General features: G+C 43.1%; 4 protein-coding genes, 1 non-coding gene and 1 pseudogene across 5 annotated transcripts; 2 read left to right on the top strand and 4 right to left on the bottom strand.

Moving 5' to 3' along the window:
- Positions 1 to 17752: 17752 nt before the first annotated feature.
- LOC130022342 (olfactory receptor 7D4-like) lies at positions 17753 to 18691 on the top strand. Its single transcript, XM_056113091.1, has one exon. The coding sequence runs from the start codon at positions 17753 to 17755 to the stop codon at positions 18689 to 18691; it is 939 nt and encodes a 312-aa protein (XP_055969066.1).
- Positions 18692 to 37915: 19224 nt separating this feature from the next.
- On the top strand, positions 37916 to 38893 carry LOC130022338 (olfactory receptor 7D4-like). The gene has a single exon (XM_056113087.1). The coding sequence runs from the start codon at positions 37916 to 37918 to the stop codon at positions 38891 to 38893; it is 978 nt and encodes a 325-aa protein (XP_055969062.1).
- A 2234-nt stretch (positions 38894 to 41127) lies between these two features.
- LOC130021939 (olfactory receptor 7D4-like) lies at positions 41128 to 42116 on the bottom strand (annotated as a pseudogene).
- Positions 42117 to 47761: 5645 nt separating this feature from the next.
- Positions 47762 to 48697, bottom strand: LOC130021940 (olfactory receptor 7D4-like). Its single transcript, XM_056112683.1, has one exon. It carries the CDS (start codon positions 48695 to 48697, stop codon positions 47762 to 47764), a length of 936 nt encoding a protein of 311 aa, XP_055968658.1.
- Positions 48698 to 61243: 12546 nt separating this feature from the next.
- On the bottom strand, positions 61244 to 62182 carry LOC130021941 (olfactory receptor 7D4-like). Its single transcript, XM_056112684.1, has one exon. It carries the CDS (start codon positions 62180 to 62182, stop codon positions 61244 to 61246), a length of 939 nt encoding a protein of 312 aa, XP_055968659.1.
- A 2349-nt stretch (positions 62183 to 64531) lies between these two features.
- Positions 64532 to 64638, bottom strand: LOC130022549 (U6 spliceosomal RNA). The gene has a single exon (XR_008792279.1). It is a non-coding gene; the product is annotated as a U6 spliceosomal RNA (small nuclear RNA).
- Between the last annotated feature and the right edge of the window lie 7451 nt (positions 64639 to 72089).

The raw sequence follows: 72089 nt of genomic DNA on the forward strand, positions 1-72089 counted from the left end.
ATATGAGTCAGAGAACAGAGTGAGACCCTCCTCTGAAGGACTCCTATTGACAAAATGTAAATATACACGTAGGAGATGGAGACAATGGATATGAAAGAAGAATCCAATAATTAAAACAAGAGAAACCAGAGAGATAATGCAGCAGCTCTTGTTCTTACATGTAGTTGAACCTGATTCAACCCCCAGCACTATATAAAGTCCCCCAAGTACCACCCTGAGTGATCCCTGAACACATTCAGGAGTAAGCCTGGAGCACCAGAAGGTGTGGCTGTAAAACAAAAGGAACAATTAACAACCAAAAAAAGAAAAATACTTCCCAACAGAGATACACAATTGACCCTCACTAGAATCCCAAAACTACAGAAAGAATTTGTAGAACAATGAAATACTCATCTAGATTACTTGGAATTCAATAAGGACCAGGAGGGCCCTGCAAAGACAATGGGGGGACTGTGTGTGTAGTTATAGGATGACATATCATTGACAGCAGATTTTCATTTGAGTGGATTACAAAATATGTTTTTATGAGGCTAAGAAAGAATCGAGTTCATTTAAATAAACAATTTCTTCCCTCACACTTGCAAAAATGGATTTAAAGATCACAGCATACAATTTTTACATATTTTTAGAAAACAAAATTTTATGTGCCTAAAAATCAACCATCAATAATTGTGTGGATCACAGAACTTTAAAAGAAATGAAAAAAAAAACATAGAGTAGAGGGGACAAGTTTAATGTCTTGTTATAATTGTCTTGGTTTAAGTGGGAAAAAATAGTTTTTAGCACTAGAGCAATAGCACAGCGGTAGGGTGTTTGCCTTGCACTCGGCCGACCTGACCGACGCAGATTCAATTTCTCCACCCCTCTCGGAGAGCCTGGCAAGCTACTGAGAGTATCTAGTCCGCACGGCAAAGCCTGGCAAGCTATCCGTGACGTTTTTGATATGCCAAACACAGTAACAACAAGTCTCACAATGGAGACGTTACTGAGTCCACTCGAGCAAATTGATGAACAATGGGAGGACAGTGTTATTTAATTAATTAATTAATTTTGCTTTTTGGGTCATGCCCAGGAATGGTCAGGCTTTGCACTCAGAAGTTACTCCTGGAGATGCTTGGGAGACCATATGGGATGCCGGAGATTGAACCTGGGTCAACTGCACGCAAGGCAAACACCCTCCCCGCTGGTCTATTGCTCTGGCCCCTCAATATATTTTTAAATAATATTTTGCTTAACCATGTCCACCACCATGGGGATGTTGGGGAGTCAGAAATGAAAGCCCATCAGCTATTTTCCTGCAGAGAGAGTAACTGGAGGGACCCGGGAAAGGAAGGGAGGGTTGAGTTGGCAGGATACAAATGCAGGTGACTTGCCCAGGCCCCCACCTGATTTCACCTAACAATTTTAAATACACAACCAGGAGACATGGTGGTGTGGTAACTGTAAGGTTTGCTTGGAATCACCCTGCTCCCCGCCAACCCCCAAGGAGGACAAATCTGTATCCCACCCAGCTACATTCCATCTGCCCCTGTGGATAAAGAAATACCAGACCATTCACCCCATCCTCTCCTTCCCTTGCCAAACAGCACACCTTCCTTTTGTTCCTTTCTTGCAAGGGACCACTTTGTCCCTTGTTACCCTTTAAAGAGACTTTAATAGTATGATAGGAGACGAACACCTAAGGACAGAAGAGATAAGGGCCAGGAGGATCATTCCACTGTGTGGAAGCTGGCCTCATGTTGGCGGAAAAGGCAGTTAGAATGGAGAAGGGACCACTAAACCAATGATGGTTGGAGGGATCATTTGGGATGGGATATGTGTGCTGAAAATGGGCAAAGGACCAAACATGATGGCCTCTCAGTATCTGTATTGCAAACCATAATGCCCCCAAAGTAGAGAGTAAGAAGGAATGTACCTACCACAGAGGCAGGGGATGGGATGGGGTGGGGGTGGCGGTAGGGATACTGGGAACATTGGTAGTGGAAAACGTGCACTGCTGGAGGGATGGGTGCTTGATCATTATATGACTAAAACCTAATCATGAAAGTTTGTAATGTATCTCATGGTGATGCAATTAAAATAAAAATAAAGAGATTTTAGATCCCCGGTGAGTGTCTCCCAGGCACGAACCTGCCTCAACCTCACCAGCAGTCAGTAGTGCTGTCAGGGAGTGCCCTCCAATAAACCGTTTCTGTTTCTTCACTTAACTTATAGCTGTCCCTCTGTCTGCACTGGGTTGGGTCCTCAAACTTACCAGTAACATAGTTCCACTAAAACATAGAAACATTTTTGTGCTCCTTTTGGGGGGTTTGATTTTGAGTAATGCCTGGAGGTGCTTAGGGCTTAATATATATTTTTTAAGATGAATGTTTATTTATTTATTTAATTTGCTTTTTGGGTCACACCTGGTGATGCACAGGAGTTACTTCTGGCTTTGCACTAAGGAATCACTCCTGGCAGTGCTCAGGGGACCATATGGGATGCTGGGAATTGAACCCAATGCAGTCGTGTGCAAAGCAAGCACCCTACCCACTGTGATATTGCTCTGGCCCTTTAGGGCTTATTTTTTTAATTTAAAAATTTTTTTTATTAGTGAAACTCCGTGTGGTACAGTTGTTAACCAAGTTTTTGTACTTGGGTTTCAGTCATACAATGATCGAGTACCCATCCCTCCACCAGTGCCCATTCTCCACCAACCACTGACCCCAGTAACCCTCCAATCCTTCCCATACCCCCATCCCATCCTGCCTCTGTGGCAGGGCATTCCCTTTTGTTCTCTCTCTCTCTCTCTTCTTTTGGTTGCTAAGGTTTGCTAAAGAGACATTGAGTGGCAAACATGATTGGTCTATAGTCTACTTTCAGCACACATCTCCCATCCTGGGAGAATCCCCCCAACAACCTTTACTTGGTGTTCCCTTCTCTGTCTGAGCTGCCCTTTCCCGTAGCATGTGCGGCTGACCTTTAAGCCATGGAGTAAACCTCCTGTAGCTTATCTCGACTATTCTAGGATGTTGGTCTCCTATTTTGTTACTATATTCTCCAGATGAATGCAATCTTTTGATGTCTGTCCCTCTCTTTCTGACTCATTTCACTTAGCATGATACTTTCCATGTAGTACCATTTGTATGTAAATTTCATGACTTCCTCTTTTCTAACAGCTGCATAGTACTCCATTGTATAGATGTACCAAAGTTTCTTTAACCAGTCATCTGTTCCTGGGCACTCAGGTTTTTTTTTTTTTCTTCAGATTTTGGCTATTGTGAACAGTTCAGCAATGAACATAGAAGTGCAGATGTCACTTCGGCTATACTTTTTTGTCTTTCCAGTATATATTCCCAGGAGTGGTATTGCTGGATCAAAAGAGAGCTCAATTTCTAATTTTTTGAGAATCGTCCATACTGTTTTCCAAAGGGGCTGACCAGTCGACATTCCCACTAGCAGTAAAGGAGAGTCCCTTTCTCGCCACATCTGCACCAACACTAGTTTAGGGCTTAATTTTGAATCTGTACTCTGGGATCAGTCATGGTGGGGTTCAAGGAATCCCATGGAGGTGCTGAGGTTCGAACCCAGGTGCGCTGTGTGCAAAGCATATGTCCTACTCCTGCTCTATCACTTTAGACCCCATCTGCCCTCTTACAAACCAGGGTTACTTCAATTAATTGAAGAGTGCTGTACCCTTCCCTCAACTAAGAATTCGCAGATGTTAACGGAATAAAGCTTCCCACGGGGCTGGAGGGTGATAAGTTCTCTACAAAGAGTGAAATTCTTTAGTCTATATATGATTGCCACTGAGTACCCGTATTGCAAACCGTAACACCCAAAAGGAGAGAGAGTGAAAGGGAATGTGCCTGACACAGAGGCAGTGGGAGGATGGGGGGGGGTGTCAGGAGGGATACCGGGAACATTGGTGGTGGAGAATGGACACGGGTGGAGGGATAGGAACTCGGTCATTGTATGACTGAAACTTAATCACAAAAGTTTGTAAGTCTGTAACTGTATTTCATGGTGATTCATAAAAAAAGAATGAAATTCTGCAGTATATTCACCAAACACTGTAAAGAGGAAACCAACAGCAAAGTTTCCTGATATTATTGTTACTTTCCACTTCATTGTAACGATGAGCACCATCAGATCAATGAACATTTGGGGTGCTTGAGGAAAAGTTTCGGGAGATTCAGTAAAAGAGTAAAAGTCCATTGGGCAAGACCAGTTGAAGCTGGAAATGATGGCAGGGAGAGAAGGATTTTTTAAAATTTTAAATAAAAATATATATATTTTAAAATTGGCAGGTGGAACGATTTGCAGGTGCATGCCAGGTGTTTGCCTTGCATGCAGCCGACCTGGGTTCAATTCCTCTATCTCTCTCAGAGAGCCCGACAAGCTACCGAGAGTATTCTGCCCGCATGGCAGAGCCTGGCAAGCTCCCTGTGGCATATCCAATATGCCAAAAATAGTAACAACTAGTCTCACAATGGAGACGTTACTGGTGTCCGCTCAGGCAAACTGATGAACAACGGGAGGACAGTGTTACAGTTTTTAAAATTTATTTTATTGTTCTTTTTAATAATGTAGGAGTACTGCTATTTATTCAGCTATTGATTAATCTGATTGAATTGGGCATGAACTACACAGCACTTATTTTAGAATGTTCACTGTCCTCCCGTTCTTCATTAATTTGCTCGAGCGGGCCCAGTAACATCTCTATTATGAGACGTCTTTGGCATATTGGATACTCTCGGTAGCTTGCCAGGCTCTCCGAGAGGGGCGGAGGAATCGAACCTGGCTCAGCTGGGCTGGCTGTGTGCAAAGCAAATGCCCTACCACTGTGCTATCTTATTATTATTATTATTTTTATCCCCGTGAGATACAGTTATAAAGCTTTCGTGTTTGAGTTTCAGTCATACAATGATCGATCACCAAACCCTCCACCAGCGCACATCTCCCACCACCAAGGTCCCCAGTATTCCACCCCATCCCATTCCTCCTCCTGCCTCTATGGCAGACAATCTCCCCCACACTCTCTTTTGTATTGTTTATTATGAATAGGAGAGCAGAATTGTTTATGAGCGATCTGTGCCCAAATGGGAAAACCAAACATGAGTGTCTTCCTGTGTGTCTGCGCAGAAACGATGCACATAGTGACCCCCACGTCTGTCTCCATGTTCCACTTGACCAGGTAAGGAGACAAGAGTCAGGACTGGGCTCCCCCACCCAGCATTCCCATTACCACTCACTGGTCTCTGCTGGGTCTCTGCTGGCTCATGCTTGGAGCTGGGGCCCCCGGCTCTCTCCTCCCACGTGAGTGATGAGAGCTGGAACTCCGTGCTCGGGATGGGGAGGAAGGTGAAGTCAGGCATGAACCCGCACAGGTGATGGTGATGAAAGGGACACAGGTAGGAGCCTGAGACTGCAGGTATTACTTCTTATTACTCTTCCATGGTCTTGAGGGATCAATTCACAGGACAAATAGTGAGAGCTATTGTTTCCTGTTTAGTGAGAGCCCCTGGTCTCTGAGGGCCTCCTAATTGGAACAGATTCTCATCTGAGCAAAGTAGGAATCGAATGTCATTAGAAGTTGTGGCCTTCCCACCTAAGACCCACTTTGCTTCAGAGAGCTAATCTCAAATCTCTCTACAATAATGTCAGACTCCTTTAAAACGAAACATCTGACCTTTCTTACTTGCAAAAAACTTGGTTAATCCTGAAAAGCAATCAAAGTACAATATCTAATTTCTCAGTGTACATTTGTTTTGGTGATAAACTTTGAATTTCCAAATTGGGAGGCTTTATTGTTTAAAAAACAGCCCTATTTAAATGGCTTGCTTTTATTGATTTATGCCTGTATGAATACTGAAAATAACATTTGTGCTTATTTCCCTATTTGTAGCAGTTGCTTCTCTTAGAGAAAGAAGACTGCCCACCTATCCTATGAAATTAGTGTCTGCTAGAGATGTGTTGTCTACAAAGTTTGGGGGAAAATACTGTTTAAAAAATGTTATCAGGTCCAGAGCGATAGTACAGTGGGTAGGGTGTTGGCCTTGCATGAGGCTGACCCGAGTTCAATCCTTGGCATCCCATATGGTCCCCAAGCACCACCAGGAGTAATTCCTGAGTGCAGAGTCAGGAGTAACCTCTGAGTATTATGGGGTGTGACCCAAAAAGCAAAAATAAATAAATAAATAAAAAGATATAATTCTTCTTCCCACACTTGGAAGCTTGGAAGCAGTCAACCCTGGGTTTAGTCAGCCAACAGATCTACAAAATACCATGATTTCAGGAGAGGAGAACATGGAGGAGAATATTGAAATCTCCCTCTGTGCAGGCTTCACCTTCAGGGTTTTGATCTCTAATCACCACAGGACTCTGCAGAGATGTTACCTCAATTAATTTGCAACCTTAGTTACAGTCAATGCCCTCAGAAATTTTCTCTAAATAGGAATTTGCATATAAGTACATACTTTTTTTTGCGTTTTTTTTTGGGGGGGTCACACCCAGTGATGCTCAGGGGTTACTCCTGGTTCTGCATTCAGAAGTTACTCTGCTGCTTGGGGGACAATATAGGATACCGTGGATCGAACCCAGGCTGGCTGCATGCAAGGCAAACTCCCTATCTGCTGTAATATCACTCTGGCAACTATATACTTTCCTGACCTGTATTTCTTGTGGTCTTTCATATTGTTTTATGTCATGAAGTCTTAAGAAGGAAAGATGAAGAGGTAATGAAATTGTTCAAAGGTTGGTGTAAGGGGCCAGAGAGATAGTACATTGGGTAGGGTGCTTGCCTGGCAATCGCTGGCCTGGGTTCAATTGTCAGTACCCAAAATGGTTCCCCAAGCTCACTAGGAATGATTCCTGAGGGCAGAGCCAGAAGTAAGCCTTGTGCATGACCAGGTGTGGCTCCCAAACAAAACAGAACAAAACCCCCAAAGATAAGACTGGTGTGCATGCTTTGCAGGTAGAAGCCCAGGTTCTATGCCCAGCACTGTATGGTCTCTCAACAGCACCAGAAAAGACTTCCCCAAGCATGTCAGGGATGGCCTTCCTAAATTAAATTAGCAACTATCTCCTCCGTCATCAGAGTCCCATCAGTAACCTACCAAGGTCTTGTACTGAGCTAAACTATATACATTTCCCATATGACTTAATTTCAACTTTGGAAGGGAAAAAGTCTTAATTCAGTCTTCTTTTCCTTAGATTAATTTGTGTCCACAGATCTCAAAGTTTCAATAAATTTATTTTTTTTATGTAGGAGTACTGCTATTTATTCAGTCACTGATTAGCTGATTGAATTGGGCATGAACTCTACTTTACTTTTTTTTTTTCATTTTTTATAATTTTATTTAATGAATCACCGTGAGGACAGTAACGAAGCTTTCGGGTCTAAGTCTCAGTTATACAATGAAACACCCGTACCTTCACCAGTGCCCATTCTCCATCCCCAATAACCCCAGTATACCCTCATCCCACACCCTCCCCCTACCTGTGGGGCAGATGATTTCTACATTACTCTTTCTCTACTTTGACCACATTCAATATTTTGACACCAGACCCACCATTATTATTTGAGATTTTACCCCAATACTCAGATATGCTGAAAAGGCAACCGTAGACAATTTGTTTTCTATTGCTGGTTATGAATAACATATGATGTCGCGTGGCTGCAGTACTTTTTGAAATTTCGAAATTTTAACACTTAAATCTGGAGGGATTTCTGCCAAACCTGCTGGATTCCGAGATTTGCTCCTGAGTCTCTGGGATCATGACCATTAAGCAGCTTGATCAGGAGCCACCAAAGGTCGTTCGTGGGCGATGACTTGGGGTCTCATTGGGACGGGGAGGACAGGACAGGCTCCACCCCCAACCTGTGAGGCCCAACAAGTTTCGTCACTGTGGGCCCAAGCCTGACTGTCCAATGGCCTCTGGAGGATGATTGCCACCGAGCCACCAAGGGGGAGCAGGCGGAAGGACAGCACCCTTTCCCCCCTGGGGTGGCCCGGCAACAGTAACCTACTGCGGGGTCCCGACGCATTTCTGTCAAAAGCCAATGGGTTTCGAGATTTGTTTCTGAGTCTCTGGGATCATGGCCGTTAAGCAGCTTGATCTGGAGCCAGAGAGGCCATTCGTGGGCTATGACATGGGGTCTCGTTGGGGTGGGGAGGACAGGACCGGCTCCACCCCCATCCCGTGAGGCCCTGCATGTCTCGTCACTGCGGGCCCAAACCTAACTCTCAGTGGCCTCTGGAGGATGATGACCACTGGGCCACCAGGGGGAACAGGCCAAGGCACGATACCTATTCCCACCTGGGTTGGCCCAGCACCGGTAACCTACTGCAAGGACCGGACGCATTTCTGCCAAAGTCGCTGGGTTTTGAGATTTGTTTCTGAGTCTCTGGGATCATGGCCATTAAGCAGTTCCATCAGGAACCAGAGAGGCCATGCCTCCAATTATATAGCTGAGCCGCAGGTGATTTGTGAGTGTGTTTCCCACACACCTAACTTTTGGCCGTTTACTTTCTTGGTAAACTTTGCCCCAAGTTTTTGGGGTCTGGTCAAAGGCACAGCAGCAATTTTGGGGTATCTGGGAGTCTGAAGATGCCATCAGGCTGCTGATGCACTCGCCTCACAGGTACAGATTGACCTACTGGTGGCACCATACCCCCCCCAATAAATTTTGTTTTTAAAAATCATTTTTTATTAAAATAAATGTGATTCCTAAAGTTATTGATAGTTGGGTTTTAGAATGCAATGTTCAGCACCAATTCTACCACCAGTGTCAATTTCCCTCCACCAATGTTCCCATGCTCCCTCCCCCAAGCCCTCTCCACACACAAACACACACATACACATACACACATACACACAACACACCTGGATAGGCACATTTCAGAGTTCTGTGGTTGTAGTTTAAAATTTACGGTTTCAGTATTGCTGAATCTGTGCTTTGGATATATGACTATATACTCCCTCACACCACCAGTATAATTTAAGCCCCTGATCCCCTTTCCCCCACTACCTCCCTTAAAAATTATTTATTTATTTTTAATTTTTTAATTTTTATTAGTGAAACATCATGAGGTACAGTTGTAGACTTACAAATTTTTGTGCTTGGGTTTCAGTTACACAATGATCAAGTACCCATCCCTCCACCAGTGCTTGTTTTCCACCACCACGAGTCACAGTATCCCTGCCACCCCCATCCCCGCCATCCCACCCTGCCCCTGTGGCAGGGCATTCCATTTTGTTCTTTATCTCCTTTTGGGTGTTGTGGTTTGCAAAAGAGGCATTGAGTGGCAATCATGTTTAGTCTATAGTATACTTTCAGCAAGCTTCTCCCATCCTGGGAGGATCCTCCCAACACCTTTATTTGGCGATCCCTTCTCTATCTGAGCTCCCTTTTCCCCTAGCATGTGTGGCTGGCCTCCAAGCCATGGAGCAAAACTCCTGGTAATAATCTCGGCCACTCTTGGTTGTTAGTCTCGTATTTTGTTACTTTAAGCTCCCCAGATGAATGCAATCTTTCTATGTCTATTCCTCTCTTTCTGACTCATTTCGCTTAACATGATACTTTCCATGTAGTACCACCTGTATGTAAATTTCATGACGTCAGCTTTTCGAACAGCTACATAATACTTCATTGTGTAGATGTACCAAAGTTTCTTTAACCAGTCATCTCTTCTCGGGCAGTCAGGTTTTTTCCAGATTCTGGCTATTGTGAAGAGTGCTGCAATGAACAAACAAGTGCAGATGTCACTTCGACTATACTTTTTGCCTCTCTGGGATATATTCCCAGGAGTGATATTGCTGGGTCAAATCATTACTTCCCTTTCTCATCTTCCTTTCTCCCTTGAGTTTTTCCTTCTCTGTCCTCCTCCCTACACCCCAGGGTAAGGGTGATCTAGGACTCCCCCTTTACTATATTACATTTCCCCATGCGGTAAATCAGCTTTGTTTTCTGAAAAGTTATTAACTTATTGGGGTAACATTAATGTTCAGAACTATAAATGTTTCTATGTTTTAGGGGGCAGTGTTATCACTCCACACCTACCACCAACCAAGGTGCCAATTACTCTCTGCCACCAACCCAAAGGTCTTTCTCTTCTCTTCTCTTAAGGCAAACTCAGTCATGTTGTCAGAGCCCAAGTGTTTGCTTCTGCTGGATATTATTTATTGGTTATAGTATCCAAGATTGAAAACAGCCCAAGTGTCTAACAATGGGATGAGTAGACAAAGAAGTTGTAGAGATCTCTGTACACAACTGAATATTACTCATTTCTGAGAAAAGATGAGATCTTGCCAATTTCTGCAACTGATGAAGTGGAAGGGTGGACCAGAAAGGAAAAAGACAGATTGCACACAGATGCTCTGTCTCATATGCAGGGTCCAAGGAAACAAAGTCAGCTCTTAGATAATCCCCAGTGGGATTAACTATAGCCAACAGAATTGGCAGCTGATGGAAATAAAGTAGAGAAAGGGCTTTGGGAATAGGGTTTAGGATCTGGCACTTGAGCGGTGGGCACAGATGGGCACTGTTGTACTGGAAGTGTGAGGAGGTGACCCAAAGTTAGCAAAAAAGCAGGGGACTGTCTAAAGGCAACTGAAAATCAGGATAAGGTGCCCCAAGGAAAGGATGCCCTGGAAACAGCATGCACTGATATCATACTTTGCTTTTTTTCCCAGTTGCTAGAAAAAGGCAAATTTATACTCCCCATGAATGAATTAAAAGGTAAAGGCCCTCCCGTTGATCGTCGATTTGCTCGAGCGGGCCCAGTAACGTCTCCATTGGAGATTTTGTTGTTACTGTGTTTGGCATATCGAATACTCTCGGTAGCTTGCCGGGCTCTCCGAGAGGGGCGGGGGAATTAAATGCTTTTAATTGGGAGTTTTGAGAATTTGCCTCTGGGAATTCCTAATGGATCAATGCTCCATATCTCCCTCCTTTGCTCCCAGATAACTGACCTATAGACAAGAGAAGTAACATGCCTGTCCCACTGGTGCTGTCAGTTTTATCCCAGCACCAACCTGACTTTTCTGCACTTTAAAAGCCCACTTGCCGTCCATCATTCCAACCCCAAGTGTTTGCCTGGGACGACCTTTAGACTTAGTGTTTTCTGAAAGATTTGGATAACTTGGCATGCAAGCAGAAGATATCCAGGCACTCCAGGAGGTGAGTGATCATAGGAAATAATCCTCAATCATTGTCGATGATCAGCCTGGAACCACAATGTAGATTCTAGGAAATGATGATGGTACTGTGAGAAAACGCTTTTCTGATATTGAACTTTGCCGTCTCTTTCCCACTTTAGTACAATATGATGTTGTTTAATAGTTTGAGGAAGATGCTATTTTTATTTTTCACTTTGTTGAGGTGACAGTGGTGGATATCAACGTAATTTTCTGTGTACAACATAATAATTTGACAACCATAACTATAGCACAGTCACAGCCATACTACCACCCCTGTACTTATAAATCATTTAAGGAAATAACCTTTCTTTTATCATGTGCTAGGCATATTTTTGCAACAATGCACTTTTGATTGTAACTTCTTATTTTTTTTAAAGCATCTTTTATTTAAAAAGGATTTTAACTTTTGTTCAGTGATGGTATCATTTCTAGTGTGCACCTATTATGTGCATTTATATCTGTCCTCTCGTTGTTTATCGATTTGCTTGAGCGGGCACCAGTAACGTCTCACAACAAATTGTGAGACTTGTTGTTACTGTTTTTGGCATATTGAATACGTCACGGGTAGCTTGCCAGGCTTTGTCATACAGGCAAGATACTCTTGGTAGCTTGCCGGGCTCTCCGAGAGGAATCCAACTGAGGTCGGCTGCGTGCAAGGCAAATGCCCTACCCTCTGTGCTATCGCTCCAGCCCACATTTATGATCTATGATCTATTAATATTTCTTAAGTGGATCATAATTAGGGATCATCATTGTACAGTTACGAAATTATTCATGATTGAATTCCAAGCATGCAATGTTCCAGCACCCATCCCTTCAACAGTGTCAACTTCTTCCCTCCACCAATGTCCCTAGTTTTCCTCCCAGCCCCTGGACTAACTATATGTTAGGCTGTTTTCTTTTTCCTTTCCCCACCTTTTCAGCATAACCAGTATAAATAATATACTGCTGGTGGCACACATCTTAATCAGTAAGAAGGCTTCAACTCGGCAGGTAAGTACTCCTTCATGTTGAGTTTATTTTTGGTTCTGTCATAAGCTTCTTGTTCTGATGTCATGTAGTATTATAAAACTGCTGCATAGGAAAGTTTTACTATGGTCAAAAATTTATAAAGGGCGTGTAGTACAAATACATTGCTTTTCACTTTACTATTTCCCCCTGAAATTGGTATGTATTAGTCCTGTTTTTTCTTAGTCACTTTTAGGAATTGTATAATTATGAGAAGTCAATAGGTGTTGTATATTACCTGTCTGTTTATTTTCTCCAATTATATGTTTATGGCAGTTTTCTATCAGATTGCTCAGTATTCCTCATGAGCTTTACTTGCTTAATATAATTTTAGTTTTTTATTACTGATGTAAAGTGGATGGAATAGTGATAATGCTTGTGATTTGGATATAATGTGATTGCTTCTTCTTCATAAGCTTTTTATAAGCTGAATATGTGTTTAAGGTAAAGGTAAAAAAGGTAAAGGCCCTCCCGTTGATCATCGATTTGCTCGAGCGGGCCCAGTAACGTCTCCATTGGAGACTTTGTTGTTACTGTGTCTGGCATATCGAATACTCTCGGTAGCTTGCCGGGCTTTCCGAGAGGGGCGGAGGAATCGAACTCGGGTCTGCCATGTTGGCTGTGTGCAAGACAAATGCCCTACTGCTGTGCTATCACTCTTCCAAGCGATAGCACATTGCTTTGCACGTGGCTAACCTGGGTTCAATTCCCGGCATCCCATATGGTCCCCCAAGCACTGCCAGGAGTGATTCCTGAGTGCAGAGCCAAATATGTGTTTAATATTTTATTATTGGTGTAACATGGTTGGAATAGTGATAGTGTTTGTGATTTGGATTACGATGCTATTTCCTCTTCACCAACAACATGTCAAGGACACTTCATCACTGTCCATATGTCACTTCCAGTCTGCCCTATCCCTCCTGCCCCCCCTCCATCTCCTTCATAACTTCACCTCTGCAAACAGAATCTCAGAATTTCTCCACGCCCTCCACCCACCCACTGACCTCTATCCATTACCTAGAGCGATAGCACAGCGGTAGGGCGTTTGCCTTGCACGCAGCCAACATGGCCGACCCGAGTTCGATTCCTCCGCTCCTCTCGGAGACCCCGGCAAGCTACCGAGAGTATCTCGCCCGCACGGCAGAGCCTGGCAAGCTCCCCGTGAGGTATTCGATATGCCAGACACAGTAACAAAAAAGTCTCCAATGGAGACGTTACTGGGCCCGCTCGAGCAAATTGATGAACAACGGGAGGGCCTTTACTTACTTTACTTTTTAATATATCATAGATAAGTAAGATCACCTGGAATTTGACCTTATTACTCTAGTTTATTTTGAAACTCTCATTCCATTTAAGTTGTAGTGAACAAGACTGCATCTTTTTTCATAGCTGGAAAAGTTTTCCGTTCATATATAGTTCATATATATGATTTTTTTTATTCACTCATTTGTTGTTGGGCATTTGGATCAATTCCAGATCTTGGCTATTGTAAACAGTGCTGAAATGAACATAGATGTGATCTTGGGATAGATGCCAAGGAGTGCAATCACGGAGTCATTTGGGGGTTCTAGTTTTAATGGTTGAGAAGATTCCATACCGTTCTCCAGAGAGGCTGAAACAGAACGAAATTTTCATCAACAGTGAAAGAGGATTTTTTTTCATCCCCACAAGCATGGGTTGCCTCCATTCTTTTTGCTACTGGTCATTCTCATTGGTGTGAAATAGATCGTTGTCATTTTATTTACATTTCCCTATTTATCACAGACTTTTCATATACCTAATGACTATAAGTATTTATTCCTTGAAGATGTGACTATTAAGCTCTTTACCATGTTTAAAAAAGCTATTATTGTTTCTGTAATATAGTTATAATCGTCCTTTAGTTTTTAGTATTGATATATTAAGACACCACACAGTGCCAACACCAAAGTGCTCATGACCTTCCATTTTTGTCCTTGTATCATCTTTGATCTATTCCCCCCCCCCTTTTTCTTTTTTAAAAAACATCTTATTTATTTATTTTGCTTTTTGGGTCACACCCAGCGATTTTCAGGGGTTGCTTCTGGCTCTGCACTCAGGAATTACTCCTGGCAGTGCTTGGGGAACCATATGGGATGCCGGGAATGGAACCCAGGTTAGCCACGTGCAAGGCAAATGTCCTACCCTCTGTACTATCGCTCTAGCACCTGATCTAATTTTCATGCTTTTTTTTTGTTAGTTGTTGAGTTTTTTAAGAGCTTTGTATATAATAGCTATTACCCTTTATAGATGTGGGATTGTTCAAATGTTACATCTTGGCTAAAGCCAATTGAATTGGCACCTTTGACCCCTATTCAGCAGGGGCTAGTCACAGAGAATGAGATAAACACATAAGGAGATGAATATAAACAAGGACTGTCCAAACTTTAGGTCACTTGGGCAGCCATCAGTGGTCTCAAGGTCTATTGATTCAATACAGTATCGCTTCCCTATCACTCCCCGGGGCTCCCAGCAGATGAACCATTGTTCACAGAGACACTAAGGACAATTAGTAAGCACATCAATATTCAATAGGTCCATCAATATTCAATAGGTCCATGAAGATCAGAGGCTGGGATATTTTACTTAGCTAACAGAAAGCACCCTTAAAGTAGAAAGCCCTGACTGTTTCTCAGTGCGCTTTTGCTCACGGAGTCCCTGCATTTAAAAGATTTTAAAGAGTCTTATTCTGTGCTTGTCTGAAATAGTTTTGCAGCCAGCATATATTTGCTCACTATTCTATTCTTTCCTGATATATTCTTCTTTCCTGGGTGCATTTTTGCAACCCCTTTCCATTACCTAAACTATCTTAACTAGCATAGCTCACCCCTGGGGTTTTTTTTGTTAGGGGGGTGAATTCCCACATAGCCTGTTCAAGAAGGTGTTCTTTTATTTCAGTCATAGTTTTATTTTATTCGTATTCTTTAGATAGAGAAGCTTGGAGGTAGTTCTAGAATTGCAGATAATCTGTCAAGTATGCAGAAGTTGTTGAAGAAATCACACCAGACAAAGTGACAAGCACCTACTCATTTAATTCATTTGTCATCTTATAGAATGTGTCTGTGATTTCCTCTTCTTATTGGAAGAGGTGAGGTCTCTACACCTGAGACAGATTAAATTCTCAAGGTCACACAGGTTGTTGCCCAAAATTCTACTTCAAGAAATCCGACTCACGACCCTTGTTCCTAGCACCTAGATTTACATTGGACTTTGAAGTGGTCTAGGTTAAAATTGCTGTCATGTGGGAATAGAATAACAAAGAATAGTATTATATATCATTTATTGAGATCCTGTTATAACTGAAGAAATTTTAATCTCACAAAGAAGGCAAAATAGTTAAACCATTTTCAGGAAGAAAATAAAAAAGGCACATGAAAGATAGCTGATGAGGGAAAGTTCCACAGAGGAAGACAAGGTCCTAAAGTTAAGATTATTTGGAAGGAAAGCATATGGTTATTTTAACTTGTTGTTTAGGTTATATGGTTACTGGAGTGTTAGCATTTACCCTTTGAGAGTGCAAAGTTTGCACTTGCACCTTTACCAAATTGGGAAGACTCTACACTATGACCTTCTGTCACTTCTATCTTGTGACTCTTCTTCTCGCACACTACAAACATCCCTCCCTCCTCAGCTTGGTCACCTCAGTCTTGTGGTCAAAAGTTAGTCATCTGACACTACGTTTTGTTCCTTAATATCTACCTATGTTTTGTTTCTTAATATACCAAAAATGAGTGAACTCATAAGTGTTGGTCTTTCTCTCCTGACTTATTTCACTTAACAAGACAACCTCTAGCTCTTTCTGTATTGAAGCAAGAGGCAAGATTAAATCCTCCCTTTTGATGACAGTGTCCATTATATAAAGAGACCAAATGTCCTATGTTTCATCAAACATCTGACAGTAGGGTTATTTTGATACCTTGGCTATTGTATTTAGCTCTGAAGTGAACATAGGGACAAAGTGAACAAAGGCTATATCTTTTTTAAGTTATTGTGTTTGTGGTAGAGACCAAGACATGAAATCACTGGGTAATATGCAAAGCTGTACTTTGGCTTTTTGAGAAATTTTCATACTATTTTCTAGTGACTGAACCAGTGAACCAGACAACATTCCTTTTACTATATTTATTTATTTATTATTTTGATTTTTGGGGTCACATTCGGTGATGCCTAGGAATTACTTCTGACTCATGCACTCAGGGATTACTCCTGGCAGTGCTCGGAGAACCATATGGAATGCTGGGAATCAAACCCGGGTCCACTGTGTGCAAGTCAAATGCCTTATTGGCTGTGCTATCACTCCAGACCTGACAAAATTCCGTTTAACAGACAGTGAATGAAGCTTCATTTTTCATTGTATTTCTGCCAACATTGGTTATTTCCAGGTTTTTGATATAGGTAATCCTCACTGGTATGGAGTGGTATTTCTGTGTCATTTTAATCACAATTTCCTGATAATAAATAACTATAAACATTTTTTGGTATGTCTACTGGCCATCCATATTAGGTTTTCTAGAGCTTTTTCGGCTGAGTTTTGTGGGTGCTATAAAGCATAAGTATCTGAGATATTAGCCCTTTATTGGATATTTTGTATACAACTAGTTTCTCCCCTTAATTGAGTATCTTCTAATTTTAGCTGATATTTCTTTTATCGGTGTTTATTTATTTATTTATTTATTTATTTTTTACTTTGACGTTGTCTCATGTGGAAAAATCTTGCCTTTTTAAATTAAGGATATAGTTATTCTGTAGCACTGTCCTCCCATTGTTCATAGATTTGCTCAAGCGGGCCCAGTAATGTCTCCATTGTGAGACTTCTTACTGTGTTTGGCATATCGAATACGTCACGGGTAGTTTGCCAGGCTTTGCTGTGCAGGTGAGATACTCTCGGTAGTTTGCCAGGCTCTCCAAGAGGGGAGGAGGAATCAAACCCGGCTCAGCTGGGCCAGCTGTGCTCAAGGCAAATGCCCTACCGCTGTGCTATAAAAAAAATCAGAGAAATTATCAGGAAAATAGTTTAACTGCCTTGAATTATTTCAGAAGAAAGTGCAAAGAAGAAATTAGATTAAATTGATATATAGAAATACAAGAATTAGAAACAGTGAGTAGGAGATAAAGAAATTATGCTTAAATAAAGAAATCTGGGTACATATATATTTAAAATAGAAATAGGTTAAGTTTGACTAAGTCATTTGACTAAGTCAATAGCTATCTTCAGAAAAATAAAAATCAGGTGAATCATATCATGACTAGGGAGATAGCTCAAAGGAGAAGAGCAGGGGCTGGAGTGATAGCACAGCGGGTAGGGTGTTTGCTTTGCACGCAGCTGACCCAGGCTCGATTCCCAGCATCCCATATGGTCCCCTGAGCACCACAAGGAATAATTCTTGAGTGCAAAACCAGGAGTAACCCCTGTGCATCGCTGGGTGTGACCCAAAAGAAAAAAAGGTGAAGAGCAGATGCTTGGCATGTAGGAGACCCAGGATAGTTGCCCGGTGCCACCTCCATAACTATTTTCATCTTCCCTGGCAGATTCATAAACTCCATGAAGGCAGCAAACCAAACAGAAGCACCACAGTTCCTTCTTCTGGGACTCTCTGAGGATCCAGACATGCAGTCCCTCTTGTTTGGCGTGTTCCTGTCCATGTACCTAGTCACTGTGCTGGGGAACCTGCTCATCATCCTGGCCAGCATCTATGACCCCCGTCTCCACACCCCCATGTACTTCTTTCTTGCCAACCTGTCCTTCACAGACATCTGTTTCACCTCCACCACCATCCCCAAGATGCTGATGAGCATCCAGACTCAGAACAAAGCCATGTCCTACATTGGATGCCTCACGCAGGTCTACTTTTTAATGATATTTGCTGGACTGGACAGTTTCCTCCTGAGTGTGATGGCCTATGACCGCTTTGTGGCCATCTGCCACCCTCTGCACTACACGGTCATCATGAACCCCCGCCTCTGTGTCTATCTGGTTCTTATGTGCTGGATGGTCAACTTCTGGGTTGGCCTGTTTCATATCCTCCTGATGGCACGGCTGACTTTCTGTGTGGGCACTGAGATTCCACACTTCTTCTGTGAACTGGCTCAGATGCTCAAGGTAGCCTGCTCGGACACCTTCATCGACCATACTGCCTTGTATGTGTCCTCTGCCTTATTGGGTGTGTTTCCTCTCAGTGGCATCCTCTACTCCTACTCTCAGATTGTCTCCTCCCTAATGCGCATGTCCTCCAAGAAGGGCAAGTCCAAGGCCTTCTCCACGTGTGGCTCTCACCTCTCCGTGGTCTCCTTGTTCTATGGCACGGGCCTGGGTGTATATCTCGTTTCTGCGGCCACTCATGCTTCTGAGAAAAATTCTATTGCCTCGATGATGTACACGGTGGTCACCCCCATGCTGAACCCCTTCATCTACAGCCTGAGGAATAAGGATGTCAAAGGGGCGCTGGGAAGGCTCCTTAGTCGAGTTGTCATTTGTCAGTGATGGGTTCCTGGGCTCATAACTCAGGAACATTGTGATTTTCAATGCAGTTTTAAAGAAGAATTTGAATGTCCCGAGTTATTTTCTCCCCGAGACAGACTTCATTTCTTCTATGCTGGGGTATGCAAGTCATTGGATTTAATAGTTGTGTATTTTTCACAATGACATCGCAATTCTATTTCCCCCTTTCCATCTCTATTTGAATCCCCTCAAGATCTGTCTTTGATAAAACCAAGTGGAAACAGAGATAAACAAATGGGACTATCTTAAAGAAGCTTCTGCACCTCAAGAGATACAGTGATTAGAATACAAAGACAATCTACAGAATGGGAAAGGATATTCACCCAATACCCATCTGATAAGGGGTTGATATCAAGGATATACAAAGCACTGGTTGAACTCTACAAAAAGAAAGCATCCAATCCCATCAGAAAATGGGACAATGAAATGAACAGAAAATTCCTCAAAGACAAAATCTGAATGACCAAAAGGCACATGAAAAAAATGCTCTTCATCACTAATCATCAGGGAGATGCGGCTCAAAACAACAATGAGATATCACCTCATTCCATAGAGACTGGCACACATCCAAAAGAACATAAACAACTGGTGGTAGCATGATGTGGGGAGAAAGGGATTCTCCTTCACTGCTGGTGGGAATGTGGACTGGTTCAGCCCTTTTGGAAAACAGTATGGACGATTCTCAAAAAATTAGAAATTGTGCTCCCATTTGACCCACCAATACCACTTCTGGGAATATATCCCAGAGAGGCAAAAATGTATAGTTGAAATGACATCTGCACTTGTATGTTCATTGCAGCACTTGTTTACAATATCCAGAATCTGGAAAAAACCCGAGTGTCCAAAAACAGATGACTGGCTTAAAGAAACTTTGGTACATCTACAGAATGGAATACTATGCAGCTGTTAGAAAAGATGAAGTCATGAAATTTGCATATAAGTGGATCAACATGAAAAGTATCATGTTAAGTGAAATGAGTCCAAAAGAGAGGGACAGACATAGAAAGATTGCACTCATTTGTGGAATATAAAGTAACAGAAAGGTAGACTAACACTCAAGAATAGTAGAGATAAGCACCAAGAGGATTGCTCCATGGCTTGGAAGCTGGCCTCACACACTGGGGGAAAAGGCAGTTCAGATACATAAGGGACTACCAAGTAAATGGTGCTTGGAGCTCCCACTCGGGATGGGAGAGGCGTTCTGAAAATAGACTATAGACTGAACTCGATGGCCACTCAATACCTCTATTGCAAACCACAACACCCAAAATGATAGAGCAAAACAAAAGGGTATGCCCTGCCACAGAATCAGGGCGGTGTGAGGGGGATGAGGTGGGGGTTGGGGAAGGCATACTGGGATCATTGCTTGTGGAGAATGGGCACTGGCGGAGGGATGGGTACTAGCATTGTATGACTGAAACGTAACCACAAAAGTTTGTAAGTCTGTAATTTTACCTCATGGGGATCTATTACAAAAAAAATCTGTCAACTTGACTCATACCCTTTTCGAGATTTCAGCATAAGATTTATTTATTTGTTTGTTTTTTGGGTCTTACTTGGCAATGCTCAGGGGTTACTCCTGACTCTGCACTCAGCAATAACTTCTGGCACTGCTTGGGGACCATATGGGATGCTGGGGATTGAACCCAGGTCGGCTGCATGCAAGGCAAACACCTTACTTGCTGTAATAGCTCCTGCCTTCCCGTACTCCTCCCCCACAGAGCGAGATGCAAAGTGGTGATATTCTTCTCCCAAGTACCAAGTCCAATGATGATGTACCTCAACAAATTTTAATTCTTCTATTTCTCCCCTAGAATAAATAATGAGGGATGGAAATCCCACCATCATCTCAAGACGGTAAAGACCAGTCAAGACAGGCCCTCTGCTCAAGTGTATGCATACATGCGTCTTTCCTCAAAATCTTCCTTGAGACATTTACACTATTGTACTTTTCCAGATAAAAGAAAGAGAGACTGAGCCAGACTCAGAGCCCACAACCCAATGGTGTGGTCTCTCCTTTTCACAACAACCTTGATATGGCTTTAAACCCCAAGGTAGAAATGTACATTTGAAACTTGTTCAGATGATTGTTAGTTTTAAACTGCAAGTATAAATTCTAATACGTTGCTTAAGTCTACATAATTGTTCGTCTATCTTTTTAGTTTACTATATTTTCACTTATCACTGAATCACTGTTAGGTGCGAGAGCTTCCTAACCTCTCCTGAATGTCAGGGACAGTACTCTGAGGTAGTCACCCGGTTTGGATCAAGGGTTGACCAGTAATGCAGCACTCCCTGGGACCTCACTGGAGGGACCACCAGGGCTACCTGACAGTGCTCAGGGATTACTCCTGGCTCTTTGCTTAGGGATAACGCCTAGTACTATCTGAGGATGGGGATAGAACTGGGGGTAGCTGCTCACAAACAAGAAACATTTTTTTTAATTGAATCACCGTGAGCTACAAAGTTTTCGTGTTTGAGTTTCAGTCATACAATGATTGAACACCCATCTCTTCACCAGTGCACATTTTCTACCATCAATGAACCGAGTATCCCTTCCCCATCCCATCCCTCCCCCTGCCTCTATGGCAGACAATTTCCCTCTTACTCTCTCTACTTTTGGGCATTATGGTTTACAATATAGATACTAAGAGGTTATAATGTTTGGTCCTTTATCTACTTTCAGCACATATCTCCCATACTAAGTGATCCTTCCAACCATCATTGACTTAGTGATCCCCTCTCTATTCCAGCTGCCTTTCCCCCCAGCTCATAAGGCAGGCTTCCAATCATGGAGCAGTCCTCCTGGCCCTTGTCTCTACTGTCTTTGGGTATCAGTCTCACATTATGTTATTTTATATTCCACAAGAGTGCAGTGATTTTATGTCTGTCTCTCTCTTTCTGACTCATTTCACTTAGTATGATACTCTCCATGTACATCCACTTTTACTCAAATTTCAAACCTTTATTTTTCCTAACAGCTGCATAATATTCCATTGTGTAGATGTATTAAAGTTTCTTTAACCAGTCTGTTCTCTTTTTTTTTTTTGAGTCACACCTGGTGATGCATAAGGGTTACTCTTGGCTCTGCACCCAGGAAATATCCATGGCGGTGCTCAGGGGACCATATGGGTTGCTGGGAATTGAACCTGGGTTGGCTGCGAGCAAGACAAATGCCCTACCCGCTATGCTATTGCTCTAGCCCCCAGCCATCTGTTCTTTTTTGTTTGTTTGTTTTTTGCTTTTTGAGTGACACCCAGCGATTCTCAGGGGTTACTCCTGGTGTTGGACTCAGAAATTACTCCTGATGGTGCTCAGGGGTGAGATCCTGGTAGTGAATCCGCAATACAGCTCATGGAGGATCCTGATGTATTGGGCTTGAATGCCCTGATTGGCTAGGGCTTCAATGACCGCTTCCATCTCAACAGAATCAAAGGCCTTCTTTAAATCAATGAACGTTAAACAGAGCGGCATCTCTTGACATCGTTGATGTCAAGAGAGGGGTGCGGCAGGGTGATACCATTTCACCAAAACTCTTCAGTGCCACCCTCGAGAACATCATGCGACGACTGGAATGGGAAGGAATGGGAGTGAAGATAGATGGTCGGCAACTACACCACCTCCGCTTTGCTGATGACATTGTTTTAATAACACCAAACATCAGCCAAGCAGCACAAATGCTGGCCGACTTTGACCGTGAGTGTGGAAAGGTAGGACTACAGCTGAATCTTACGAAGACAATGTTTATGAGAAACAGCCTTGTTCCTGACGCCCCATTCGCTCTCAACGGAATGACCATCTCCGAATGCAACAGCTATGTGTACCTAGGTCGAGAGGTCAACATGACAAATGACCTGGCACTCGAGCTGCGCAGGAGGAAGAGAGCGGCTTGGAACGCCTTCAAGAACGTCGAAGAAATAGCTAAGAGGACGAAGAACCTCCGGCTCCTGGCACATCTCTTTGATTCCACTGTTCTTCCTGCATTAACATATGCCTCAGAGACCTGGGCCCTACGCAAACAAGATGAGAACGCTATTCAGGTCTCCCAAAGAAGAACAAAAAGAGCTATGCTTGGAATATCACGTTTCACTCAAATGAGAGAGAGAATCCGGAGTTCTGACATCCGTCGACGATCAAGAATCAGGGACGCTGTCTCATATGCCAAGGTGTCGAAAATCAGATGGGCTGGTCACGTAATGAGATTTAAAGACGACCGCTGGACTAGAGCTTTTACCGACTGGATTCCACGGGATGCCAAAAGACCGCGTGGCCGCCCTCCTTCCAGATGGTCAGACTTCTTCCTCAAGATCATGAACGATCGGTTTGAGGCCCTTCATGTTCCTGGAGCGAACAGATGCCATTGGGCTACACTAGCACGCGACAGGGACAAATGGAGACGTTACTGGCGCCCGCTAGAGCAAATCGACGACTAACGGGAAGTTAAGTGATTAAGTGATTAAGTGGTGCTCAGGGGACCATATGGGATGCTGGGAATCAAACCCAGGTCGGCCATGTGTAAGGCAAATACTCTACTCGCTCTGCTATCGCTTTAGCCACTCTCCCTCCCCCACCCTGTCGTCTGTTCTTAAGAGCTCAGGTTGTTTCCAGTTTCTGTAAAACAAGAAACTTAACCCCTGGACTATCTCTTGAGCCCAAGACTCCAAATTTTAGTAATTGTTGCATGAATTAAGGAGACATAGAAATATTAGTTTTTGTTCTTGGAAACAGAAATTGGTAAATCTCTAATTTATGCTGCAATACAATATTGGGGGAATCATCAAGAAATAAAAACTGCTCCTATAAGATGTGCCAATTCCTTTTCTGGATATTAGCGCCAAAAGATCAAGGACACTAGTTTAGAATTAGATAATGCACCACTCGGCTCGCCATTTGGGATGGCTGTACGGAGAACCTCACAAAGACTTCACTGCAGATATTGATCTTTCTCGCATCACAGGAAGTGTATTCTGGTCATCTACACCTGGAGCAGCGGCTTCTGAAGACTTCCCCTCAGGTCCCCTGTGGCCAGTCCTTTCAGTGAACTAACCACAACAAGCAGCTGCCCTCCCTCTGCACAAACACAGGGTCACTGCTTCTAGGTTTCAGATCTGAGCTCCAGATCTTGAGGAAAAGAGGACAAAGGTCCCCTTGTGCCAGGGAACGCTATGCCTCTGAAGGAACAATGCAATCATGCAATTTCCTACAAGTTGGATGGAACTGGAAGATATCCTGTTAAGTGAAGTTAGCCAGAGGAAGAAAGACAAATGTAGGATAATTTTGCTTACATAAAATAACCAGATGAAGGAATGCAATGTAGTAAAGGTGGGGGGAGGGGCACAGACTCCTAGATCTTCCTTGACCCTGTAAGGGTGAAACTGAGGCCATGACAGGCGGCAGAAATGAGAAAAATCAGGTAGGCCTCAAGTTAGTTCCTGGAACTGGAACAGATTCAGTTTCTCAGCAATGAAACAATGTGTAACTGGTCAACCTGCACCCACCTGGGAAAGTTCCTAGGCTCAGCAAGTGGGCTCAATTAATTGTCACAATGCCCCAAAAGTTGCTTTTTGTTAACCCTAAAAGAACGAGAAGTCTATGTAATCATAAAACTGGTACTGATACTTGATATTATTGTTTAATTGTTGCCTGACCACTGTTACCTTAGACACTTGCCAAAACACCTTTGTTTGGTAACTAAGTAAGATTTCTTTTCGGAAACAATAAGGCATGTACTGCTTATGTAATCAAACCATATATAAACTGCTTTCTGCCTGAAGTTGGGGTCACTATCAAGAGACCACTTTGTGGGTGAGATAGTTGACCCCAGTATTACTGGAATAAAATTCCTGCTGCTTTTGCATTATTGAGTTAGAGCTTCTGTCCGTCTCGCTGCTTGGGAACCCAGACTCCTGGACTTAACACTCCCTCTCCCAACCCTCTCCCTCCCATACACACACAGACAAACATACACACACTTACACACATGTAACACCTGGACAGGCACATTTCAGAGTTCTGTAGTTGTAGTTTAAAACTTACGGTTTCAGTGTTGTTGAGTCTGTGCTTTGGATATATGACTACATCACCACATCACCAGTATAACTGAAGCCCCTGACCCCTGTTCCTCCATTACCTCCCTTTCTCATCTTCCTTTCTTCCTTGAGTTTTCCTTCTCTGTCCTCCTCCCTATACTCTGGGGTAAGGGTGATCTAGGACTCCCCCTTTACTACATTACATTACCCCATGTGGTAAATAAATTTTGTTTTCTGAAAAATTATTAACTTATTGCGGTAACATTAGTGTCAAGAACAATAAATGTTTCTGTGTTTTAGGGGGCAGTATTATCACGCCACACCTACCACCAGGTGCCAATTACCCTCCACCACCAACCCAAAGGTCTTTTTTGTCTCTTTAGGCAAACTTAGTCATGTCAGAGCCCACGTGTTTGCTTCTGCTGGATATTATTTATATTACTCAAGTAATATAAATTGGAAACAGCCCAAGTGTCCAACCACGGGATGAGTGGACAAAGAAGTTGTAGAGATCTCTGTACACAACAGAATATTACTCATTTCTGAGAAAAGATGAAATCTTGCCATTTTATGCAACTGATGAAATGGAAGGGTGTCATGCTATAGACCAGCAAGGAAAAAGACAGATTGTACACAAATGCTCTCTTTCGTATGCAGGGTCCAAGGAAACAAAGTCAGCTCTTAGATGATGCCCAGTGGGATTAACTATGGCCTATAAAAGTGTAAGAGGAGGGAAACAAAACAAATGGCTTTGGAAACACAGTGGAGGGACCTGGCACTCGAGCAGTCGGCATAGATGGGCACTGTTGTATGGAAGTGTGATTAAGTGATCCAAAGTTAGCAGAAAAGCAGGGGGCTGTCCAAAGGCTGAAAATCAGAGCAAGGTTCCCCAAGGAAAGAATGAACTGGAAACAGCCTGCACATACATTGCTTTTTTCCAGCTGCAGAGAGAGGCAAGTTTATACCTTAATGAACAGATCAAAGCTAACTGCATAACATCTGGTTTATGTACTGAAACATTACTTGTTTGCTTTAGCTAATGAGAAAGTGGACTGATGGAGCCAAGGAGACTGAAATCACAAATGGTTAAAAAACCTTGCCTGGGTTTAGATTTAGGGCTTGTCAGTACGCTGAGACCCTTGCCCTCAGGCTGGGCAGTCCCTCAGGTTCATAAGTCTCTTCAGTTTGGCAAAGAAAGCTTGCTTGTAAGTTTATTTTAATCAGAATATGGAAAAAATCTAAGTGCCCAAGAACAGATGATGGTTGAAGAAACTCTGGTACATCTAAACAATGGAATACTATGCAGCTGTTAGAAGAGATGAAATCATGAAATTCACATATAAGTGGATGGACATGGAGAGTAACATGCTAAGTGAAATGAGTCAGAAAGAGGACAGACATAGAATGACTGCATTCATTTGTGGAATATAAAGTAGCATAATATGAGAAAGTAAATAAGGACAGTAGAGATAAGGGCCAGAAGGATCACACCATGGTTTGTAAGCCAGCCCACGTGCTGGGGGGAAGAGCAGTTGGGATGGAAAAGGAACCACTAAGTAAATGATGATTAGAGGGATAGTCCAGGATGGGAGATGTGTGCTGAAAGTACACCGAAGACCAAACACGATGACCTCTTAGTATCTGTATTGCAAATCATAATGCCCAAAATTAAGAGAAAGAAAGATTGTACCTGCCACAGAGGCAGGGTGTGGGGTGGAGAGGAGGTGGTGGATGGGACACTGGGAACAATGGTAGTGGAAAATGTGCACTGGTGAAGGGATGGTGCTTGAGCATCCTTTGACTGAAACTCAATCATGCAAATTTGTAAGTGTATCTCACAGTGATCCAACAAAACTTCTTTAAAAAAGCTTACTTGAGACTTCATGGTAAAATTCTCATTGCATAATGCAAGGAGAAAGAACTCACATTGGTCAAGGCATCAGCAATAAAAGTACAGCCAGTACAGTGAGATAGTACAGTGGGGAAGGCACTTGTCTTGCATGTGGGCAACCTGGGTTTGATTGCTTGCACCTCATAGGTTTCTCCTGAGCACTACCAGGAGTAATTCCTGAGTGCAGAGCCAGGAGTAAGCCCTGAACATTGCTGGTATGGTCCCCAAACAAACAAACAAACAAACCAAATCCCTAAATTCATGTGGTGGACATGACCATCTGACCACGTTCCAAAAGTGGAGGATGTGGTATTGGAACACGGGATCACCAACATTATCGCTAGTGGAGCCAACCACCTCAGCATAATCATTTTCCAAAGGTATGTCCATAAACTCTGTTAGCAGATAATGAGAATTTTGTGCCAGTCAGTGAAATGTTGGACAGCATTGGTTTGTCTTCAGAGAAGTCTCATGTTGGGAAGGAAGGGTAAAGCCCCAATCACATGAATTGAAAGTTAGGTTTTCTAGGGTGGAGAGATACAGGACTTGAGACACTTGCCTTGCATGAGGCCCATTCTGATTTGATTCCTTGCACCACACATGGTCTCTGAACACAGCCAAGTATGTCCCAAAGCACTTCCCAAATTTAGGAGGTAGGTTTCTGGCTCTAATCCTTGAAACCTAATGGCAGCTTCAATTTTCAAGAGAACCAAGAATGACATTTGTTTTTCTGCCACAATGAGTTCAGTGGCTAGTCTAGAAGAGTGACCAGTGTTGGACTTTATCATTTTTATTGACTCACCAGTTATATGATTCTTTTTTTAGGGGGAGGGGGCACATCTGGCAATGCTCAGAGGTTACTCCTGACTCACTTAGAAATTACCCCTTGTGGATAGACATAGAAAGATAGCATTCATCTGGGGGATATAAAATAATAAAATATGAGATTAATACCCAAGAATAGCTGAGAGCAACACCAGGAGAATTACTCCATAACTTAGAGGCCAGCTGGGTATTCTAGGGGAAAGGACAATTCAGATAGAAAGGGGAACACCAAGTGGAAGGTGTTTGGAGGATCCTCCCAGGAGGGGAGATGCAGGTTGAAAGTAGACTGGACTGAACATGTTCGCCACTCAATGCCTCATTGGCTGATCACAACACCCAGGAGGAGAGAGAAAACAAAAGGGAATGCCCTGCTACAGTGGCAGGGGGGGATGGGGGGGATGGGAGGATGGGGGGGGAGGGATATTATCCTGGTGGTGGAAAATGGGCACTGGTGGAGGGATGGGTATATGATCGTGGTATGACCAAGATCCAAGCACAAAAATTTGTAAATCTACAACTGTACCTCATGGTGTTTCACTAATAAAAAAATAAAAAAAAAAAAGAAATTACCACTTGTGGTGCTTAGGAGACCCTTTATGGTGCCAGGAATTGAAGCTGGGTCGGCAACATGCAAGGCGAACATCCTATCAGCTCTAGTATCTTTTCAGCCCCACCAGATATGTGATTATTAAAAGTATTACTAATTATTTCAGCAATGGCTAATAATAACTAGTCAGGGAATGGGAAGAAAGGCAGCATCAGGGACACAGATTTGACAACTGGGAGTGGAGTTGTCAAGCAGAGTTTCTGTTTGAGTATCCAGAGGAAATGCTTTTAATTGGGAGTTTTGAGAATTTGCCTCTGGGAATCCCTAATGGATCAATGCTCCATATCTCCCTCCTTTGCTCCCAGATAACTGACCTATAGACAAGAGAAGTAACATGCCTGTCCCACTGGTGCTGTCAGTTTTATCCCAGCACCAACCTGACTTTTCTGCACTTCAAAAGCCCACTTGTTGTCCATCATTCCAACCCCAGGTGTTTGCCTGGGACGACCTGGATGGTTCCTTTAGACTTAGTGTTTTCTGAAAGATTTGGATAACTTGGCATGCAAGCAGAAGATATTCAGGCACTCCAGGAGGTGAGTGATCATAGGAAATAATCCTCAATCATTGTCGATGATCAGCCTGGATCACAATGTAGGTTCTAGGAAATGATGATGGTACTGTGAGAAAATGCTTTTCTGATATTGCTTTGTTGTCTCTTTTCCACTTCATACAGTATGATGTTGCTTAATAGTTTGAGGAAGATGCTATTTTTATTTTTCACACTGTTGAGGTGACATTGGTGGATAACAATGTCATTTTCGGTGTACAACATAATAATTTGACATCTAGAACTACAGAACAGTCACAGCCAAATGTAATGTTCCCTACATAGTCATAACCCCCTTTACTTACGAGTCTTTAAGGAAATAACCTTTCATCATGTGCTAGGTATATTCCTGCAACAATCACCTTTTGTTGTAATCTCTTACTTTTTAAAATACCTTTTTTTACAAAGGATTTTAAATTCTGCTCAATGGTCGTATTGCTTTTTAGTGTGCATCTAGCACTGTAGCACTGTCCTCCCATTGTTCATCAATTTGCTCAAGTGGGAACCAATAACGTCTCCATTGTGAGACTTGTTGTTACTGTTTTTGGCATATAGAATACGCCACGGGGAGCTTGCCAGGTTCTGCAGTGTGGGCGAGATATTCTTGGTGACTTGCCGGGCTCTCTGACAGGGACAGAGGAATCAACCTGGGTTGGCCGCATGTAAGGCAAACGCCCTACTCACTATGCTATCGCTTCAAATAGTGTGCATCTACTATGTGTATTTACGATCTATGATGTATTGATATTTCTTAATTGGATCATCATGAATTACAGAGTTATGAAGTTATTTATGATTGAGTTTCAGGCATGTAATGTTCCAGCACCCATCCCTCCAACAGTGTCCACCTCTTCCCTCCACCAATGTTTCCAGTTTTCCTTCCAGTCCCTGGCCTGACTCTATGTTAGGCACTGTTTTCTTTTTTCCTTTCCCCACCATTCAGGCATAGACAATATAAAGAATATATTGCTTGTGTTACATTTCTTTTTTCTTTTGTAGGAGTACTACTATTTATTCAGCCACTGATTAGCTGATTGAATTGGGCATGAACTCCACCTTAATTTTTTTATTTTTTAAATTTTTATATTTATTTATTGAATCACTGTGGGAAAAGTTACTAAGCTTTCAGGTTTAAGTCTCACTCATATAATGATCAAACACCTTTCCCTTCACCAGTACTCATTTTTCACCACCAAGAACCCCAGTATACCCCACCCCCCCACCCCTCCAAATGCCTGTGAGGCAGATGATTTCTACATAACTCTTCTCTACATTGATTACATTCATTATTTCGACAAAAGATGCACCATTATTGTTTAGAATTTCCCCCCAAACAATCAGAATTGCTGAAAAGGCATTGTGAAATATTTTGTTTTCTATAGCTGGTTATGAGAATCATATAATGTCACGTCATTTTGGATTTCTGCAAAGAGCCAGATAATTAAGAGATTGGTTTCTGTGTGTCTGATGTTATGGCTGTGCCGGAGACCCTTTCCCTCCTGGGGAGGCATGGCGCCGTAGTTTAATGCATGGTCCATTCACTTTTCTTCTGCAAGCTGCTGGGCTCTGGACTAAGTCCTTTTGCCTCTGGAACCATGGCCGTGCCAGAGAGCCGCTTGTGGGGGGGGCAACTCATGACCTTGGTAGGGCGTGAAGAATGAGCCGGTACCATCCCCCTTCCCATGAGACTGCAGTTTCCCCTTCACTTCCAGTTCATACCTGGCCTTCCAATAAGCTCTGAGGCGGTGGCCACTTTGCTGCCAGGGGGGAAAAAGGTGGAAGGGAGCAACACCCTTTCCCTCCCGGGGAGACATGGCGCCATAGTTTAACGCATGGTCCATTCACTTTTCCTGCCGCAAGCTGCCGGGTTCTGGATTAAGTCCTTTTGCCTCTGGAGCTATGGCCATGCCAGAGAGCCGCTTGTGGGGGGCAACTCGTGACCTCGATAGGGCGTGAAGGACGAGCCAGTACTGCCCTCCTTCCCATGAGACTGTAGTTGCCCTGTCACCGCTGGCTCATACCTGGCTTTCCAATACTCTCTGAGGTGGTGGCCACCTTGCTGCCAGTGGGGGAAAAGGCGGAAGGGAGCAACACCCTTTCCCTCCTGGGGAGGTATGGCGCTGTAGTTTAATGCATGGTCACTCACTTTTCTGCTGCAAGCTTCTGGGCTTGGATTAAGTCCTTTTGCCTCTGGAGCCATGGCTGTGCCTGAGAGCCACTTGTGGGGGGCAACTCGTGAACTCGGTAGGGCATGAAGGATGAGCCAGTATTGCCCCCCTTCCCATGAGACTGCAGTTGCCCTGTCACGGCCGACTCATACCTGGCTTTCCAATAAGCTCTGATCCGGCGGCCACCTTGTATGCAGTCCAGATGCATTTCTGCCAAAAGCCGCTGGGTTTCAAGATTTGTTTCTGAGTCTCCAGTATCATGGCTGTTAATCAGTTTGATTAGGAGCCAGAGAGGCAATTTGTAGGCGGCGACTCGGGGTCTCGTTGGGATGGGGAGAAAGAGTCGGTTCCACCCCCATGTGGTGAGGCCCCGTGTGTCTCATCACTGCAGGCCCAAACCTGACTGTCCAGTGGCCTCTGGAGGATGGTGGTCACCATGCCGCCAGGGGGAACAGGCCAAGGCACGAAACCTATTCCCACCTGGAGTGGCCCAGTGCCAGTAACCTACTGCAAGAACAGGACGCATTTCTGCCAAAAGCCTTTGGGTTTCGAGATTCGTTTCTGAGACTCTGATATCATGGCCATTAAGCAGTTAGATCAGGAACCAGAGAGGTCATGCCTCCAATTATATAGCTGAGCCGGAGGTGCTTTGTGGGTATGTCTCCCACATACCTAACTTTTGGCCATTTACTTTCTTGGTAAACTTTGCCCCAAGTTTTTGGGGTCTGGCCAAAGGCACAGCAGCAATTTTGGGGTATCTGAAAGTCTGACATTGCCATCAGGCTCCTGATGCACTCACCTCACAGGTACACATTGACCAGCTGGCAGCACCATACCCCCATGTGTTACATTTCTTAATCAGTAAGATTACTTTAACTCTGAAATAAGTAGTCCTTCATGTTGAATTTATTTTAATTTTTTTGTTTTGTCATGAGTTTCTTGTTCTGATGTCCTGCAGCATTATGAAACTGCTGCATAGGAACGTTTTACTATAGTCCAAAATTTATAAAGGGAATGAGGTACAAAATACATTGTTTTTCACTTTATTATTTCCCCCGAAATTGGTATGAGTCCTGTTTTTTTCTTAGTCACTTTCAGGAATTGTATATATATATGAGAAGTTAATAGGTGTTGTATATTACTTGTCTGTTTATTTTCTCCAATTATGTGTTTATGGCAGTTTTCTATCAGATTGCTCAGTACTCCCCATGAACCTTTCTTACTTAATATAATTTTAGTGTTTTATTACTGATGCAACATGGATGGAATAGTAATAATGCTTGTGATTTGGATAAGATGCAATTGCTTCTTCCTTATAAGCTTTTTCTGCTGAATATATGTTTAGTATTTTATTATAGGTGTAACTTGCTTGGAATAGTGATAGTGTTTGTGATTTGGATTTCGATGCTATTTCCTCTTCACCAACAACATGTCAAGGACACTCAAGGACACTTCATCACTGTCCATATGTCACTTCCAGTCTGCTCTATCCCTCCCCTGCACCCCATCCTTCACCTTCATAAACTCAGCTCTGCAAACAGGATTTCTCCCCATCCTCCCCACTCCCTCACTGACCTCTATCCATTTCCTTGATCTGCTTCTTTATATCCCACAGATAAGTGAGATCACCTGGCATTTGACCTTCTCCCGCTAGCTTATTTTGAAACCCTCTCATTCCATTTAAGTTGTAGCGAACAGCAAGATTGCATCTTTTCTCATAGCTGAAAAATTTTCCATTGTTCCTATACATGATTTCTTCATCCGCTCATTTGTTGTTGGGTATTTGGATCAATTCCAGATCTTGGCTATTGTAAACAGTGCTGAAATGAACATAGATGTGATCTTGGGATAGATGCCAAGGAGCAATCACTGAGCCATTTGGGGGTTCTAGTTTTAATGGTTGAGATGATTCCATACCTTCCATTACTGTCTTTGTATCATCTTTGATCTAATTTCCTTTTTTTTCTTTTTTTTTTTTTGCTTTTAGGGTCACACCCGGCGATGCTCAGGGGTTCCTCCTCACTTTGCACTCAGGAATCACTCCTGGTGGTGCTCGGGGCACCATATGGGATGCTGGGAATTGAATCACTCCTGGCGGTGCTCAGGGGACCATATGGGATGCTGGGAATCAAACCCGGGTCGGCCACGTGCAAGGCAAATGCCCTACCCGCTGTGCTATTGCTCCAGTCCCTAATTTCCTTTTTTTTTTTTTAAAAAACAAAACAAAACAAAACATATTCATTTGTTTTGCTTTTTGGGTCACACCCAGCGATGCTCAGGGGTTGCTCCTGGCTCTGCACTCAGGAATTACTCCTGGCGGTTTTTGGGGGACCATTGGGATGCTGGGAATCGAAACCCGGATCTGACGAGTGCAAGGCAAACAACCTATCCGTTGTGCTATCGTTCCAGCCCCAGACTCTAAACAGTCTTATTCTGTGCTTGCCTGGCATAGTTTTGCAACAGCATATATTTGCTCACTATTTTATTCTTTCAATATATATTCTTCTTTCCTGGGTGCATTTTTGCAACCCCTTTCCATTACCTAAACTGTCTTACCTAGGGGCATAGCTCACCCTTGGGGTTTTTTTTTGGTCATGGGGGTGAATTCCCACATAACCTGTTCAAGAAGGTGTTCTTTTGTTTCATTTATAGTTTTATTTTATTTGTATTCTTCAGGTAGAGGACCATGGAGATAGTTCTAGGATTGCAGATAGTTTGCAAGTATGCACAAGTTGTTGAAGAAATTACACCAGACAAAATGACACACATTCACTCATTTAATTCACTTGTCATCTTATTGAATGTGTCTGCGATTCCCTCTTCTGATTGGAAGAGGTGAGGTCTCTACACCCGAGACAGATTAAATTCTCCAAGTCACACAGGTAGTTGTGACCCAAAATTCTATTTCAAGAAATCTGACTCATGACCCTTGTTCCTAGTACCTAGATTTACATTGGACTTTGTAAGTGGTCTAGGTCAAAATCACTGTCATGTGGGAATAGAATAACAAAGAATAGTATTATCTATCATTTATAGAGATCCTATTAAAACTGAAGAAATTTTTGTTTATTTGTTTTTTTTTTCTTTTTTGCTTTTTGGGTCACACCCAGCGTTGTAGCAGAGTTACTTCTGGCTCATGCACTCAGGAATTACTCCTGGCAGTGCTCAGGGGACCCTATGGGATGCTGAGAATTGAACCCAAGTCAGCTGCATGCAAGGCAGACTCTCTACCCGCTGTGCTATCGCTCAAGTCTCAACTGAAGAGATTTTAATCTCACAAAGAAGGTAACAGTGGTTACCCCTTTTTCAGGAAGAAAATGAAAAGGTCATATGAAAGATAGCTGATGAGGGAAAGTTTCACAGAGGAAGACAAGGTCCTACAGTTAAGATTATTTGGAATGAAAGCTTATGGTTATTTTTTCATCTATACAAGGAAATTTCATTTTATTTATTTATTTTAACATTTGTTAGGGCTGGAGCGATAGCACAGTGGTAGGGCGTTTGCCTTGTGTGCAGGGGGCCTGGGCGAGCCGGGTTCAATTCCTCCGCCCCTCTCAGAGAGCCTGGCAAGCTACCAAGAGTTTCTTGCCTGCACGGCAAGATACAAAGCCTGGTAAGCTACCTGTGCCATATTCAATATGCCAAACACAGTAACAACAAGTCTCACAATGGAGACGTTACTGGGCCCGCTTGAGCAAATCGATGAACAACGGGAGGATCCATCCTTTCACCAGTGCATTTTTCACCACCAAAACCCCCAATATACCCCCCTTCCCACCCCTCCTGATGCTTGTGAGGCAGATGATTTCTACTTAACTCTATCTCTACTTTGATTATATTCATTATTTCGTGACCGTGACCGTGACCATTTGTTAGAGAGGTCACTCCTAGTAGACCTCTTCCAGCCTCTGGGCAGCCAGCAGTGCTAGGGTCACACGGCCATACGGTGGCGCTGTGAGGAGTGGGTAAACACGGGGAAAGGGGATTGAATTCAGATCTTAGGTAGGCTAAGCATGTGCTTGAGCTAACTCCCTGGTGCCTGAAATTTTATTTGAAACATTAACTTAAAATACCATTTTGCATTTTTCATTGGTCAAAACTGTAGACCAATGAAACATCTCTTTATAGCATATCACTGAAGCTTGAACTCTGAATTCTAGGCTATTCAGTAAATACTCTTACCATGATTATATTTTCTCCTTATTTGAGGAGAAAGTGAAATCTTGGACTGAATGTTCTTCTTTTTTTAAAATTTATTTATTGAATGACCATGAGAAAAGTTACAAAGCTTTCAGGTTTAAGTCTCGGTCATACAATGATCAAACACCCATCCTTTCACCAGTGCATTTTTCACCACCAAAACCCCCAATATACCCCCCTTCCCACCCCTCCTGATGCTTGTGAGGCAGATGATTTCTACTTAACTCTCTCTCTACTTTGATTATATTCATTATTTCGACAAAAGATGCACCATTATTATTTGGAATTTCCTCCCAACAATCAGAACTGCTGACATGGCATTGTGGAAAGGCCACTATTGTGGCCACGCGATTTTGGCTTTCTGATATTTTACTAATTAAGTCTGGAGGGATTTCTGCCAAAAGCCGGAAAATTACGAGATTGATTTGTGTGCTCTGGCTGTGCCAGAGAGCCACTCATGGGGGGCAACTCGTGGCCTTGGTAGGGCATGAAGGACGTGCCGGTTCCGCCCCCATCCCATGAGGGTGCAGTTGTCCTGTCACTGCCTGCTCATACCTGACTGCCCAATAAGCTCTGAGGTGGCGGCCACTGTGCTGCGCGGTGTGGGGGGGGAGGTGGAAGAGACAGACACCCTTTCCTCCCCTGGTGGGGGGGCACGGTGCTGTAGTTTAACGCATAATCCATTCACATTTCTGCCGCAAGCTGCTGAGTTCTGAACTAGGTCTGTGTGCCTCTGGGGCCATGGCCATGCCAGAAAGCCGCTTGTGGGGGGCAACTTGTGGCCTCCGAAAGCTTATGGTTATTTTTAATTGTTGATTAGGTTATATGGTTACTGGAGTGTTAGCATTTACTCTTCAGGAGTGCAAATTTTGCACTTGCACCACTACCAAATTAAGAATACTCTACACCATGATCTGTGTCACTTCTATCTTGTGTCTCTTCTTCTCCCACCTCACAAACATTCCTCCCTCCCCATCTTGGTCACCTCAGTCTTGTGGTCAAAAGTCAGTCATCTGACTCTGTGTCCACCTATGTTTTATTTCTTAATATACCATACATGAGTGAACTCATCAGTGTTGGTCTTTCCTGACTTATTTCACCTAACAAGATAACCTTGACTCTTTCTATATTGACGCAAAAGGCAGGATTAATTCCTCCCTTTTGATGACAGTGTCCATTGTGTAGAGAGACCGTATATCTTACATTTTATCTAACATCTGACAGTAGGGTTGTTTTGATACCTTGGCTATTGGATTTAGCTTTGAAGTGAATATAGGGAAGCTTGTATCTTTTTTTTTTGTGCTTGTGGTAGAGGCCAAGACCTAAAATCACTAGGCAATATGGGAAGCTGTACTTTCACGTTTTGAGAAATCTTCAGATTTCTGAACCAGACTGAACCAGACAATGTTCCTTTTAATAGCGAATGAGGGTTCATTTTTCATTGTATCCCTGCCAATACTGATTATTTCCAGGCTTCTGATATAGGTCATGCTCATTGATATGGAGTGATATTTCTATGTCATTTTGATCACAATTCCCTGGAAATAAATAACTATAAACATTTTTTGGTGTGTCTACTGGCCATCCATGTTAGGTTTCTAGAAACTTTTTGGGTGAGTTTTGTGAGTGCTTTATGTATCTGAGATATTAGCTCTTTATTAGATTTTCATATGCAACTAGTTTCTCCCATTACTTCAGTATCTTTTAATTTTAGCCCATGTTTCTTCTAGTGGTGATTTTTTTTTAACTTTGACGTCGTCTCATGTGAAAAATCCTTGTATTTTAATTTTTTTTTCTTTTTGGGTCACACCCAGCGATGCACAGGGGTTACTCCTGGCTCATGCACTCAGGAATTACTCCTGGCGATGCTTGGGGGACCATATGGGATGCTGGGAATTGACCCTGAGATGGCCTCGTGGAAAGCAAACACTCTACCCGCTGTGCTATCGCTCCAGCCCCAATCCTTTTTTTCCCCTTTATTTTATTTTATTTTATTTTACAGTTGTAAATTTACAATTTTTTGTGCTTTAGTTTCAATTATACAATGATCAGATACCCATCCCTCCACCAGTGCCCATTTTCCACCACCATGGATAATATCCCTCCCACCCCCATCCCCCCATCCCCCCTGTCTCTGTGGCAGGGCAATCCCCTGTGTTCTCTCTCTTCTTTTGGGTGTTGTGGTCTGCAAAAGAGGCATTGAGTGGCAAACATGTTCAGTCCATAGTCTACTTTCGACATGCATCTCCCCTCCTGGGAGGATCCTCCAAACATCCTTTATTTGGTGCTCCCTTCTCTATCTGAACTGCCCTTTCCTCTAGGATACCCGGCTGGCCTCTAAGTTATGGAGGAATCCTCCTGGTGCTGATCTCAGCTATTCTTGGGTATTAATCTCATACTTTGTTACTTTATATCCCCCAGATGAATGCAATCTTTCTATGTCTATCCCTCTCTTTCTGACTCATTTCGCTTAGCATGATACTTTCCATATTGTACCACTTGTATGTAAATTTCATGACTTCATTTTTTCTAACCGCTACATAGTACTCCATTGTGTAGATGTACCAAAGTTTCTTCAGCCCCAATCCTTTTTAAATTAAGGATATAGTGATTTAATTAAAGAAAATCAGAGAAATTAACAGGAAAATAGTTAAACTGCCTTGAATGATTTCTAAGAATCTGCAAACAAGAAAATGGATTAAATTGATAAATAGAAAAACAAGAATTAGAGACAGTGAGTAGGAGATGAAGAAATTATGCTTAAATAAAGAAATCTGAATACATATATATTTAAAATAGAAATAGGTTAATTTGACTAAGTCAATAGTTATCTTCAGAAAAATAAAAATCAGGTGGCTCATACCAGGGAGATAGCTCAAAGGAGAAAAGCAGATGTTTGACATGTGAGAACCCCAGGATAGTTGCCCAGTGCCACCTCCATGACTGTTTTCATATTCCCTGGCAGATTCATAAGCTACATGGAGGAAGCAAACCAAACAGAAGCACCACAATTCCTCCTTTTGGGACTCTCCAAAGATCCGGACATGCAGCCTCTCATTTTTGGCATGTTCCTGTCCATGTACCTGATCACTGTGCTGGGGAACCTGCTCATTATCCTGGCCAGCATCTCTGACCCCCGGCTCCACACCCCCATGTACTTCTTCCTCACCAATCTGTCCTTCACAGACATCTGCTTCACCTCCACCACCATCCCCAAGATGCTGGTGAACATCCAGAAGCAGAACAAAGCCATGTCCTACATTGGCTGCCTCACGCAGGTCTACTTTTTCATGTTATTTGTAGGAGTGGACAATTTCCTCCTGAGTGTGATGGCCTATGACCGCTTTGTGGCCATCTGCCACCCTCTGCACTACACGGTCATCATGAACCCCCGCCTCTGTGTCTATCTGGTTCTTATGTGCTGGATGGTCAACTTCTGGGTTGGCCTGTTTCATATCCTCCTGATGGCACGGCTGACTTTCTGCGTGGGCACTGAGATTCCACACTTCTTCTGTGAACTGGCTCAGATGCTCAAGGTAGCCTGCTCGGACACCTTCATCGACCATACTGCCTTGTACGTGTCCACTGCCCTGTTGGGTGTGGTTCCTGTCAGCGGCATCCTCTACTCCTACTCTCAGATCGTCTCCTCCCTACTGCATATGTCCTCCAAGAAGGGCAAGTCTAAGGCCTTCTCCACTTGTGGGTCTCACCTCTCCGTGGTCTCCTTGTTCTATGGCACAGGCCTGGGTGTATATCTCATTTCTGCGGCCACTCATGCTTCTGAGAAAAATTCTATTGCCTCAGTGATGTACACGGTGGTCACCCCCATGCTGAACCCCTTCATCTACAGCCTGAGGAACAAGGATGTCAAAGGGGCTCTGGGCAGGCTCCTCAGCCGAGCAATTGTTTGTCAGTGATGGGTCCCTGGACTCATTTCTAAGTAACACTGTGGCCCCCAATGAAGGTTTAATGAAGAATTTGAATGTCCTGGGTCATTTTCTCACCAAAACAGACTTCATTTCTTCTATGCTGAGGTTCTGCAAGTCATTGAATTTAATAGTTGTGTATTTTCTACAATTGCATCTGGAATTCTATTTCCCCCTTTCCATCTCTATTCGAATCCCCTCAAGATCTGTCTTTGGTCAACTTGACTCATACCCTCTTCTGAGATTTCAGCACGAGATATATTTATTTGTTTGTTCTTTGGGGTCATACTTGGCAATGATCAGGGGTTACTCCTGACTGTGCACTCAGCAATAACTTCTGGCACTGCTTGGGGACCATATGGGATGCTGGGGATTGAACCCAGGTTGGCTGCATGCAAGGCAAACACCTTACTTGCTGTAATAGCTCCTGCTTTCCCACACCCATTCCCCACAGCGTGAGATATAAGATCATATTCTTCTCCCAAGTACCAAGTCAAATGATGATGCAAATTTTAATTCTTAACAAATTTTAAATAAATGATAAGGGATGGAAATCCCACCATTATCACAAAGACAGGGATTGATTATCAAGACAGGCTTGCTGTCCAAGTGTATGCATGCACGTGTCTTTCCTCAAAATTTTCCTTGAGGTATTTACACCATTACTTATCCAGATAAAAGAGAGAGAGACTGAGCCAGACTCAGAGCCCACAGTCCAACGCTCTGGTCTCTCCTTTTTACAACAACCTTAGTGTGACTTTAAATCGTAAGGTAGAAATGTGCATTTGAAACTTGTTCAGATGATTGTCAGTTTTAAACTGCAAACATAAATTCTAATGTGTTGTTTAAGTCTTCATAATCCTTTTGTTCTTTTATTTTATTATATTTTTACTTATCACTGAACTGCTGTGAGGTGTGAGAGCTTCCTAACCACACCTGAATGCTCTGGGACAGTTCTCTGAAATAGTCACCCAATTTGAATCAAAGTTTGAACAGTAGATCGACACTACCTGGGAACTTGCTAGAGGGACTATCAGGGCTACCTGGCAGTGCTCCAGGATTACTCCTAGCTTTTTGCTTGGGGATAACGCCTGGCACTTTCTCTGGCTGGTGATAGAACCGGGAGTAGCTGCTCACAAAACAAGAAATTTTTGTTTTTTTTTTTAATTGAATCGCCATGATCTACAGTTACATAGCTTTCATGTTTGAGTTTCAGTCATACAATGATTGAACACCCATCCCTCCACCAGTGTAAATTTTCCACCACTAATGTCCTCAGTATCCCTCCTCCCCTCATCCAGGAGCCAGAGAGTCCGTTGGGCATTAAATGTTTCTTCCCCAAATTTTTCACTCTTGTAAACATCCTCCACCAACAACCTAAGGTTCCTTCCTTTTCTCCTCACCTCATAGCAAACTCATTTATTTTAATTTTCTTCTTATTTTTTTGGGTCACAGATTTTTTAACAGCATTGAATCTCAGGACTTTGATGTACATAGTCACCTTAACTCTAAACCACAAAAACGGGTGATTTTCATGTCAAAACGAAGTAAGTGATATCAACTGTAGGAAGAAAGAAACAAAGAAAGAAAGAGAGAAAGAAAGGAAGGACAGATGACAGAGAATAAAACAGCCTGTAAGAATTCTTTAGGCATTTCATTCCTACCAATCATCTAGATGATACAGCTTTCTAGTTCATGTTCCTACTATGAAGTTTAAAACTACAACTAGATTGGCATGAAAAAGTATGACAGAAACATTTGTTTCAGTGTGGGCATGCCCAGTTCAGTCTCTCTCCTTCAAATGAAAAGTGGGGCAAAGGAGAAGATATATTGCAAAAGAATGTTTTGAAGAAAAATGAATTCACCCATGGCAACAGCATGCTGTGACTTGATCAGAATTCCCTTATTGACGAGGAGGGTGTGATTCCAGACCTCCCCAACCTATTTCTTTCCAGGGGAAACACAGGCAGAATTCAACTTAGTGGAGGCACATTATCCCTTGGGTAGATTTTTTGGGTAACACTAGAATCATTGGATATGAAGGCTTCATTTCAGCATTGGGAATCTTGGGAGAGGCCATGAGCCTGAGATGACCAAAGATACAGCTTAGGAGCTTCAAAGATTTAAGAAAAAAGGGAAATGGAATTGCAGAAGGGGTAGAGAAGATACGAAGATTAATAGAACCAATAATTGCCATGCTATTTGCATGGAAGAAACGGAGCTTGTCACTTAGCGAGATAACGACCCAGGGCTTTTAAATTCTCTGTTGAATTTTCCTTAGGAGCCATAGCATTCCTTAGCCCAGGGACCCATCGCTGACAAATAACTTCTCCGCAGAGGAGCCTGCCCAGCGCCCCTTTGATGGGGTTCAGCAAGGGGGTGACCACCGTGTATATCAGAGGCAACGGCACTTTTCTTGGAAACGTCAGTTGCCACAGAACTCAAGTAGACGCCCAGACCCGTGCCATAGAACAAGGAGACCACGGAGAAATGAGAGCCACAGGTGAAGAAGGCTTTGTACTTGTCCCTCTTGTAGGACATGCGCATTAGGGAGGAGACTATATGAGAGTAGGAGTAGAGGATGCCCCCGAGGGGAATCATGCCCAGAAGTGCAGTGGACACATACAAGGCAACCTTATTGACCAGGATATCTGAGCAGTCCATCTTGAGCACCTGAGACAATTCACAGAAGAAATGTGGGATCTCAGTGCCCACGCAGGTCAATTGCGCCATCAGGAGGATATGAAACTGGGAAGCCCAGAAAGTGACCAGCCAGCACATAAGAACCCGGTAGGCACAGAGGCGGGGGTTCATGATGACCATGTAGTGTAGGGGGTGGCAGATGGCCACAAAGCGGTCATAGGCCATCACAGGAGGAAATTGTCCAAAAATCCAAATGACAAAAAAAGTAGACCTGCGTGAGGCAGCCGATGTAGGAGATGGCTTTGCTCTTGGCCTGGATGTTCACCAGCATCTTGGGGATGGTGGTGAAGGTGAAGCAGATATCTGTGAAGGACAGGTTGATGAGGAAGAAGTACATGGGTGTGTGGAGGCGGGGGTCAGAGATGCTGGCCAGGATGATGAGGAGGTTCCCCAGCATGGTGACCAGATACATCGATAGGAACCTGCCCAAGAGGAGGGGCTGTATGTCTGGATCCTCAGAGAGTCCCAGGAGGAGGAAGTATGATGCATCTGCATGGTTTGATGCTTCCATGGAGCTTGTAGGAAAAATAAGAAAAGGTCAAGAATGTTGGGCTGAGTGAACACAATGTGTAGATTCCTAATGGGGCCGTGAGTTTGGTCATGTTGGGGAAATGACAGGCTAGTGAAAGAGAGAGAAGATGGGGTAGATCATGGGGGTCAGGAAGTCAGAGTGTGTAAGGCCCCCAGTGCAGTTTCTTGTAGAAATCTCCCATGTGCCCCTCCAGCAGTCATTTTGTGTTTGTAGGTGGGTGAGAGATTGTGGCCATTTGGATCATTGGGTTATTCCAAGGACTGACTTAGTTTTTTCTTTTTCTTTTTTTGCTTTCTGGGTCACACCTGGCAATGCTCAGGGATTACCCCTGGCTCTGCACTCAGGAGTCATTCCTGGTGTTGCTCAGGGGACCATATGGGATGTTGAGGATTGAACGCAGGTTGGCCGCATGCAAGGCAAACACCCTCCCCATTGTGCTATCACTCCAGCCCCATCAGGGATTGACTTACCTGAGTGTGCTCAATAGCAGGTGCTCAGAACAAACAAAGGTTGGGTGTGTGATCAAGATTGATACCAAATGCTTATATCTATACAATGGAGTACTGCGCAGCTGTTAGAAAAGATGAAGTCATGAAATTTACATACAAGTGGTACTACATGGAAAGTATCATGTTAAGTGAAATGAGTCAGAAAGAGAGGATTAATAGAAAGATTGCATTCACCTGGGAAATACAAAGTAACAAAATAGGAAACTAACATCCAAGAATAGTAGAGATAAGTACCAGGAGGTTCACTCCTTGGCTTGAAGGCTAGCTGCACATCACGGTCATGGTCCTTCAGTTGTTCATCGATTTGCTCGAGCGGGCCCAGTAATGTCTCCATCGTGAGACTTGTTACTGTGTTTGGCATATCGAATACATCACGTGTAGCTTGCCAGGCTTTTGCCGTGTGGGCGACATACTCTCAGTAGCTTGCCTGGCTCTCCGAGAGGGGCGGAGGAATGAACCGGGTCGGCCATGTTGGCTGCGTGCAAGGCAAACGCCCTACCCACTGTGCTATCGCTCCAGCCCTGCCAGCTGCACATGCTAGGGGAAAAGGCAGCTCAGACAGAGAAGGGAATACCAAGTAAAGAGTGTTGTGAGGATCCGCCCAGGGTGAGAGATGCATGCTGAAAGTAGACTATAGACCTGTAGGATGACATTGTTTTGTCCTTTCTCCCTTGCCACAAGGAGTTTAGGTTTATCGGGTCACACCCATCCCAGTGCTCCCCAGTCACTTTCATTCTTTTGTTTATTTGTAACTACCTCTGTATGCTCTCTTCCCCAAACAGTTATTCAGCTTATTCCCCTAATCAGTTTCTGTTAATTTGTAAGGTCAGATCTTTCTAGGACACTGAACTTATATTGTAAGTTAATATTGCCTTTCTTCTCTCCTTATGTCTTTTGAATAGTTTACTTTAAGGCAATGTTCTTTTATATAGACAACATTATGCTTTGTAACTTAGGATTTGATTGGCTTTGAATATTATTCACTCCCAGGCATCTGCTTTCTCGACTTAAGCCTCAGTTGCCCTTAGTTCCTAACACCCCAAAAGCAGGGTCCCAATGAGGGACGAGACAACAGAAGACAATTAATATTATGCTTTTGTAACATGGGATTTAATTGGCTTTGAATATTATTCATTCCCAGGCATCTGCTTTCTCAACTTAAGCCTCAGTTGCCCTCACTTCCTAGCACTCCCAAAAGCAGGGTCCCGACGAGGGACTGGATGGAACCAGGGCCATCGGTAATCTATGTACTACCCTGGCATCGAGATGGGACTGGCCAAAGAGCCACAATTCTTTTTTTTTTTCTTTTTGGGTCACACCTGGCGATGCACATGGGTTACTCCTGGCTCTGCACTCAGGAGTTACTCCTATGGTGCTCCAGGGACCATATGGGATGCTGAGAATCAAACCCGGGTCTGCTGCATGCAAGGCAAATGCCCTACCCGCTGTGCTATATCTCTCCAGCCCCAGTGCCACAATTCAAAACTATAAGTTAAGAGCTTGATCATGACAAATGGTGTCATGATCCAAAAGTAACGATGAGACTCAGACCCTGTTAGTGATAGGAACAACTAATGTGGCCTGACCACTGTAGTCTGAGTTAGAGATGACCCCAGGAGAGCAATTCTATAAGCTTAATTAACCTCTTACTGTGTCCATACAAAATGATTAATATTATGAATGCTTATATGGACAAGGAGAGGAGAAACACACCCATGGGATTCAGCCCTTGGGTGGGTCATCCTGTTGAAAGCGAATCTGTCTTAGAAGCAGCATCCCCTGAGAGATAGAACTTTACCCATATTGATTGTGACCACACCTATGTGTAAGCCCAGCCCCTCAAGGTTTGGGGGATTTAACTAGACTTTAAGAGTGGGGGAAAGATCCGGAGAAGCCAGAGGGAGAAAGGGGCTTCAGATCAGGGGCCTGGAGAGAAGGAGAGAGAGAGAGAGAGAGAGAGAGAGAGAGAGAGAGAGAGAGAGAGAGAGAAAGAGAGAGGGAGAAGTGAACATGAGATGAAAGTGGAACAATTAGTATCTGATCAGTCCACCGGCTTGGCCCTTGTCTCCTCTGCCGTCTGCCCCATGGCCCGGACTGCCCCAGCTGGGGGAGCGGCCCGGGTCCCCCAGAACCTGGGAGGTCAGGGAAAGAGCAGTCAGGGCCACCACCTGGTCACCCTCAGAGTTTTTTACATAGACCTAACATGATTGCCACTCAATACCTCTTTTGCAAATATCAGCAACCAAAAGGAGAGAGAGAACAAAAGGGAATGCCCTGCCACAGAGGCAGGATGGGATGTCGGGTGGGGTGGTGGGGGGTGGGAAGGATACTGGGATCATTGGTAGTGGAGAATGGGCACTGGGGGAGGGATGGGCACTAGATCATTGTATAACTGAAACCGAAGCACAAGAACTTGTAATGTCCACAACTGTACCTCATGGTGTTTCACTAACAAAAATTTAAATAAAAGATTGATACCAAATGCATCCACTGAAGCATAAAACAATCCTTGTTCTCAGCACACACCTGAATATATAGAGACACAAGTTTAATAAAGACGATGAAGAACATCGATTGTAACAAGAATGAATGAAGCTGGAGGCTGACAGCTTGGGTCTGAATCTCGACTCGACACCCAATGACCCCTGGTGAGTCATTGCATCTATACCTGGGTTCCTAGTGGGCACAGTGGGACGATTCACGGTGCTTCTTCTAATGGGTTGTCAGGATGGTTCAATGAATTCTTGCTTTAGAGAACATGAGGAGTCACGCTAACATGCACAGCCTTGGGATTTTTTTTTTTTTTTGGTTTGTGGGTCACACCTGGCAATGCATAGGAGTTACTCCTGGCTCATGCACTCAGGACTCAGAAATTACTCCTGGCGGTGCTCAAGGGACCATATAGGATGCTGGAAATCAACCCAGGCTGTCTGTGTGCAAGGCAAATGCTCTACCTGCTGTGCTATTGCTTCAGTCCTGCCTTAGGATTTCAAGACAAATCTTTAAGTGCTTTGTGGAAATGATCACTAACAAAGCTGCAGTGAATTGCACATAGTTGCTTGGAGACTTGATATTAAATGTTTTCTCTAACAGAGAGAAATGACAACTATGTGATATGTCAAAAATTTTAACTGAGTGTAGAGTCAGGAGTCAGTTCTGAACATCTCTGGATGTGACCCCAAAATAAAAATGCCTGGAACTCACCAGCATTTGTGTGGATTGGGAGGAAATGAGTCTTCCTTGGCTGTTGGATGCAGATGGCTACAAACTAGCCCCACACCATCACTATCAGGAGGAAATGATTCAGTCCAGTAAGAATCATGTAAAGATAATAAAACTTGCCCTTTCCCCTATTTTTCAAGAGAGATGATGGGAATAAACTCATTTTCTATTCTCAGGCTGTTTTCTCGGTGTCATTCTTCAATTCTTCTCCCATTGCTAAACTCTTTTCCCCTGAAAATTATGACTTAGCCCTCTGCCTCACTTGTGCTCTGATAACACTTTCTTTATGCACAAAATGTCACAGAAAATGTTCCTTCTTCTTCACCAAGACATTGAGTCATAAGGGTTTATGCTTGTGTGCAGAAACTTCCAGGCTCTGAAATTAAGACAGACTTGCATACTAAGAGAATAGAATTGAGAGCTCATACAAATGGATGCTATGGCTGGAGCGATAGCACAGAGGGTAGGGCGTTTGCCTTACAAGCGGCCAACATGGCCGACCCGAGTTCGATTCCTCCACCCCTCTCGGAGAGCCCGGCAAGCTACCGAGAGTATTCCATATGCCAGACACAGTAACAACAAAGTCTCCAATGGAGACGTTACTGGGCCCGCTCGAGCAAATCGACGATCAACGGGAGGGCCTTTACCTTTACCTTACAAATGGATAGTTAATCTATAATAAAGAAAAGGGTATTATTAAGTGGAGAAATGAAGGCCTCTTCAGAAAATGATGTTGGTAAAACTGGATAGCAACATGCAAAAAAAATATAAAGAATTAAAGAGAAAAAACTTAACCCATATCTCCTACTATACACAGAAGTTACTCAAACCAGGGCTCGAATGAATCAGCAACATATCACTTGATAGAGAAACTTGATCAACTTGTTTGGCTAAGTAACACCACAAGTTTCCCCTTGTACTGCTTAGGAGAACCCCCTCAAACACACCTCAAATAATCAGTGATGGAAAATGTATAATATAAGGAAAGATGGAATGAAGAGATGAAGGAAAAAAGAAGGAGAAAGAATAAAGAACAAAAATCATGACATTTTCTTATGTAGATTATTACTACAATAACCAGAACAAGTCTTATCTCCAATCCAGATTCTACTATTGAAGTTGACAACCACATCACGATGTCATGAATACCAGAAAATCAACATCAACTGCTCAGAGTCAGTTAGACTGGTTAGGGTCCAGCTTAGTCACACTCCCTTCTTTTGCAAAGTAGAGTAACTAAGATAAAGAAGAGGAAAGGTCCCAGAAGATTGCTTTGCAGGTATCTGGGGCTGTCCCCAGGAAAAGTACACTTTGTGATGAGATGGTGTTAGTCCGTCCTTGCATCCTTATTTCTTCCAGGAAACAAGTAGCATTAAACTTAGGGGTGGAGCATCCTTTGAAACTTTGTGTGTGTGTGTGTGTGTGTGTGTGTGTTGTGTACTGAAACAGCATTGTCATTTGATATAAAATCTAGAAAACTCAGGGTGGGAGTCTTAGGAAATGGCACACACCAAGCTGACCAAAGACTTAAATTCAGGGGATTCTCAAGGGGGAAAGAAAGAGGAAAAAATGATGGCAGAGGGAGTTATGTTAAATATAAATTTTTTTGTTCCTATGTCTTGCCGAAACCCCTCTCGGAGAGCCCGGCAAGCTACCGAGAGTATTCGATATGCCAAACACAGTAACAACAAAGTCTCCAATGGAGACGTTACTGGGCCCGCTCGAGCAAATCGACGATCAACAAGAGGGGGCCTTATGTCTTGCCAGCTCTCAGGATAGAACAAAAATTCAGCCTGTCATTGAGGGGATTAAATGATGCAGAAATTTAGATTTTATATGGAATCTGCCTTGGCACCACAATATTTTCTCAGTGATGAGCCCAGGGATCCATCACTAATAAGAAATTGCTCGGCTGAAGAGTCTGCCCAGCGCCCCTTTCACATCCTTGTTCCTCAGGCTGTAGATGAAGGGGTTCAACATGGGGGTGACCACTGTGTACATCACCGAGGCAATGGCACTGTTCTCGGAAATGTCAGTCGCGGCAGAACTCAAGTAGACTCCCAGGCCTGTGCCATAGAACAAGGAGACCACGGAGAGGTGAGAACCACAGGTGGAGAAGGCTTTGGACCTGCCCCTCCTGGAGGACATGCGCATTAGGGAGGAGACTATCTGAGAGTAGGAGTAGAGGATGCCCCCGAAGGGAATCATGCCCACAAGTGCAGTGACCACATACAAGAAAATGTTATTGATTTCTGCATCTGAGCAGGCCACCTGGAGTACTTGAGCCAGTTCACAGAAGAAATGTGGAATCTCGGTGCCCACACAGAACGTCAATTGTGCCATCAGGAGAATATGAACCAGGGCAACCCAGAAAATGACCAGCCAGCATAGAATCAGCAGCTGGACACAGAGGCGGGGGTTCATGATGACCATGTAGTGCAGGGGGTGGCAGATGGCCACGAAGCGGTCATAGGCCATCACACTCAGGAGAATATTGTCCAGTCCTACAAATAATACGAAAAAGTAGGCCTGTGTGAGACATCCGATGTAGGAAATGGCTTTGCTGTGCATCTGGATATTCACCAGCATCTTGGGGATGGTGGTCGAGGTGAAGCAGATTTCTGTGAAGGACAGGTTGGAGAGGAAGAAGTACATGGGGGTGTGTAGGCGAGGGTCAGAGATGCTGGCCAGGATGATGAGCAGGTTCCCCAGTACGGTGACCAGATACATGGACAGGAGCAAGCCAAAGAGGAGGGGCTGCATGTCCGGATCCTCAGAAAGTCCTAGGAGGAGGAAGTATGATGCATCCGTCTGGTTTGATGCTTCCATGGAACTTGTAGGAAGAATAGAAAAGGTCACTCAAGGTTGAGTGAACAGAATGTGCAGATTCTTGATGGGGCGGTGAGTTTGGTCATTTCGGGGGAAATGAGAGGGTAGTGAGAGATAAGATGGGGAATTTCGATCACGGGGCTTAGGAACTGAGTGTGTAAGGCCCCGATGAAGTTTTTTTTTTTTTACCAATCCCTGATGAGCCTCTCCAGCAGTCATTTTGTTTTGTAGGTGGGTGAGGGATTGTGGCCAGTTGGATCACTGGGTTATTCCAGAGACTGACTTACCTGAGTGTGCGCACATAGCAGGTGCTCAGAACAAGCAAGATTGGGGTATGTGAGAAGGTTGATACCAAACACATCCACTGAAGCAGAAAACAATCCTTGTTCTCAGCACACACCTGCATATATAGAGACATAAGTTTAATAAAGATGATGAAGTGCATCGATTGGAACAGAGAGTGGAGGAAGCTTGAGGCTGACAGCTTGGGACTGAATCTCGACTCGATACCTAATTGGCCCCTGGTGAGTCACTGCATTTGTGCCTGGGTTTCTAGTGGTCACAATGGGATAATTCATGGTCCTTCTTCTATCAGATTGTCAGGATGGTTCAATGAATTCATGCTTTAGAGAGCATGAAGAGTCATGCTAGCGTGCACAGCCTTGGGATTTCTAGACAAATCTTCAAGTGCTATGTGGAAATGATCACCAGCAAAGCATGTAGTGGATAATACAAAGTTGGTAGGAGACTCTTATTAAATGCTCTCTCTACCAGAAAGAAATGACAACTATGTGATATGTCAAAAGTTTTAACTCATAATACTGTGTGGACATAGGCAATACCTCAACATACGAATGAATAAGACCTCAGTATACCATGTGTAGGACATGAGCTTACATAATGATAGGACAGTTAGATCTCAATTTAAAAGAACTCTATAGAGTTTTATTGATTAACTTTTGTTCAGCAAAATATTTGAATATCTGTCACTGTCACTGTCCTCCTGTTGTTCATCGATTTGCTCGAGCGGGCCCAGTAACGTCTCCATTGGAGACTTTTGTTGTTACTGTGTTTGGCATATCGAATACATCACGGGTAGCTTGCCAGGCTCTGTCGTGCAGGTGAGATACTCTCGGTAGCTTGCCGGGCTCTCCGAGAGGGGCGGAGGAATCGAACTCAGGTCGGCCATGTTGACTGCGTGCAAGGCGAATGCCCTACCGCTGTGCTATTGCTCCAGCCCATTTGAATATAAGATATACTTATTTCAGAAAACTTGAAGACAAATAGAACTTTCCCAGTTGGCAATGAATTATTCAAGGCTTCTTGCTTAAACTTATTATGCTCATCATTTTATAGCCTACAAAACTCAAGTGATATCCATAAAATGCATACAAATAAATTTCAATCATGAAAAAGGATTAACATTTGCCCATTGTTTTGTTAAAAGAAACTTGGGAGGGGCACTGCAATATTACAACATTTTTCTTGCGTGCGCCCGAACTGGGATCGATCCCAGGCATCCCATATGATCCCCCCTGAGTACTGCTAGGAGTGAGTCCTGAGTGAAGAAATAGGAGTAACACCCAAGTACCATTGGGTAAAGGTAAAGGTAAAGGCCCTCCCGTTGATCGTCGATTTGCTCGAGCGGGCCCAGTAACGTCTCCATAGGAGACTTTGTTGTTACTGTGTCTGGCATATCGAATACTCTCGGTAGCTTGCCGGGCTCTCCGAGAGGGGTGGAGGAATCGAACTCGGGTCGGCTATGTTGACCGCTTGTAAGGCGAACGCCCTACCCGCTGTGCTAAACAAAGGAACAAGCAAAAATTACAAAAGACACTTAGATTTTGCTGATAGCCTTATCTTTACTATGGAAATTGGTTCCAGCCTGCAGCTGGAAGTTGATTCAAGAAAGCATTGACTAACAGAGAACTCTGTGTGAATATGCAGCTTTACCTGTGGATGTGGCTTCGAGCAGTAGTTGTTTTAAACCAGTTTTATTTCCTTTTGAGTCACACCCAGCAATGCTCAGGCCTACTTCTGGCTCTGTACTCAGAAATTACTCCTGGCGGTGCTCGGGGGACCATATGGTATGCCAGGGATTGAACCCAGGTCGGTAGAATGCAAGGCAAACGCCCTCTCTGCTCTGGCCCTAAACCAGTTCTTTCAGAAGGACAACTTGACTCCATCCCTTATGGAGCATGTGAGGGATATGGCTAAGGGAAGCTATGTGAGTTGCCTATGTTTTTAAAAGAGGCAGAATAGGGCTGGAGAGACAGTAGAGGTTGGATAAGGCCCTTGTTTTGCATCAAGCTCACTGTAGTTCAAATTCCTGCACCACATAAGATCCCTGAGCACCAAAAAGAGTGGTTCCTAAGCATAAAACCTTAATACTGCTGGGTGTGACACCCCCACCCTCCCAAGATGATATAATGACACAATTCCATGGAGGAATGCATAGAACCCTATCTGATTAATAAATCACTGGCACTGGTGCTGTCTTCCCATTGTTCATTTATTTGCCCCAGTGGGCCCAGTAACATCTCCATTGTGAGACTTGTTGTTACTGCTTTTGGCATTGAATACATCATGGGGAGCTTTCCAGGCTTTCCCGTGTGGGTGAGATACTCTTGGTTTCTTGCTGGGCTCTCTGAGAGGGGTAGAGGAACCGAACCCGCGTCACCCAGCTCGGCTGCATGCAAGGCAAACGCCCTACCTGCTGTGCTACGGCTCCAGCCCTAATAAATCACAACTATTTTTAGTGATATACTTATTTCAATGGCGCTTTTAAATTTAGCACCATCTGTCACCTCCAGAGTAGCATTCATTTCTTGATATGCCTTTGTGATGAGACAGCTAACAACGGTTGGAAATCACGATGAAGTGATCAGTCCTCAGTAAATGTGGCACCTTCCTTACCTTCCTTGATTGCCACCTGATATTTCTGTTACGAACACAGTGGTGACACACGTCCAGGTCAGCTACACCTACTTGTTGTCATTGCTCACAATGGTCTGGAATCTTTATGACTATGTGCGGCATATCCACAGAGAAAATCAACCTGTGGTTGAAATATAAAAAACCCCCATCAACCCCCCCAAAAAACCCCCAACTTTGAAGATTGAGAAAAAATAGTCCAGCGTATCATATACCTGTCAAAGGTCTACAGATTCACTGACCTCAGCACAACAAGGAAACAATCTCATCCCAAGGGGAAAGGAATTGCAAAGTCACTCCTCGAGGAAGACATTAGGATTAGTGTCAGGCATATGAGAGCGTTCATCCTCACTGATTAGTAGGGAAATGCAAATAAAAATCACAATGAGCTGTCACCTCACATCAGGGAGAATGACTTATATAAACTTTCCTGTGTCGGAATGTGGTGAGAGAGTAATCCTCCCTCATTGCTGGTGGAAATGCCATGAGACCAAGCTTCGAGGGAAAGCATTAGGAAGATTCTTGGTTATAAATCATCTAAATCATTCTAGAACAGCTATTAAATCTTAAATTGTTCCATAATTATTGAAATTATTGTTATAATAAAACAGAGAAAAAGGGTTGATACAAGCCAATTAAATGGGCAAGTGAGAAACATCATTCATTTGGGTTGCATGACCTTTAAAACCACCTCATGTAATAAGCCTATTCTATGCATTAGTTTCATGATGATCTATGATAACTACAAGAACATACAGCAATATAATAAAAAGATAATTACAGTAAAATCTCCCTGGAGAAATGTTTATCAACAGAGCTTATATCTCCTGATTAAGAAACTCATTATTGATTCATAAGTTCACACACACAGAAGCGTGTTGATAAATGATACAAGCATTAAACATTAAAAATCCTTTGTAGGGGCCAGAGAGATAATACAGTCTGTAGGGCGTTTTCCTTGTGTGTGACTGATCTGGGTTCGATCCCCGGCATCCTATATGGTACCCCCCCAGCACCGCCAGGAGTAATTCCTAAGTGCAGACCCAGGAGTAACCCCTGAGCATCGCGGGGTGTGACCCACAAAGCCAAAATAAAATCCTTTGTTAACAAAAAATTTATCCTAAGAGCTGAGGAGTCACAGTGAAAACTTAAGTTTTTTGTAAGAATGTGCCTATCACATGAAGAAACATTATTTACCTAAATGATACATAAGCACATGGGGCAATGGTACAGTTAAGAATGAAAATATAGGGGTGGAGCAATAGCACAGTGGGTAGGGCATTTGCCTTGAATGCAGCCAACCCGGGTTTGACTCCCAGCATTCCATATGGTCCCCTGAGTACCGCCAGAGGTGATTCCTGAGTGCAGAGCCAGGAGTAACCCCTGTGCATCGCAAGTGTGACCCAAAAAGCAAAAAGAAAAAAAAGAATGAAAATATAATTCTGACAGGGAGTGAGATATATTATAGATGTCAAATTAGACTATTGGACGTTTGATTTGTATGTTTGTTTGTTTTTGGGACTTGCCTGGCCCTGCTCAGGCCTATTCCTGGTTCTGCACCAAGAGATCACTCTTGGCAGGGCCTAGGGTGCTGTATGGGTTTCTGGGGATAAAATCCAGATCAGCCATACACAAGGCGAACACCCTTTCACTGCCCCATCCCTCTGAACCACACCTAAAAATTACGTTATGAAGCAATAATACCTGAATAGAATTATTTAAAATAAAAAAATATTGCCTTCAAATAACATCATACTATAGTGATAGGGAAGTGAGAAGACCATAAATGAAAATCAGAGAAGAATATCTTCTGACGTTATTACTGTTTCGTAAAATCTGCATTCTGGAGTCCTCTTCCAGGTCATGCACAGACAATAATTTGATATTTTTGATTATGACCACTCACCTGATGGAGTGCCTTAACTCTGTTCACATGGGCTCCTGCCCACAATCACCTTTCAGAAAACACAGAGTAAGCCGAAAGAAACCATTCAGGGGTCCCAGGTAATCATCTGCTAGTACAGAGTGAGGGAAGGATGAAGACAGCTACCAAAGTGCAGAGAAGATGCACTGGTGGTGGGATTAAATAGATGGGAGCAAAACAGACATAGTGCTTGTCTTGGTGGTGGGTTAGTGACCTGGGAACAAAGAGGGTAGACAAGGAGAGTTTATCCATTCAGGAACATCCTGAGGCCAAGTCTCAAAGGTTCCAATTAAAAACAATATTCCTCTAGCTACTCTATGAACAAATTAGTTCCCTGGGAAGAAGGAAGAACAATGAAATAGAAAGTTTTCTAAACAATGAGATCTCCCTGTGGGATATTTGTGGGTGCGTCTTATTTTTTTCCATCAATTTGGAGCTTGTTTTCTCTCAGGTATGATCTCACGGTGAAAGATTCTCCCAAAGAGAATCCCCCTTGTGGCAGAGGGACACCAATTAAAACACTTAAGAGCAATTTTGTAGAGCCCAGGGTCTGCACCAAAGATGACATCCAGCATATTGAAATGTAACAACACAAAATAGAAAACACAAAGCTAAACCTAATCATCAAACTCCCCATCATGATTAGGTTATTCCATAGGCATAGCCATCTGTGACAGGTCTTATGATTTATAATTTAAAGTTGAATAACAGACAGAGAGAGGTTACACCTGTTGTCTTATAAAAGGCGTAGTTTAAATTGGTTGGGGTGTCTGGCTTCACACAGATAGGAAGAAAGAACTAAATCTAGAGAGATTTCTCAGTAAAAGCACATGCTTTCATGCAGGTTCCTTGGGTTTGATCCCTGGCATCAATGGTCTTCTGAGAGCTTCCAGAAGAAACCCCCAAACACTTCCAGGAGTGTTCCCAGAAATAAAATTTAAAAAAAGAACTAATCGACATTGTGTCAGTCAAATTCATTTTTTCCTGAACAGAAAAGATTCACCCAAGTTAGATAACTGCACACCGAAACACTTAAATATTAAAATTTAATTTGTATTTTTTTTTGCTTTTGGGGTCACACCCAGCGATGCTCAAGGGTTACTCCTGGTTCTGCACTCAGGAATTATTCAGGGGACCATATGGGATGCTGGGAATCAAACCTGAGTTGGCCGCGTGCAGGGCAAATGTTCTACCTGATATTATCTCTCTAGCCCTTAAATTTGTATTTTAAAATTAAAATATGTAATTTAATGATTACAAGAAACTTTGGAAGAGAAGTCCATAATAGCAAGCAAATAATTTAACAACATGTATAAAATAACATATATAAAATTAAGTAGTGGTAACTTCAAATACATATACATTTATGGCAAAATTTATATAAAATTTGATTTTCCTGTTTCATTGATTTGTCATTGCTTACAATACTCCTTGGGCTGGTGTGATAGCACAGCGACAGGGTGTTTGCCTTGCACGCGAACGGTTCGGCGGACCCAGGTTCGATTTCTCCTGTGATTCTGATGCTTCTTCCCTCTTCTGTGTTTTAAAAGTCCTACAAAGCTCTTCAGATCAGTGATTTCTGATTGGATTACTTTCATATTTTCTCTCTCTTTGGTTGGACTCCAGTCTCTTCTTCAAAGTCATTACCATGTTGTTACTTTGAAATCTCACCTGGATCCATAAAACTCCCTGAATATCTGCAGAAATTCTGAAAGGGGAAAAAGACATAAGACACTTCATTTCCTCACTTTAAATGACACTTTAAAGTATTAGTGTTCAAGATAGTGTAATAAAGAAATAAACTCAGTGGCAAGGCATCATCCAGGGATTAAGATATCTTCAAGGATTTGACCTATTGACAAAAAACATTAAAGCAAAAATTAAGAAGTGAGACTTCACTACACCAATATATCTGACAATTGCTTAAAATCCAAAACATACAAAGCAGTCAAAAAGTTCAACAACATTTCACTTACTCACTTAACTTCCCGTTAGTCGTCGATTTGCTCGAGCGGGCGCCAGTAACGTCTCCATTTGTCCCTGTCGCGTGCTAGTGTTGCCCAATGGCATCTGTTCGCTCTGGGAAAATGAAGGGCCTCAAACCGATCGTTCATGATCTTGACGAAGAAGTCTGACCATCAGGTAGGTGGGCGGCCACGCGGTCTTTTGACATCCCGTGGAATCCAGTCGGTAACAGCTCTAGTCCAGCGGTCGTCTTTAAATCTCATTACGTGACCAGCCCATCTGATTTTCGACACCTTGGCAGATGAGACAGCGTCCCTGATTCTTGATCGTCGATGGATGTCAGAACTCCGGATTCTTTCTCTCATTTGAGTGAACGTGATATTCCAAGCATAGCTCTTTCTGATCTTCTTTGGGAGACCTGAATAGCGTTCTCATCTTGTTTGCGTAGGGCCCAGGTCTCTGAGGCATATGTTAATGCAGGAAGAACAGTGGAATCAAAGAGATGTGCCAGGAGCCGGAGGTTCTTCGTCCTCTTAGCTATTTCTTCGACGTTCTTGAAGGCGTTCCAAGCCGCTCTCTTCCTCCTGCGCAGCTCGGGTGCCAGGTCATTTGTCATGTTGACCTCTCGATCTAGGTACACATAGCTGTTGCATTCGGAGATGGTCATTCCGTTGAGAGCGAATGGGGCGTCAGTAACGAGGCTGTTTCTCATAAACATTGTCTTCGTAAGATTCAGCTGTAGTCCTACCTTTCCACACTCACGGTCAAAGTTGGCCAGCATTTGTGCCGCTTGGCTGATGTTTGGTGTTATTAAAACAATGTCATCAGCAAAGCGGAGGTGGTGTAGTTGCCGACCATCTATCTTCACTCCCATTCCTTCCCATTCCAGTCGTTGCATGACGTTCTCGAGGGTGGCACTGAAGAGTTTCGGTGAAATGGTATCACCCTGCCGAACCCCTCTCTTGACATCAACGATCACTTCTTTGTAGAATGGTGAGATCCTGGTAGTGAATCCGCAATATAGCTCACGGAGGATCCTGATGTATTGGGCCTGAATGCCCTGATTGGCTAGGGCTTCAATGACCGCTTCCATCTCAACAGAATCAAAGGCCTTCTTTAAATCAATGAATGTTAAACAGAGCGGCATCTTGAACTCCCGAGAAACCTCAATGAGCTTGGTTATAGTGTGGATATGGTCGATGGTGCTGAATCCTTTGCAGAACCCGGCTTGCTTGCATGGTTGTCCTTCATCTAGTGTTCTGCTAATCTTATTTAGGATGACTCGGGTGAACAACTTGTAGATGACAGACAATAGGCAGATTGGGCGATAGTTGCCAATGTTATGGATGTCTCCCTTCTTGAACAGTAGTACGGTCTTGCTGGTTTTCCATTGGGACGGAACCTTGCATTCAGACAGGTAGCGAGTGAAGAGCCGAGCCAGTGTATTGATGAGTCCTGACGGCAGGTTCTTCAGGTGTTCAGGTCTGACCTTGTCTGTGCCGGGTGCTGTTTGTTTCTTTACCGACGAAATGGCGTGTCAGATTTCGGAAGGGAGAACGTTGGGAACGACATATCCATCCTGTGGAATTTGATATGTCGGCAAGTGGACATGGCTATCAAAGAGGTGACAAAGGGATTCTAATCAGGAGCCCCACCTTACCCTGCCCTGTCTGCTTCCATAAACCACCCAGGGATCGAATTGCGCACAGGAGACCCACCCTACCCAGATAAATACCCCACTGGCAGACTTCCACTATCGACACTACTTCCACTACCCAGCCGTCGCCACACTTAAGGACGCTTTCTGGACCCGCGCGGCTGCTTTGCGGCCGCGCGACACATCATAAGACACTAAATACCCATCTTCCGGAATTGTCATACTGTATTTGATAGGGTTCAAATATGGTAACACCTACAAGGGTGATTGGAGGTCACCCCAAAAGCCTCTATCCCTCTCGGAAAGACTGGCAAGCTACCAAGAGTATTCTGCCTGCACGGAAGAGCCTGGCAAGCTATCCGTTGTGTATTCGATATGCCAAAACCAGTAACTACAACTGGTCTCATTCACCTGACCCTGAAGGCTTCACCGACATGGCAGCACTGACAAGGATGAGAAAGGAGAGGCCAACAAAATCTCAAGGCCGACCTAGGCTGCCACAACGAAGGAAGACAAAAATGATCGTCTGTACTTTTAATGCACGTACGCTAGCATCAGATGCATCCATTGAGGACCTGATGGTACAAGCGCGGATGATCAAGTACGACATCATTGGTCTGACCGAGACAAGAAGGCATGAATCTCACCATGCCATTTTCGACACTGGAGAAGAATTGTTCCTCGGAACATGCGATAAAAGAGGTGTTGGAGGCGTCGGTGTCCTTGTCAACACAAACTTGGCCAAGAGCATTGATTCATTTGAATGCCTAACAACCTGAATCGGACGTTTACATTTGAATAGATGTGGCTCACTGCCTGCAGTGTCTATCTTCGTTGTCTACGCACCAACATCTCATTATGATGAAAGAGAAATCGAGAAGTTCTACTTGGAGCTAGAGAAGTTCTATAAAGAAGACCACACCTTCTACAAGATCATTGTGGGTGATTTTTATTGCCAAGATAGGACCGAGAAGATCAGCTGAAGAACTTCACATCGGGACCCATGGCCTAGAATGGAACGAACAGGGTGAGAGACTGTCTGAGTTCATCATGTCGACCAAGACCATTCATGGTAACTCACAGTTCCAGAAGGCAGAATCTAAACGATGGACATGGGAGTCTCCCGGTGGATGATTCCACAACGAAATAGACCACATCATATTCAATTGACGGTTTTGCCTGACCGATGTTGCTGTTGTCCCAAAATTTCGAATGGGATCGGACCACCGTCTACTTCGTGCAAAATTCTACTTCACAGAGCGGGGAGAAAGGGCTGCAAAGTTCAAAAAGAGAACTCCCAGAATGACCACCAACTGGGAACTCTTTGGTACTATTGCGGCAACATGGGAAGATGCATTGTTGACAACATTGACGAGGAATACGATCGACTGGTTCAGCACCTCCATGAATGTGCGAGGAACGCCAAGAAAGAGATAGCCACAAAAAAACGCCTGTCTTCGAAAACTCTTGAGCTAATTCGCCAGCGTGGTTTGGCGCATGCCTCAGGCAACCGCAAGCTAATGTCCGAGCTCGCAAAGCAGTGCAGAGATGCGATCAAGGAAGACCTCAAAGAGAGAAGAGCAGAAGTACTGGTAGATGCGGCAGAAGCCGGGAAAAGTATTCGTAAGGCCCGCCTGTCCTTCGCCAACTACAAGACCAAGATGACTGCCCTCCGACGTCCTGATGATCCATCACATCCTCCAGAATGGCAATGGAGAAGATTATCCATGACTTCTACTCAAATCTCTTTGATAGCCATGTCCAACAACATTTAAAAAAGATAAATTTTAAATTTTAATTTAAAAATTCTGTGATGTATAAAGTGTTGATAGTTGTGTATTAGGCATACACTATTTCAACACAAATCCCACCACCACAGTTCCCAGATCCCTGCCCACAAGCCTCACCTCATTCTTGCTCGTCAACTTGACAGGCACATTACAAATTTCCATTGGCTGCAGCTTAGATTTCATGTTTTCAGTGTTGTTAAGTTTGTTTTTTGGTCATGTGGCTATCTTCCTTACTCATAGTCCTCCTTACTCATATCACTGGCATAACTGAAGCCCTGATGTCTGTTCACCTGCTCTTTTCTTCTCCCTCAATTTCTTTCCTTGTCTGTGTTTTTCTCTAAACATGAGGTCAAAGGTAATCAGGGAATCCCTTCTTTGCTGTGGTATATTTCCTCATCTTGTATTCTATATATCATAGATAAATGAGATTATCTTGTTTAACAACAACCTTTTTAAAATGGGAAGAGGAGCTGAACAGACTCTTCATAAAAAGGAAATATAGGTGGTATTCGGCCAAGTGAGTGTTTAAATTTTTAATTATCAGGAAAATGCAGATAAAATAATGATGAGATATTACCAATGACATATAACAGTATGAATGCCTACTTCAAAAAGTCTATAAATCAGGGATAGAGAGGTAGTACAGCAGTTAAGTGCTTACATTACAAAAAGTTGGCCCAGATTCAATCCCTAGTACTTCTTAGGGTCCCTAGAACACCACTAGGAGTGATATCAGAATGCAAAGCCAGGAGTCATACCTGAACATATCTGGGTGTGACCCCAAGATAAAAATGCCTGAAACTCACCAGCATTTTTGTGGGTTAGGAGGAAATGAATCTTCCTTGGCTATTGGATGCAGAGGGCTACAAACTAGCCCCACACCATCACTATCAGGAGGAAATGATTCAGTCCAGTAAGAATCATGTAAAGATATTAAAATTTACCCTTTATGCTTGAGGACCCAGTCAGGATGGAAGATGTGTGCTGAAAGTATATAAAGAACTAAACCTCTCAGTGTCTGTATTGCAAACCATAATGCCCAAAAGTAGAGAGTGAGTTTGGGGAATATAGTCTGCTTTGCAGGCAGGGGGATGGTGGGAAATGGGGGTATACTGGGGATATTGGTGGTGGGGAATGTGCACTGGTGGTTGGGGTTGGTATTTGATCTTTGTGTTATTGTAACCTAAACATGAAAGCTTGTAACTATCTTACGGCGATTTAGTAAAATTAAAAAAAAAGAACTTAAAAAAAACAACTAAAAAACAAACCTATTAAACCTTACCCTTTACCCTGTTGTACAAGAGAGATGATGGAAATAAACTCATTTTCTATTCTCAAGCTTGTTTTTTGGTATAATTCTTCAATTCTTCTCCCATCACTAACCTCTTTTTCCCTGAAAATTACCACTGAGACCTCTGCCTTATTTGTGCTCTGATAATCCTTTCTTTATGCACAAAATATCACAGAAAATTCTCCTTCCTCACCGAATCACCTAGAGAGAAGGGCTTATGCTTTTGTACAAAAACTTCCAGGCTCTGGAATGAAGACAGGCTTGTTTACCAAGAGAATCGAATTGAGAGCCCAGAAATAAAGTCTCAGAAGAATGGACAGTTAATCTCTGATAAAGGGGAAGGGTATTATGAAGTGCAGCAACGAAGGCCTCTTCAGAAAATGAGGTTGGTAAAACTGGATAGCAACATGCAAAAAAATAATCAAAGAGAAAAAAGTGGATTCATATCTCATACTATACACAGAAGTGACTCAAACCTGGGCTGGAATCAACCAGCAACATATCACTGGATAGAGAAACTTGGTCAACTTGTTTGGCTAAGTAGCACCACAAGTGTCCCCTTGTACTGCTTGGGAGACCCACACTAGCACCCCCAAAAATAAGTGATGGAAGGGGTATAATATAAGGAAAGGAGGAAGGAAGAGAGGAAGGAAAGAAGGAAGAGAAAGAATAAAGGACAAAAATCATGACATTTTCTTAGGCAGTTTATTACTACAATAACCAGAACAAGTCTCATCTCCAATTCAGATTCTACTATTGAAATTGACAATCACATCACGATGTCATGAAAATCAGAAAATCAACATCAAACCGCTCAGAGTCAGTTAGACTTGTTAGGGTCCAGCTTAGTCTCACTTCTTTCTTTTGCCAAGTGGAGTAACTAAGATAAATAATAAGAAAGGTCCCAGAAGATTGCTTTGAAGGTATCTGGGGCCATCCATAAGAAAATTACACCTTGAGTTGACTGGAATAGCCCAGGGACCCATCATTGATAAGAAATTGCTCGGCTGAGAATCCTGCCCAGCGCCCCTTTGACATCTTTGTTCCTCAGGCTGTAGATGAAGGGGTTTAGCATGGGGGTGACCACCGTGTACATCACCGAGGCAATGGCACTGTTCTCAGAAATGTCAGTCACCGCAGAACTCAAGTAGACGCCCAAGGCCGTGCCGTAGAACAAGGAGACCACGGAGAGGTGAGAGCCACAGGTGGAGAAGGCTTTGGACCTGCCCCTCCTGGAGGACATGCGCATTAGGGAGGAGACTATCTGAGAGTAGGAGTAGAGGATGCCCCCGAAGGGAATCATGCCCACAAGTGCAGTGACCACATACAAGAAAATGTTATTGATTTCTGCATCTGAGCAGGCCACCTGGAGTACCTGAGCCAGTTCACAGAAGAAATGTGGGATCTCGGTGCCCACACAGAACGTCAACTGTGCCATCAGGAAGATATGAACCAGGGCAACCCAGGAAATGACCAGCCAGCACAGAAGCAGCAGCTGGACACAGAGGCGGGGGTTCATGATGACCATGTAGTGCAGGGGGTGGCAGATGGCCACGAAGCGGTCATAGGCCATCACACTCAGGAGTAAATCGTCCAGTCCTACAAATAATACGAAAAAGTAGGCCTGTGTGAGACATCCGATGTAGGAAATGGCTTTGCTGTGTGTCTGAATGTTCTGCAGCATCTTGGGGACGGTGGTGGAGGTGAAGCAGATGTCCACAAAGGAGAGGTTGGACAGGAAGAAATACATGGGCGTGTGGAGGCGGGAGTCAAAGATGCTTGCCAGGATGAGTAGCAGGTTCCCCAGCACGGTGACCAGATACATGGACAGGAACATGCCAAAGATGAGGGGCTGCATACTTGGATCCTCAGTGATTCCCAGGAGGAGGAAGTATGATGCATCTGTCTGGTTTTCTGCTTCCATGGAGCTTGTAGGAAGAATAAGAAATGGTTAAGAATGTTGGGCTGAGTGAACAGAATGTGCAGATTCTTTTTATTAAAATTTTTTTTTAATAGTGAGACATCATGAGGTACAGTTGTAGACTTACACATTTTTGTGCTTGGGTTTCAATTATATAATGATCAAATACCATCCCTCCACCAGTGCCCACTTCACACCACCATGCATCCCAGTATCCCTCCTGCCCCCCATCCCCCCATCCCACCCTGGCTCTGTGGCAGGGAATTCCCCTCTGTTCTCTCTCTCCTTTTGGGTGTTGTGGTTTGCAAAAGGAACATTGAGTGGCAATTATGATTGGTCTATAGTCTACTTTCAGCATGTTTCTCCCATCCTGGGAGGGTCCTCCCAACACCTTTATTTGGTGTTCCCCTCTTTATCTGAGCTCCCTTTTCCCTAGTATGTGTGGTTGGCCTCCAAGTCATGGAGTAGAATTCCTGGTACTAATCTCGGCCATTCTTGGGTGTTAGTTTCCTATTTTGTTACTTTATGTTCCCCAGATGAATGCAATCTTTCTATGTCTATCCCTTTCTTTCTGAGTCATTTCGCTTAACATGATATTTTCCATGTAGTACCACTTGTATGTGAATTTCGTGACTTCATCTTTTCTAACAGCTACATAGTACTCCATTGTGTAAATGTACCAAAGTTTCTTTAACCAGTCATCTGTTCTCGGGCACTCAGGTTTTTTCCAGATTCTGGCTATTGTAAAGAGTGCTGCAATAAACAGGCAATTGCAGACGTCACTTCGACTATACTTTTTTGCCTCTCTGGGATATATTCCCAGGAGTGGTATTGCTGGATCAAATGGGAGCTCAATTTCTAATTTTTTGAGAATCAACCATACTGTTTTCCAAAAGGGCTGAATCAGTCGGCATTCTCACCAACAGTGGAGTGTCCCTTTCTCACCACATCCTCGCCAGCACCGGTTGCTTTTGTTCTTGTGGATATGGGCCAGTCTCTGTGGTGTGAAGTGATATCTCATTGTGGTTTTGATCTGCATCTCCCTGATGATTAATGATGTGGAACATTTTCTCATGTGCCTTTTACAGAATGTGCAGATTCTTGATGTGGCTGTGAGTTTGGTCATTTCAGAGAAATGAGAGGCTAGTGAAAGAGAGAAGATGGGGAATTCTGATCACGGGGCTCAAAGAAACGGAGTGTGTAAGGCCCCAATGCAGTTTCTTGTACCAATCCTTGATGATCCTCTCAAGCAGTCATTTTATGTTCTTAGGTAGGTGAGGGATTGTGATCATTTGGATCACTGGGTTATTCCAGAGACTGACTTACTTGAGTGCGCACATAGCAGTTGCTCCAAGCAAACAAGATTGGGGTGTGTAAGAAGGTTGTTACCTAACTCATCCAGTGAAGCATGAAACATTCCTTGTTCTCAGCACAGACCTACATATATAGAGACATAAGTTTAAAAAAGACGATGAAGTGCATTGACAGAACAGAGAGTGAAGGAAGCTTGAGGCTTACAGCTTGGGACTGAATCTCCACTTGACACCAAATTGACCCCTGGTGAGTCACTTCATCTGCGCGTGGGTTCCTAGTGGGCACAGTGGGACAATTCATGGTGCTTCCTCTATCAGATTTTCAGGATGGTTCAATGAATTGATGCTTTAAAGAGCGTGAAGAGTCATGCTAGCATGCATAGCCTTGGGATTTCAAGACAAATCTTCAAGTGCTATGTGGAAATGATCACCAACAAAGCTGCAGTGGATAGTACAAAGTTGCTAGGAGACTCGATATTAAATGTTCTCTCTACCAGAGAGAAATGACAACTATGTGATATGTCAGAAGTTTTTTTTTTTTAATTTTTATTACTGAAACACCATGAGGTACAGTTGTAGATTTACAAATTTTTGTGCTTGGGTTTTGATTATACAATGATCAAATACCCATCCCTCCACCAGTGCCCATTTTACACCACTATGGATCCCAGTATCCCTCCCACACCCATCCCCCCCGTCCCACCCTGCCTCTGTGGCAGGGCATTCCCTTTTGTTCTCTCTCTCCTTTTGGGTGTTGTGGTCTGCAAAAGAGGCATTTAGTGGCAATCATGTTCGGTCCATAGTCTACTTTCAACATGCATCTCCTCTCCTGGGAGGATCCTCCAAACACCCTTTATTTGGTGCTCCCTTCTCTATCTGAGCTGCCCTTTCCCCTAGAATGGCCGGCTGGCCTCTAAGCTATGGAGTAATCCTCCTGGTACTGATCTCGGCTATTCTTGGGTATTAATCTCCTATTTTATTACTTTATGTTCCCGAGATGAATGCAATCTTTCTATGTCTATCCCTCTCTTTCTGACTCAAAAATATGGAATGCTTCAAGAATTTGCGTGTCATCCTTGCGCAGGCGCCATGCTAATCTTCTCTGTATTGTTCCAATTTTAGTATATGTGCTGCTGAAGCGAGCACATGTCAGAAGCTTTAACTAATATTACTGTGTGGATATAGGCAATACCTCAACATACCAATGAGTAAGACCTCAACATACCATGTGTAGGACATGAGCTTACATAATGATAGGACAGTTAGATCTCAATTTAAAAGAATTCTATAGAGTTTTATTGATTCATTTTTGTTTTGCAAAGTATTTGAATATAAGTTGTACTTATTTCAGAAAACTTGAAGACAAACACGACTTTCCAGTTGGCAATGAAATATTCAAGACATCTGGCATGAAGTTATTATGCTCATCATTTTATAGCCTACAAAACTCAAGTGATATCCATAAAATGCAAACAAATAAATTTCAATCATGAAAAAGGACTATTTAACAATTTGCCCTTTGTTTTGTTAAAAGATCCTAGGGAGGGGCACAGCGATATTCCAACAGGCAGGGCTTTTTTCTTGCACGCGCCTGACCTTGGTTTGATCCCAGGCATCCCATATGATCCCTGAGCACTACCAGAGTGACTCTGAATGAAGAAATGAGTAACACCCAAGCACCATTGGGTGTGACCTCTAAACAAAGGAACAAGTAACAACAACAAAAGACACTTAGATTTTGCTGATGACCTTATCTTTGCTATGCAAATTGGTTCCAGCATGCAGCTTGAAGTTGATTCAAGAAAGCATTGATCAACAAAGAACTCTGTGAATATGCAGCTTTTCCTGTGGATGTGGCTTTCATCAATAGTCATTTTAAACCATTTTTTTCCCCTTTTCTTTTTGAGTCACACCTGGCAATGCTCAGGGGCTTCTCCTGGCTCTGTACTCAGGAATTACTCCTGGCAGAGCTCGGGGGACCTTATGGGATGCCAGGGATTGAACCCAGGTCGGTAGAGTGCAAGGCAAACGCCCTCCCTGCTCTGGCCCTAAACCAGTTCTTTCAGAAGGACAACTTGACTCCATCCCTTATGGAGCACATGAGGAAATGACTGTGGGAAGCTATGTGAGCTGCCTATGTTTTTATAAGAGGCAGAATAGGCCTGGAGAGACAATAGAGGTTGAATAAGGCCCTTCTGTTGCATCAAGATCACTGCAGTTCAAATTCCCTTCACCACATAGGATCCCTGAGAACCGAAAGGAGTGATCTCTAAGCACAGAGCCTTAATACTGCTGGGTGTGACCCCTCACCCGGGCCAGATGATATAATGACACAGTTCCTTAGGGAAATGCATAGAACCCAATCAGATTAATAAATCACTGACATAGTCACTGTCCTCCCATTGTTCATCAATTTGCTTGAGCGTGCCTAGTACCTTCTACATTGTGAGACTTGTTGTTACTGTTTTTGGCATATTGAATATAACATGGGGAGCTTGTAGCTCCAGCCCTAATAAATCACAATGATTATTATTGATATACTTATTTCAGTGGCACTATAAAATTTAGCACCATCTGTCACCTCCAGAGCAGGAATTCTTTCTTTCTTTTTTTTGTCTTTTTTTAGGGGAGGGGTCACTCCCAGCGATGCTCAGGGGTTACTCCCGGCTCTGCACTCAGGAATTACTCCTGGCGGTGCTCGGGGGACCATAAGGGATTCTGGGAATCGAACTTGGGTCGGCCGCGTGCAAGGCAAACGCCCTACCCGCTGTGCTGTTGCTCAAGCCCCCAGAGCAGCAATTATTTCTTGACAAGCCTTTGTGATGAGACAGCTAACAATGGTTGGAAATCACGATGGATTGATCAATCCTCAGTAAATACAGCACCTTCCTTACCTTCTTTGCTTGCCACCTGATATTTCTGTCATGAACACAGTGGTGACACATGTCCAGCTCAGTTACACCTACTTGCTGTCATTGCTCACAATGGTCTGGAATCTCCATGACTATGTGCGGCATATCCACAGAGAAAATCAATCTGTGGCTGAAAAAAACCAACCCTGACTATTGAGAAAAAATAGTCCAGCGCATCATACGCCTGTCAAAGGTCTAATATCTACAGACTGTAAAGTGCTCACTGACCTCAGTACGGTAAGGAAACATTCCCATCCCCAAGGGGAAAGGAGTTGCAAAGACACTCCTCGAGGAAGACATTAGGATTGGTGTCAGGCATATGAGAGCATTCATCCTCACTGATTAGTAGGGAAATGCAAATAAAAATCACAATGAGCTGTTGCATCACATCAAGGAGAATGACTTATATAAACTTTCCTGTGTCGGAATGTGGTGAGAGAGTAATCCTCCCTCACTGCTGGTGAAAATGCCATGAGACCAAGCCTCGAGGGAAAGCATTAGGAAGATTCTTGGTTATAAACCATTTAAATCATTCTAAAACAGCTATTAAACCTTAAATTGTTCCATAATTATTGAAATCGTTGTTACGCTAAGACAGAGAAAAAGAGTTGATACATACCAATTAAATGGGCAAGTGAGAAACATCATTTATTTGGGTTGCATGACCTTTAAAACCACCTGATGTAATAAGCCTATATTTTGCATTAGTTTCATGATGATCTATGATAATAACTCCAAGAACTGACAGCAATAGAACAAAAAGACTGTAGCACTTTAGCACCGTCCTCCCGTTTTTCATTGATTTGCTCAAACGGGCCCAGTAATTTCTCCATTGTGAGACTTGTTTTTATTGTGTTAGGCGTATCGAATACGTCATGTGGAGCTTGCAAGGCTTTGCCATGCGGGCGAGATACTCTCAGTAGCTTGCCGGGCTCTCCAAGTGGGGCAGAAAAATTGAACCTGGGTCGGCCGGGCTGGCTGTGTGCAAGGCAAACACCCTACCACTGTTACAGTGAAGTCTTCCTGGAGAAATGTTTATCAACGGAGCTTATGTCTTCTAACTGATTAAGAAACTTATTGATTTATAGGTTCACATACGCAAATGCATGTTCATAAATGATACAAGCATTAAACATTAAAAATCCTCTGTAGGGGCTAGAGAGATATACAGCCAGTAGGGCTTTTTCCTTGCGTGCGACTCATCTGGGTTCTATCCCCAGCATCCTATATGGTACCCCCCCCCCCCGCACCCAACACCACCAGGAGTAATTCCTGAGTACAGAGCCAGGAGTAACCCCTGAGCATCGTGGGGTGTGATCCACAAAGCCCAAAAAATTCTTTGTTAACAAAAAATTGATTCTAAGAGCTGAGGACTCACAATGAAAATTTATTTTTTTTAGAAATTGAGCTCCCATTTGACCCAGCAATGCCACTCCTGAGAATATACCTCGGAGAGGCAAAAAAGTATAGTTGAAGTGACATCTGCATTTGTTTGTTCATTGCAGCACTGTTTACAATAGTTAGAATCTGGAAAAAAACCTGAGTGCCTGAGAACAGATAACTGGTTAAAGAAACTTTGGTACATCTACACAATGGAGTACTATATAGCTGTTAAAAAGGATGAAGTCATGAAATTTCATACAAGTGGTACTACCTGGAAAGTATCATGCTAAGCGAAATGAGTCAGAAAGAGAGGGACAAGCATAGAAAGATTGCATTCATCTGGGGAACATAAAGTAACAAAATAGAAGACTAATAACTAAGAATAGCTGAGATAAATACCAGGAGGTTTACTCCATGGCTTGGAGGCCAGCCGCACACTCTAGGGGTAAAGGCAGCTCAGATAGAGAAGGCACCACCAAATAAAGGGTGTTGGAAAGATCTGCCCAGGGTGGGAGATGCAAACTGAAAGTAGACTATAGACCAAATATGACTGCCACTCAATCCTTCTTTTGCAAACCACAGCACCCAAAAGGAGAGAGAGAACAAAGAGAACAGAGGCAGGGTGGGATGGGGGGATAGGGGGTGGGAGGGATACTGGGATTAGTGGTGGTGGAGAATGGGAACTGGTGAAGGGATGGGTACTCGATCATTGTATAATTGAAACCAAGAACAAAAATTTGTAAGTCTACAACTGTACGTCATGATGCTTCAACAAAAACATGATGTTTCACTAATTTTTTTGTAAGAATGTGCCTATCATGTGAAGAAACATTAGTTACCTCAATGATACATAAGCACAAGGGGCAATGGTACAGTTACGAATGAAAATATAATTCTGACAGGGAGTGAGATATGTTATAGATGTCAAATTAGACTATTGGATGTTTGAATTTTTTGTTTGTTTGTTTGTTTTTGGGACACACCTGGTCCTGTTCGGGGCTTACACCAGGTTCTGCTCTCAGAGATTACTCTTGGCATAGCCTAGGGTGCCGTATGGGTTTCTGGGGGTCAAATCCAGATCAAACATACACAAGGCAAACATCCTGTTCACTGCCCCATCCCTCTGCCACCACACCTAAAAATTATGTTATGAAGCAATAATACCTCAATAAATTATTTTAAATAAAAATTATATCTCCTTCAAATAAAATCATACTATAATGATAGAGAAGTGAGAAGAGCATAAATGAAAATCAGAGAAGAATGTCTTCTGACGTTATTACTATTTCATAAAATCTGCATTCTGGAGTCCTCTTCCAGGTCATGCACAGACATTAATTTGATATTTTTGCTTATGACCACTCACCTGATGGAATGCCTCAACTCTGTTCACGTGGGCTCCTGCCCACAATCACCTTTCAGAAAACACAGAGTAAGCCGAAAGAAACCATTCAGGGGTCCCAGGTAATCATCTGCTAGTACAGAGTGAGGGAAGGATGAAGACAGCTACCAAAGTGCAGAGAAGATGCACTGGTGGTGGGATTAAATGGATGGGAGCAAAACAGACATAGTGCTTGTCTTGGTGGTGGGTTAGTGACCTGGGAACAAAGAGGGTAGACAAGGAGAGTTTATCCATTCAGGAACATCCTGAGGCCAAGTCTCAAGAGTCCCAATTAAAAACAATATTCCTCTAGCTACTCTATGAACAAATTAGTTCCCTGGGAAGAAGGAAGAACAATGAAATAGAAAGTTTTCTAAACAATGAGATCTCCCTGTGGGAAATTTGTGGGTGCATCTTATTTTTTTCCATCAATTTGGAGCTTGTTTTCTCTCAGGTATGAACTCACGGTGAAAGATTCTCCCAAAGAGAATCCCCCTTGTGGCAGAGGGACACCAATTAAAACACTTAAGAGCAATTTTGTAGAGCCCAGGGTCTGCACCAAAGATGACATCCAGCATATTGAAATGTAACAACACAAAATAGAAAACACAAAGCTAAACCTAATCATCAAACTCCCCATCATGATTAGGTTATTCCATAGGCATAGCCATCTGTGACAGGTCTTATGATTTATAATTTAAAGTTGAATAACAGACAGAGAGAGGTTACACCTGTTGTCTTATAAAAGGCGTAGTTTAAATTGGTTGGGGTGTCTGGCTTCACACAGATAGGAAGAAAGAACTAAATCTAGAGAGATTTCTCAGTAAAAGCACATGCTTTCATGCAGGTTCCTTGGGTTTGATCCCTGGCATCAATGGTCTTCTGAGAGCTTCCAGAAGAATCCCCCATACACTTCCAGGAGTGTTCCCAGAAATAAAATTTAAAAAAAGAATTAATTGACATTGTGTCAGTCAAATTCATTTTTTCCTGAACAGAAAAGATTCACCCAAGTTAGATAACTGCACACCGAAACACTTAAATATTAAAATTTAATTTGTATTTTTTTTTGCTTTTGGGGTCACACCCAGCGATGCTCAAGGGTTACTCCTGGTTCTGCACTCAGGAATTACTCCTGGCCTGCTCAGGGGACCATATGGGATGCTGGGAATCAAACCTGGGTTGACCTCATGCCGGGCAAGTGCCCTACCTTCTGTATTATTGCGCCAGCCCCGAAATTTGTATTTTAAAATTAAAATTTGTATTTTAAAGATCGCAAGAAACTGTGGAAGAGATGTCCATAATACATGATAAGCATATAATTTAACCACATGTATAAAATAACATATATAAAATTAAGCAGTGGTAACTTCAAATGCGTACGTTTATGAAAAATTTATATAAAATTTGACTTTCCTGTTTCATTCATTTGTCGTTGCTTATAATACGCCTTATGTGTCTAAAACTCTCCACCAAAATTCACAGCTGGTTCAGCACTCAAGAGACCCTTCTTCTCTTCCTCTGTCTGGATTCTCTCCAGTAGTCACTATTCTTTTCAGCCTCTGTCGGAGAAAATGTTGTTGGTGGCCAGTTTATCATGGAGTTGTGGCTTTTGTCTTCTGATTTGTTAATTCTGTCCTCTGCCTCTGTCATTCTGCTGCTTCTTCCCTCTTCTGTGTTTTAAAAATCTCACGAAGCTCTTCAGATCAGTGATTTCTTATTGGACTACTTTCACATTTTCTCTTTCCTTGGTGGAACTCCAGTCTCTTCTTCAGTTATCACCAGATTGTTACTTTGAAATCTCACCTGGATCTTTAAAACTCCCTGAATATCTGCAGAAATTCTGAAAAGGGGAAAAGACATAAGACACTTAATTTCCTCACCTTGAATGATACTTAAAAGCAATAGTGTTCAAGAGAGTGTAGGTAGTAAAGAAATAAACTCAGGTCAAGCGATCCTACAGGGATTAAGATATCTTCAAGTATTTGAGACTATTGGCAAAGAATATTAAAGCAAAAATTAAGAAGTGAGACTTTACTACACTAAAACGGGAGATAACATTTGCATCCTATATATCTGACAATTGCCTAATATCCAAGATATATAAAACAGCCACAAAGTTCAACAACATATAAAAAAATAAATTAAAAAATCTAATTAAAGAGCTGTAATTTATAAAGTTCTTGATAGTTCTGTTTTAAGCATACACTATCTCAACACAAATCCCATCACCAGAGTTCTCAAACTCACCCCATTCTTGCTTGTCAACTTGAACAGATACATTACAAATTTCCACTGGCTGCAGCTTAGATCTCATGTTTTCAGTGTTAAGTTTGTGTTTTGGTCATGTGGCTATTCTCCTTACTCATAGTCCTTCTTACTCATATCACTGGCATAACTGAAACCCTCATGTCTGTTCACCTGCTCTCTTCTTCCTTCTTCTCTCTCATTTTCTTTCCTTCTCTGTGTTTTTCTCTAAACACTGAGGTCAAAGGTGATCTGGGAATTCCTTGTTGCTCTGGTATATTTCCTTGTCCTGTATTCGTTTTTTTTTTTTTTTTTGCTTTTTTTGGGTCACACCCGGCAATGCACACAGGGGTTACTTCTGGCTCTGGACTCAGGAATTAACCTTGGCGGTGCTCAGGGACCATATGGGACGCTGGCAATCGAACCCGGGTTGGTTGCCTGCAAGGCAAATGCCCTACCCGCTGTGCTATTGCTGCAGCCCCCACCTTGTCCTGTATTCTATATACCATAGATAAATGATATCATCGTATTTAACAACAACCTTTTTAAAATGGGAAGAGGAGCTGAACAGACACTTTCACAAAGAGAAAATATGGATGGCATATGGCCAAGTGAGTATTTAAAATTATTATCAGGGAAATGCAGATAAAATATGATGAGATATTACCAGTGAGATA

The sequence above is a fragment of the Sorex fumeus genome, unplaced genomic scaffold (genome assembly GCF_029834395.1).
Source record: "Sorex fumeus unplaced genomic scaffold, SorFum_2.1 ptg000019l, whole genome shotgun sequence".
Classification (NCBI taxonomy): domain Eukaryota; kingdom Metazoa; phylum Chordata; class Mammalia; order Eulipotyphla; family Soricidae; genus Sorex; species Sorex fumeus.

What these genes read in the sequence shown, in the direction of transcription:
- LOC130022342 (XM_056113091.1), top strand. Translation starts at nt 17,753, where the DNA reads ATGAAGGCAGCAAACCAAACAGAAGCACCACAGTTCCTTCTTCTGGGA.
- LOC130022338 (XM_056113087.1), top strand. Translation starts at nt 37,916, where the DNA reads ATGACTGTTTTCATATTCCCTGGCAGATTCATAAGCTACATGGAGGAA.
- LOC130021940 (XM_056112683.1), bottom strand. Translation starts at nt 48,697, where the DNA reads ATGGAAGCATCAAACCAGACGGATGCATCATACTTCCTCCTCCTAGGA.
- LOC130021941 (XM_056112684.1), bottom strand. Translation starts at nt 62,182, where the DNA reads ATGGAAGCAGAAAACCAGACAGATGCATCATACTTCCTCCTCCTGGGA.